At 36.7% G+C, this 60,948-nt stretch overlaps 1 protein-coding gene across 1 annotated transcript; it reads right to left on the bottom strand.

Moving 5' to 3' along the window:
• Positions 1-212: 212 nt before the first annotated feature.
• On the bottom strand, positions 213-36,115 carry LOC134804776 (protein scabrous). Its single transcript, XM_063778005.1, has 6 exons — positions 35,687-36,115; positions 24,201-24,366; positions 21,304-21,471; positions 1,611-2,072; positions 1,316-1,516; positions 213-1,128 (listed from the first exon to the last, which is right to left on the bottom strand). Exons 1-6 carry the CDS (start codon positions 35,869-35,871, stop codon positions 415-417), a joined length of 1,896 nt encoding a protein of 631 aa, XP_063634075.1. The 5' UTR covers positions 35,872-36,115; the 3' UTR covers positions 213-414.
• Between the last annotated feature and the right edge of the window lie 24,833 nt (positions 36,116-60,948).

Below are 60,948 nucleotides of genomic sequence, written 5' to 3'. Positions count from 1 at the left end.
GTTGCACTATAACAAAGGAGGCTTAAAAATATTTAAATAACTTTCTTAAATTAGACATTCATTTATTTAGATACTATTAAGGGATGATTATGTTTGGTACCTAAGTATCATGCTATTTTTATTAAGCAATATTATCAAGCTAATAACAATATCCCTCCCCTGAGAATTTCTACCTACCATACTTTGACTTTACAAATACGATACGAAAAAACACCTAAACAGATGTATAGGTACGCCTTCTGATAGTAAAAGTAAATAAGAATATGAATATGAGAAAATTAAGTAAGTGCCATTGTTTTCCTACTAGCGCTATCTTTGGTAACATTTCAATTATTATAAACAATATCAATCCTTAGCGATTTTTACTAGTCTAACAATAATATGAATATAATTTATGTTGTGGAGCGGCTGAGTTTAAGTACAGCCGGGTCGGCGGTACATCCGCATTTCGCTCGAGGCAACGGCGATCCACTCGTTTCGCGAGGAGTCGAACCACGTGAGGCCCAGCGTGTACTTGCCGTTGATGTTGACGTGCTGGCAGTGCGAGAACCACCAGCCGCCCTCGTAGTTGCCGGCGCAGTGCGTGTTTGAGATGTCGCGGTCGCGGTCTATGGCTGAGAACTCCATGTGGTTCTGGTACTCGAAGGCGTCGCTCGCGTTGCCCTTGAACCCGCTCACTTCCAACACGTAACCCGTGTCGGCGCTTCCCACCGAGAAATGCTCGTACTGGGCATACCAGACCCCTCCGTAGATATCGGTCATGTCGATCCTCATTGAGGAGCAATTATCGGCTGTCAGCAGGTGCATGGATTGAAGTCCGAGCCAATATTCAGAAGTCGGGTCCCCGAAACCGTGGGCGTACTCTGTGAATTTTCTGTTAAATTCAATCGAGCCGTTGTATCGTCGCTGCAACAGAGTGCTCCCGTTTATACACCATGTGTCCAGAGGCGTGCTGCCCGGGCGGATGAGATAGGTGCCGGCCGGGCCGGATATACTGTAACAGTCCTTTGGCAGTTGGCTTACCAAGTCTTCATATTCTCGTTGAACGGGCTGTAGCTCTTTGACCTCTCCCATCAGTTCAGGCAGTGGAATGGTATCGGTGATATTCATGTCATGGCTGGCCTCACTCTGCAACAATACGTTATTGATATTTAAAAGGTACGTAAACAAGGTATCTGACATGACTGAGATAGTGATGCTACTTTATAAATTTTATAATTATGAAAGTTTGTATGTATAGTGCAGCTACACAGGCATTTTAAATTTACCTGAGTTATTATTATCGTAAAATAAAGTGGAAAGTATAGTTACTAACCTTAAGGATGTGATCGTTTAGTCTATAGTAATGTTCCTTGGATCTGGTGGTGAGGTCAGCGACGGAGTCGTTGATACGCTTGATCAGCACGCGGTCCAGCTCGGCGCGGTCCACGGCGTTGCTCACGCTCACGGCGATCGCCTTCACCGACTGTCGCAGGTTCTCCTGGTCTTCTTTAAGATACGAAGACTGGGCGGTAAGCTGTGCAACAGATAAAACATATTAATAATTCGACCAACTCCACCAAGATAGAAGAAACAAGTGAGACGATAATATTAATGATGACAGGTCTTACCTGTGCAAAACTAATGTCCAGTTTCGAAATCTCCTTCCTAAATTCCGGAATAGTTTTATCAGCTTTATTCTCGATGCTTTCAACATCTTCACGCAATTCTAACATCGATGCGTGTACTTTGTCGAAATCGGATACGCTTTGAGTGATGTTCTTTAATTCATCCCTAAGGTTTTTAGTGTCCAGTTCTAGGAATTCGACTTTTGCAGAGAGAAGGTTCCAGTTGGGCTCCTCGAAGCGGTCGAGGCGGCGCTGCACGTCGAGCAGCTGCGTCTGCAAGCTCTGCTGGAACTCGTCGAGCTGGTCCTGGGTGCGCGCCAGGCGTGAGATCTGCGCGTGCACCATCTTGTTGTGCCGGTACTTGTGGCTGTGGGCCGGCTTCGGCTCGCCTTCCTTCACTTCGTGGATATCGTACACATCGTTGTAATTGGCAGTGCTTAGTTCCTCCATCTGCTTCGTTTTAATCTGGGAATAAACATAATCTTTTAAAACAAAATTTTTTTGATAGTTGTTATATAATAACTCAGAAATGCTTGAATAACTTGACGTGTAATATTTAAAATATTATAAATAAATGACTATGACTAAAATTTTAGTACTAAGACCCATATTTTTAACAGTTAAAATTAAATATGTAGTTCCTACATGAGCAAAATTAAAAAAAAAGATCATCGTCGCGGCACTGCACAATCCTTTCAACTCAAAAGCATAATATTAAGCCGAAACCGCCTGCTCCCTCGTAGTTCGAGTACGCTTTGCACAAAGCGCTGTAGGTACACTACAAAAGTTTGCACAGGATGCCGAGCCGCCGTCCTGCGAGCACTTCGGGGCGACGCTGTTTAAGGTTGAATAATGCACACTCAGCCAGCCGAGCCGGTGACGGTATCCCCGCCCCGAGATAGAACGGCCTCATAATAATTACACTCGAGTAACACACGATGTTTAGGAGGGATAAGAATAAACTACCCACCTAAACTGTACGAAGGGCCATTTTCGAAGCTTCAGAATATTTGCTAAGATAATTGGTGATAGTATAAAATTTAGGGATGTACCGACTAGTCGGGAAAGCCGACTATCCGGCCACATGTGTAGTCGGCGATTAGTCGGCGACTAGTCGGCAAAAATGGCCGATTAGTCAGCACTTTATTAGTAAAAGAAAAACAAGAAATCAACAGTTAATATTTACCATATGTTTTCTGTTTATTTTACTAAAATACCTATTCAGGGTGCATACGAAAACTTTTGTTCATATACATAATTGACCGTTTGATCGTTGTCATATGTTGGTGGGCTGGTGTTTTCCTCTACAGGTCGATGTGCAAGTTCGATAGTAAATTTTTTTAATTACTTATTATTCAGTTTTTGTTTTTTTTTTATGGTGGGGCCATGAGGAACTATTAATGTTATTGCAAAATTTAGAGACTTAGTCAGGGCACGTTACTCGTAAAGACGCTGACCATATGGGATAGGTTCTTATCTGGTGACTACGTACGGGAAGTAGAGCTTTGGAAATACTTCCTACGAGCTGTACTGACGGTCTGCTCAGGATCGCAAAATAAAAGAACTAAAGACAGAAATTGAACGAGGATTCTTGTGATAGGTCTTTGAACCGTTAGAGAGCACCTTTTAGCCAAGCTAAATTATAATGAATAGCGCAACCAAAGGAGCAAAACTATTGTTTTTCACCAGAACTTATACAAAACTAATGATCTGGCTGACTAGCCGACTAGTCGGCCGACTAATCGGCCATTCGAGCGCCGATTAGTCGGCTAGTCGGCCAAATCAATAGTCGGTACATCACTAATAAAATTATGTAGTGGTATAATCTGTAGGTACATAATGTACAGTCACCTGCAATAGTATGTGCCTCTTCGAAGGCCGCAAAAATATATGACACGCTCTTATGGCTCTACAAACAAGATCGTGTCAGATATTTTTGCGGCCTTCGTTGTGTAACATATTATCGCTGGTAATATTCCCTATCTAGGTAGGTATCTGAATACTATTCGTCATGTCAGTATTCACATATTTTTGTACCTATGTAAAATACGGAACGTAAGTACCTAGATTCGGACCAAAAAAAGTCTGCAGCGGATTTGATAGCCCACGCAGTGCAAGTGTTATTTTATACGTCATAATTTCATAGAAGTTTGACATTTAAAATAACATTTTACTTAGTTACGCTCTATATCGTATGGTTTACAAACTAATCCTGAATTTAAGTACATAGGTACTACTTAATCAACAAACGCAATTAAATAGAAACTGAGGTAGTTAACTCTCAAATAGAGTATGTTTGGAAAGAGAAGAGTCGTGGAATGTATTGGGTTCCACGACTCTTCTCTTTCCGCACAGTTGTCCTATTCATCTCACATGCATTAATAGGTACTGTTCAAGAATCATAAAAAAGTAATAGGTAGGTTACATATATTTATAAAAAGAAAATTAAACAGATGGAAGAAAGAATTTCCGCAAATGAAAAAAGAGGTATTTATAAAAGTTTTCCGATATGAAAATGAAAACGTTGAAGCTTTAAGGCGCCACCGCGAACACAAAGCAAGAAGGGATTATGCATGCCACAGGCAGGGCAGGGTGACGTGACGGCATGTTTTCATCAAGGAAATGACTATGCATCCCCTCCATGGCTCCACTTTTCATTTCCGCGGACTAATTTCAGCATTATGTGTGTTTCGAATGAATGATTTCCACGCAGTGAATACCTAGGTACTTAGGCAGGTTCTGCGAGTACATTCACAATATTTTTTTTTATTTAAACAAAAACATATACGTCGATTGAATGTAAGTATCGGTATATTGCCATAGTATACTACTTATAGGATAGGACACACATAGGACAGGGCAACGCGCCAAAAGTCTGTGTCCCTTGACGAATTTTACTAAAGTATACTTTTAGTAGGTATTATTAGGTACCTACTTACAGAAACTGTCCATAAACTGTTAGTACAAAAGATATGTGAATACTGACGTGACGAATAGTATTCATACCTACCTAGATAGGGAATATTATGTGACAGTTTGAAAAGGAAATTAATTCACCTACTTAGACTTGTAATCAATTATTTTTTTTGTGAAAATGGTATGTCTATTTTTATATATCAAAAAATTTGAATTGGTTATTTTTGGAAATACTGGTCGTTAATGGTGTTTTAACCGTGGTACCACAGCTTTTGAACCACAGGTGGACCACGGGTAATTTTTTTCCCCGTAGACCCACTGCTCCAGTTTTAAGTTATCTTTTTGAATACGAAACTTTCCGTGGGCCCACGGGTCATTCCTCAGATAATTTATTTCCCCATAGACCCAGATGCTCGAAGGGCAAACCGCCCAGAAATAGGACGGGGCTCCGTCTAGTTACGTTGTGAAGCAAATGTTTTTGGAGAAGACACACTAAATTTGCAATTTGCTTTCGGCAATTTACATAACGTTTCACGTTTGTAAAATGACGACGCCGTTTGTAATAATTAAATGTAAGAGAATGTAATAATTAATCCTACCTATATAACCTTCCAAATATAAAAGGTATAAAAGGTAAAAGACAGTTCTTTTCAATTACCCATAGTCCCATTTTGGTGCAGTGGGTCTAAGGGGAAAAAAAAATACCCGTGGTCCCCTGTGGTACAAAAGCCGTGGTACCACGGTTAAAACACGGTTAATCAACATCACTTTCAGAGACCGCAGCTTATTGAGACCATCTTAAAAAATAAATGATTTTAGCAATAACACTCCAGTACCTATCAAGATTAATTTGGTATTTATGTTTTATTAAGAGAACTTGTAAAATTCACGAGAATAACAGGAGCAAGATGCTCCGCCATTTATTACATTATTACTAAACTATGCAGGTACGTGGAGGCACATTCCAATCTCACAATTATGCTATTGATTTCGGTCTTAGTGCATGTGCAGGGTGGCAATTAATTACAAGCGAGATACAATATTGAATCAAAATAATACTGCTTACTGCTAGAGCATTACTCTTGATATAGGAAAGTAAGGAGGTAAATAGTTTTTTTTTCCGTTTTATCGGCGCCATTATGACATCAAACGAGTGGCTCGTCGTTACCAGCTGACCACCTGCCCTAAATCGCCGGCGCGGCAATTAGGACCGGCGAGAACGGGTTTCACGCAAGATGCATGAGGCTGGGCTGCAGCAATCCCCGTGTGTCTCCATTGCACGCCGACAGCTCGCGCGGCGTCCGGCGTTTACATCTATCGACTGGCTGTCTGTGCATGTTGCAACAACAGCATTTACTTAAGGACCGATTACCGTATTCTTCATATGAGTAAGTATTTAGTATAGGGCACAGTCGAAAACATCTTAGGACTTAGGAGTCATTTATAATTCCGATAAGTACTTTTTTGACAAAAAGTTACGACACGTTTTTTGATTTATTAGTTCCAATTATCACAGATTGTGTTGTATTGTTATATTTCTATTTATGTATATTTGTAGTAATGTGTAGGTATTCAAAACTTGCATTTCATAAATTTTAGTGACTGTACATTTTTACCTTTGCTTAAAAAAAAAAAGTTCGTCTTTGTTGTATTTAATTCACTCTGTAACTGTATTTCTCGTGTTTTTATATTTCTATGTATAATAAAGTATATAGGTATATACATACATACACAGACCAACGACATAAAATAAAATGTAGGTGGATATTGTCCTTGTTTGGTGTGCCTTTTTATAGATAAGAGATTTACCTCTCATATTTCTCAATAAATTTAATTAATTAGGTTACGTGCACTGCGCTTGTATAAGTTGATAAGTTTACGTTTGATTGAAGCTTTTCACTTATTACCAAAGCTACGTAGCCGTACGTAAAAAAAATGTATTTCTGGTGAAGTGCTGAGTCTTCCGCCAAACCATTCTTCTATTTTCCAACAATGTGGCGATGGAAACTATCCCACTGCTTACTCCATCCAGATATATGGACATGAACGCTCTCTTACAACTAAAGTGCTTTAAATTATGTAAACAGTAAGTTTGAATTTCAATCTTATATCGTCGCACATTAAAACTACATTGGTGCGCTCTATACGTAATCTAAACCTTTTTATTTTATTTTAAGACACGATGAGCGTATGACTCGCGCCAGGTGTTCGGCGACTGCACATTCCACTCGCGCGAACGAACAACGCACTTATAATATATGTAAAGTCGTGTTCCCTACCTACTTATACACTTTGTATCCATCTTTCTGATACATTTTCACGGTTAAGTAAATTACAATACTAATGTTGAGGCATGCAGAAACGGCTACTATATTTGTAAAAATACCGAAGTGGAAGTGACAATACACATCAAATCCCAGGTACACGGAGCTGCGGACAGAGCTACTAGCTTCATATAAAGGTACATAGGTAAGTGCAGAGCGATAAAAATTTGCTGTTCCATAGAAAACATTGACACGATTCACCGAAATGTTAGACAGCAGTTTTTTATTAACTGCATCAGTTTTCGCGATTACGGGGTTGGCTCCATAGTAAAAGTTGTTCAGTATGCCCTACATATTCACCCCTGAGAGCACGGTTCCAAAATCACCCTGTGTACCTAAGATGTCTGCAAGGGTGGCAGCCTTGACATGAAAGCAAACAAGCCACAACTATTTCAGCAAATGAGAAACACATCACCTACCCTACCTATTACAGATTATTTTATGAAACTGCTTTTGTTTATTATTATCGTTGCATATTACAAATGAAATGATAAACTTCGATGACGTTGACATTATGGAAAAATTTAACACCTAATGTACCAATATTATTTACCTACGCAATCAGAAATTGAATGATAAACAGTTAAATGTACTTAGTACCTACTTAGGAAGAAGAGAAAATTCGACTATCAATGATTTTTGCTCTCTTTTATTTTAAATTACGCAACTTTGTAGTTAGTAAACTTGGCTTGTCAGTAATTTATTTAGGTACTGTATTAACCCACCGAGATTAGTGAGAGAAAACAAGTGAGTTCAGTGAAATCGTTATGACAAACATTATCAATTAAAATTATTCGGCTTGAACATAACTAATTTATGTAAAATTTAAGTAATGATGCAGTTGATTATTTAAGGGATGTTTTTGTTTAATTCAGTTTTTTCTCAGATACTAGTTTGAACAACATTTTTTATATTAAGTAAGTATTATTTTAGTAAGCAACTAAGCATTCAATGTAATTTTGTGGGTACATAACCATGGAAGCATAAAGGTAGGTAAGTATACAAGCTGAACAACGTTGTAGGTATATTTATTTTATTGTGTTAATAGTTGATGGCGGCCGGTAACGGCGGCATGAGGCTTGACCCGTTCCGCAGGCATCGCTCGCAGCGTGCACCTTCTCCACTCTGGATCTATGCTGCAAGTGCAGATGCAAGCTATTTTTATACTTTGTATCGAAGTACTTTTACTTAGTTAATTTATAGTTAAACGCTGTTTATTATGAAGTGGTAAAACATATTTTATAAGAGACAATCCTTTGACAACTGATCTAAGACTATAAGTAATTGGTAAAGGAAGTACCTACTTATGGAATTTACTTAACTATTTATTGTTCTAAATAACTAAATAAATAGGTACCTAATTAATCTAAACGTTGATATCAACATTTTTCTAAACTATGATTCAGTTTGCTGTAGTTAGGTATATACATATTAATATTAGTTACAATTTCACTAAATTGTGGTAATAGGTACTTCTAACATCGTAATATTCGTGGTAAATTTTAAACGTATTTTCAAAATATAATCTATACTTTAAGTACTTAGTATTGTGTCAGTAAGAGCAAGTTTTGGTTAGGAATTTATTTGCGGTGAGTCGAGAGATGTCGCGGTAGTTTGACTGGGACTTCACTTGGTTAAGCCAAGTTAAGCTAAACACATTACGCGCGAACTTTACGCTCTCAACCGTGATATCTCGTCTTGGAGTACTCCAGAGGCCGATTAGAACGATGTTAGGAATGAAAAATAACCGGCCGACAACAATACTTATGCTTTAACAAGGTTTTTTGTCAGAAAGAAAGAAACAAAACACTTTTTCATTTCTCTTGCTCACACTTTTTCATTTCTCATGCTTTGATAGAGGGTCATTGTTGTTCTAAATATCTAAAAGGTGTGCAGAAAATGATACGTTTCTGCACTAGCTCTAGTCTTCTTTTTCTTTCTTTCTTTTTTTTTGACATGACGCACCATGATTTTTAAAAATGTGTTAAAATGTATACGTAGTTGACAATTGCGGCTTATCAAGTATTTTTTTGATAGTTGTGTCTCCGCGAGAAGAGGCACAAAAATGAAGCGAAAAAAACCTTTTTTTCATCCAAGTTCAAGGAAATGAAGGTCTGTAAAAATATGCATTATAAACCCCATTTTATGCTCCTTCATTCTGAATTTATTTGGTTACTCTTGCTTGCTTGGTTTAGCTGAAATAACCGTTTAAAAATTACCTTGATATTTTGACATTTTCATGGATAAGTCTGGAACAAAAGAAGATCGAAGGCTGATATTATGCATACAGTGTTCTTAGGACCTGCCACTACTGCACCTCAAATTACAACCAAATCCCTTGCGGGTCCAATCTTGTTAGCTTAGCCTGCTAGACCCTTTGGGTTTGAATGGATTTGTTATACAATTTCCATTCTGATATTTAACTCCCCATTCCATAAATAACGATATTTAAATCTACATATTTCAATTTGCGTAAATTGTTAATTGAAAGTACCCTCAAGAAAAACTATAAACATTTATACCTAGTCATGTTTAAAAAAACACATGCATTTTACTTTCTTCGTATTTGAAACGAAAAGTAGAGTGTTTAACGCGGGTGAAAGGCATCATTTCATCCCTTGGTTAACAACCTACTATTGTGCTTATTTGGGTCTTACATAGATTTATAAAAGTTGTCACTCGTATTAACAACAGTGCGTATCGATCGCCTGGGTGCAAATAAGTACCTACCTAATTATTTTTTCATACGGGTTAACAAAAAAGTAGGATCAGAAAATTATTTTATAGCCCTTAACTTTTTTTTCACAATTAGCGTAAAACCCAATTATAACAAGGTGCTGAAGGTACCTATGCTGTTATTATTATGTTTTTTTTGGGTCAATAAATAAATAATTCATGAAGAAAAAAAAAATTATAAAATTGGTACAATTTACTTAGGGTGGTATTCCACCTATCCAATATCTTTGTCCAATGTGTATTGCGTCTCACATTTTGCTTTAATGAGAGAGTGAGACGCACTGACATTGGACCAAGAAATTGGACAGGTGGAATACCACCCTAACCTACGTCACATAAAATACGTTACGATCAGAGACTATAGTTCGTTTTTTTTAGCATTAGAAGAATAAGGATTTTTAGATAAGGTAAACAATCTTGATGTGTCTTTTAATTGAAAAACACATTTAAAAAATAAGTTACGGCAAATATGTAACAATTATGAATCTAATACGATCATTTATATTCTAATTCTGCTTTCATAAGTAATAGTTATTGATTTTTAAAAAGCGTTTTTCAATGAAAAGACATGTCAAGATCGCTTACCTTCTTTCAAGTTCTTTCTAATGCTAAAAAAAACGAACTATAATTCTTAGCTATTCGAATCGATATTTTATGATTATATTATGATGTAGTACGATTAAGTGGCATTCGAACGCCTCAAAAACAGGTTTTTTATTTCGTAAGTACATACATAAATATTAAAGGATGATGTTCCGCTCCCATCCCGCTCCCATACAAGTTACGCCCAACACTCGCTAAACATGGGTGGTATATTATCAGGCTCTAAACATGAAATGAAAGTCCCGATAGTTATTAGAAATTCACGGACACTTCACATATCATTATAAAATGAATTCCTTTACGATTTTGAGGTTAGGAATTCTGCCGTAATGGGTATAATCGTACGGATAAGTTAAATATTATTATGCCTTATTACAAGGAAATAAGGTGCCGTAAATAGTGTAAACATATCCATGATATTGGGTGTTTAAAGGCTGTCAAGGAACAAAAATCGAATGAGTTGGTAGCTAATGGGGCTGCCACGTCACTGTAGTGCGTCCGGAATGTTCGCGGAGGCGCACACAGATGACTTTTATGCAATTATACGCCTGTTGCGTCACTTATGCAGAGACTGTGTGGCAGTACCAATAGCATCCTGAAAACGTTGGCAGGTAAGATGGATGCACCACTGCTCATGCACTGGAATGATCTGCATGTGGCAGCCACAGATGCTGAGAAGTGGTGCATTTAGGTTGCCTAGTTATATTTATTTTTTAGTATGTAGATAGGTTTATTATTAATATTTTGTAATTAATGTCACTAACCTTAATTAATTTTAAGATGTGTTGTACCTACTAACAATATTATGGATCTCTGGATTTGAAATAAATAATTGAATTGAATTGAATTGAATTAGATTAATAGATTTTTTTTAAATAACTATGATAATACATTTAATACGACTTCCATAAATTAATAATATATAACATGCGAACCGGAATAGAGTATGCTAGAGCTGTTTTATAGTGAAAATTGTTATAGCATTAAATGCAAAACCTATCACTTAAGTAAACATATTTACTTCAGTTCCAGAGAGAGAAGGGAATATAGTAACAATCACAGGATTGTTATAATAAATTAAGGTTTTATAAAATAAGCTTATAATCAATTTGAAAGAAGAAAATCCGGCTTCAATGGGGAAAGCTGGTGAAAGCTAATTGTAAATTGGTGCTCTTCTAGATTTCATACAATACCATCAAATAAATATGTAATAATTAATATATGAAAACACGATCCATAGAGACTCTATTCGTTCCATATTCGTTTGCTATTCATTTTTGACGTAAGTCATTTGGGCATGTTCGGCATGTTACAGTTAAAGTCATTGGAAAATAAAGTTTATAATGTATCGCAGTTCTTTTTGCAATTTTGATACTTAGTGCTTAAAACAGTATGTCGTTAGTGGTATGAATGTTTTTCTTTGAAGAACATGATAAGTGAGCGTTATTAGTATCAAGAACGTCGTTATTAACATCGTAGAAATGTGGCTGCCATACTTTTTTGATTAGCTCTAGACGTCCATTTATAAAATGTCATTTATTCTATCTAATGGCGCAGGATGTGTTGATTTAGTTTAATCTCTCTTTTACTTATTTTCGTTACTAAGAAGTGTCCGTTGGAATCTAATATATGTATGAGATTGTAAGAAATATGATTTAATTTATCGTATATTCAGCATGCTTATCGAATCGTAGGCCAAATTCGGCATGATCCTTTTGGCTTTGCTTTTTCGATCGATGTTATGTGGAATTGTTACAATTGAAAGAGGAAAAGTATTTTTTACGGAGCACAGCATCACCCGCCGACATAGCACTAGGTACTTTTTATCATACCGGGACGCCTACTGGTAATGTTTAATAAGTAACGTCGGAGCTCTATAAACTCCACAATTTCAATTAATTGCGCAAATCCTTTGCAGGCACTCTCACAACGATGGAGGGCAGGCACAGACACCCCGATCGAATACCTATAAACATAGTAATAACACTAATTAGAGAGATTTCCTTGCTCTATGAACTGCAAACTTCAGGCTACCCCTGAGATTAGATTAGGCCATTAGTCAACCAAAGCATAGAGAAATATAGTAAGACGAGAGTGCTCACTCCATACATCAGTTTTGGTACCAAAAGAATAATATTTTCATAGTCGACATCTAGCATCGAGTAGCGGAATTATTAGCATTGATAAGTAGCAGTAGTAGTACTGTCAAGTGACAATAGATGTAGCACCGACCGGAAAGTCTAATGCTAATGCTCAACAACATAAGACTTTCCGGTCGGTGCTACATCTATTGTCACTTGACAGTACTACTACTGCTACTTAGCAGTGCTGATAATTCCGCTACTCGATGCTAGATGTCGACTGTGAAAATATTAGTCCTTTAGGTCCCAAAACTGGTGTATGGAGTGAGCAATCTATGTATTTTTTTCTCTATGACCAAAGTTACCTACTTAATTCAGTCAGTCAACAGTAGGGGAGACCGAGGTAGGTTAACACAAAGGTAAGTTGACACAACGTCCATATCTCGGCAACTACCTATAGACGCTAGAAATAATCTACCAGATAATTGTTTCATTTTCCTTTCTAACCAACTTCATAATACACGGCCTAGGCTAACATGAGCAGTTGCGGTTTTACAGCGGTTAAAGCCAAAATGTTACTTGCTTTTCAAGTTATACCTATGCGATGGCTAAAATTATGGAATTGCTTTTAACAAATATCAATTCCCAAGACGTCAACATTTACAGATAGGTAATCAGTTTTTTTGTTACGACTCCAGGTGCAGACTCCTCCAGCAAGACACAACCGGCTGGCAGTGTGTTCCCAGTGTTCCTATTGCCCACGCAATGCCAGCATTCGCAGTCGAGTCGAGCGCTCAGATGGTGAAGCAGTCGATAATTAAATATTTGGCTATGTACCGAAGGGTAGCACAAAGTGAAAATAACAACATCGAACAGCGTGAAAAAAAGACTTTTCATCACACTTGCGCAGTAAGCGTGCTATTTCTTGCATGTGCAGCGGGAGCTAAAGTCCATTTTACTCCCACGGGAGTTATAACTTTTTATTTATTATGTCACTAACTCATACGAACCATGTAGGTTCTAAGTAAAATAATTGTTAAAAGTCAAGGTATAAAATGAGTAACTTAAGTACATACTTTCAAAATACTAACGTTTATAATTTAATTGTTTTATTCTAAGGTTTTGTTTACGATTAAAATATTTTTATGATTATTAATTTAATAAGTAACCGTATAAAATATTTTTACACAATTTTCACACTCCAGCCTGCGGCTGTCGTGAATCTATAGGTAGACCTCGTTAGCAAAATTTTACTTACATTGTGCAACGTGGGGGACGTTGCACAATGTACCTATACCTACTCTTGGCCGATAGACCTAAGTAGGTGTGCTTTCATACTGCATGTTTGATACGTAACAGCCAGATTACTGATTTTACTGAAACCCTACTTGCGTGACGCGTTTGCGTTAAGTCTCTTTTTGTATGGGATTTAGAAACAGCGCGCCATGAGCGGGACGTTTTGGAAACTCAAAAAGTACACAAATTGGTCTAAGCATTCGTAACCAAACAGTGCTCATATCGCCATATCTGTATATTTGAGCGTTATACTCGCTCGCGTTTTTTCATTAGAGGTAGAATAACAGCCGGCCGCGGCCTGTGTGAGGGTCGTTTTTAGGGTTCCGTACCCAAAGGGTAAAACGGGACCCTATTACTAAGACTCCGCTGTCCGTCCGTCCGTCTGTCACCAGGCTGTATCTCACGAACCGTGATAGCTAGACAGTTGAAATTTTCACAGATGATGTATTTCTGTTGCCGCTATAACAACAAATACTAAAAAGTACGGAACCCTCGGTGGGCGAGTCCGACTCGCACTTGTCCGGTTTTTACCGACAATGCAAGCTTCGCTTAATCCTCGCCGTGCCGTTCGGTGGTACGTTCACACGCTCCAATTTCGCGTCTTTGAGTTTACCTACACAGGCTGCACATGCTCTACTCATACTCATTTATTGATAATATTCTTATAATATCGCATGTCAACATCAAAAAATAAAATATTATCATCACATAATTGAGAATAATAAAAAATGTATGACTAAAATTATAATTACAATAATCATTATGTTCATTAAATTAAAAATACTACATACATACTATATATATATATATATATATATATATATATATATATATATATATATATATATATAGTATGTATGTAGTATTTTTAATTTAATGAACATAATGATTATTGTAATTATAATTTTATATATATATATATATATATATATATATATATATATATATATATATATATATATATTCTATATAAATATAAGAGAGGATATATCATCGGGTCTCTTTTACCACGCGCCTGACGCGTCGATAATTTAATCACCGTTTATGTTGTTAACTTGTTAGTGATCTGGGTTGTTTATAATGAATGCTTTTTGACTTTTTTTATAGTGACTAATGCTACTAGGACACATTTTTATTGACCGAGTTGTGGCTCCGTTACCATAATTCCATTTGTATGTAAATCGTTACCGCCATGCGCTATAAATTATTTTTTTTTGACAAAAAAATGTACCTATGAATGACCATTTGAATGTGATGCTTTTCGGAAAATATAATAAATGGGCTAAAGTGTCCAATTTATTATACTTAAATGAAAATTGCCACACTGTGTTTGTAAATTGTCACAATAAATTATCTACTTACATGTTATTTTGTGCGAAAACCATTTTTTTTAATGAATTTCCTAAATTATACGAAAATGATATATAACTTGCCCTAGTTGCTAAGAGCAGACAGAAATTTAGCACAGATTGGACCTGGGGAGCCGGTACGATCTCGTGAACGTAGTGATTATATTCTCTTTGATCTCGTGGCTACCGGGCCAAATCAGCTTTTTTTACCCAAGGAACAATCGTACCTGGGGTCCGGTTTTTGAATTTCGACCGCTCGATCTCGTGTATTTCGTTCAATAATATCTCCAGTAGTAGGCATTTTAATTCTACTAATAGAATTGAAAACGAGTGGTCAATACTCGTACCACTAGATTCGTATTTCAAAAATTAGCATTTCGCCGTTATCCACAGATTATCGAGTGACGAAATCGAGCGATCGAAATTCAAAATCGGCCCCCTGCATCGCCTGAGAATGAAATGCATACTTTTTGCACTTACTTCCGTCAGTATTTGGCAGAAACCTAAGTAGGTACTTAATGGAACTAATGGATGTTAGTAGTATACCTACTTGATACCTACTTAGTAAGTGCTTGGGCCCATGTAGTGTTCATATTTAGGGCCGAGCATCCGCATTCAAAAGTAATTGCATTGCGCCGAGTACCTATTGATATAGGTAGATGGAGCGCTGCCCGGTTCGCTGACCCTATTTTTTTCGTTTTGTATCGCTCTCGCGACGCTCCAATAGCGATCTGTCAAAGGAGCTGTCCACCTGTGCGAAATCAAGGTTATTTAATTTATGGCTGATAATTTATTTATATGTTTTTGCTGAGTAAGCAAATGGTTTAGGAAAGCATTTTTTTTAAACAATACCTTTTCACCGCAAAGGTTTTCGAAAGTTCCATTTAGTACATGTGTATATGTATGTATGTACCTATATACATTTATATATATATATAGGTGCTTTTAATTACGAATAAAGCATATTATTTTGTGAAACATTATTATTTTGATAAACGTGGTTGTCGGGCCCGAAGCCTATTTATTATTTAGAACCAAATAAACGCCTGTTGTTCTGAACTGAAATATATCGAATAGGTACCTACAATAACGATTTACTACATTAATTTCTACCTAGTTAATATTTATTTTTCTATAACTTATTACACGACTGCCCAAAAAAAGAATGTACCTATTGTACAAACTTTTTGTAATAAGGTTTACCGATGAACAGCTAACCTAACAGTGCGGGCGATGGTACCTATTTAGGATTCATGCTTGTAAAGTATGCCTGTAAGTATGTGAGTTTCTTTATTTTTGAATTATGTTTTCAGCGCGTTATTTTTGTTAACTGACCTTTGCAATACAATATACACCGCATTACGGAAAATATTCGCCACGTATATATGTACCAACCTAAATACTTAGGTATCCAATTTTTTTAATATTAAATACCCGAATCACCGTGTAGTGGTTGATTAAGATAAGATCTTAATCCGATAATGAAACCGGTCACTGAGAGATCTGGCCGCAGTAATTGCATTGCGTAGGTATTATGTAGCACATCGCGATGTATTTCTCTGAGACGGTACAGTACGCTCGCAGCGTTTCATCAAACAATCGGCCGGCCATGCCAGTCCCAGAGTCCGCTTCGCAGTGCGTGCGACCTTACGAACTTACGAACTTGGCGATATTCAAACTCTGAACAAGTTATTATAGCTAGGTACTCAATTACGAACGCAACGGTCGCCAACGGTTACGATCACGGACCGTGAAGAGGGATAACACCTGTTATTAAAACTCCTCGACAAACAATAATAGACTTTATAAACATGATACAGAAAAATAAAATTTGTAGCATAATGATTGCTATAATCAAACAAACTCGAACTCATAATGTATGCCATATTTTAATAAGGCAGTAAATAGGAACTAGGCGGGGTGACTTTGTGCTCGTTCAGTCAGAAAGCGAATAACAATTCACTTTCGCTTAAAGTAATAAGGGCAGGTTTTACAAGTTCACCACTGTACATATAGCTAAGAGTTATTGCCAAGATAAGTGTGAAGAAATAATTAATTAATTTAGTAATAATTATTTAATTTAGTACTTATCCTAAATATGTATCTTCCAATGTACTTCGTTAAAATAAGTTCAACATTTAATTAAAAAATAAAATACCTAATAGTTATTTATTGTCCTTAATTATTTATAATTTTTACCCCTAATTCAACTCAACTGGTGACCGAAGAGCTGGCAGCTTTCTCGCACAACGTTGACAGCATTGCGATACAACTATTATTGGATACAACAAGGAAATGCCGCCAGCATCCTTGGTACAATACCTCAAAAGCCTATTTTAGATTTAAGTTAGTTATTAATTTAGTTTAGAAATTGTACTGTACTACCTCTGTATATATCTAATATGTAAATAAATGATATAATAGTATTAGCAATTAGTAGGAATGGTTAACAAGTTCACCACGGAACCTGAAAGCTACATATAATGTTTAATTAAACTGGTAGAAATCAAAACGGCATACATATACCTACTAATTGTTTTAAAATTGTTATGCCTGTCTAAACCCACGCATAAATTCCCCACTTATAAATTGCGCGCCTTGTGACAGGAATCAAATTTTCTATAGCGCATAGTCAATTTCATAAAAGCAAACTGAATACTGTACGAGTATATGTGGAGGGAAGAAATAAACTCCCATCGACCCCGCGAGATGTTATCGCTCGATTATACATTTTCGTTATTCTATAACGTTTCATACTTTCGCCAAACTACACCAGAGCCTATCCAATTTACCTATCCCATTGAAAGCAGTAGACCTGCCGATACACATATGTACATAAGCATAATATATTTGAGTGATCATCCTTGTTCTATCTATCCTACGCTGGCGGCTGATGCAATTATTGGTTTGGGAACAGCACGCATCGTAGGTATATCTTGTGACTACAAGTAGGAAGGTTTCCGTCCAACAATAAATTAAAATAGGCAATTACGGATTTTAATCTATCTAAATAAAAAACGAAAATAAGAAAATGCGTACTATACTAGACTATACAAAACCACTTAGTATTGAGCTGGTATCTACTTAGTAAAAATCAAAATCATGTCAGCAATTTATGCTTCATATGATGCGATTCCCTATTGTGAGATGATGAGGGTTCAACGGGTCCTCTACGGACGAACTGAAGCTCATCTTTAGAGAACACATTTAAAAAAGGGTCAGAGCATTAGGCTTTTGCAGTTATGATAAATGGTTTTATAAATGATGTTGGCAAAGTAACATAAATAGAATTTCGATAGGCACCTAAATTATATCCTGGGTACATTGATAACTCTCAACAAGACGTCGTAGCAATTTTTAACTGTCAGTCGAAAGCTATGCAAAAAAAATATTAGGGTTACAATAAACTAAATTGCTGGTTGAAGTTTATCGTTACATAACTAGGGCCCGGAATTTTGGGTGCGGCTTTTGACAATTTTAGGGAAAGAACACCGCTGTTTATCGATAAAATCGAGATTTTTTTTATTTGTATCGTTATTAATAATACCTCACACTTTCTGATGATACGTACCACATTTCAAAGGTCGATGATGCAAAAAGGTCGAAATATCGGAAAACTTAATCCGTTTCATTTGCTTTATTGAAATAAGTATTTTAACTATAATTACGAAAACCTTTATAGTTTGTAACGAGTTGATAAGCTATATAGGTAGGTATTAGCTCGCAACTGCTATTTAATTTAATACAAGTTAACCGTATTGATAGAGTAATAAAAATAAAAATAATTCAATAACCGGGTCAGTAAGATATCTATTATGCCTAAAAAGTGACTGGAGATGAGAAAATAATGAATCCCGGAAAGAAATAAATGGTGCATTCGTACAATTCTCACTTTTTGGGAACGTTATAAATTAGCCAAAATGCTTTGTTTCAAATCAGTAATACGCTGTTATTATATAGACAGATAATTGGCCGATGGAGTAGCATTAGTTTCATTTGTACCTATGTAGTTTATATTTTACAAGGCTCAAAGCAAAAAAGCGTATAGGAAGCCTCCCAGCTTCCCCTATAGTTGCACCAGCGAAAGGAATGCACAATGCCTATTTAGGTATATATTCTTATTTAATACTCGTATTATCCTTTATCATCAATTAAATTTTTGCCGATTGTCGTGCAGTGCGGTTTCGACTACAACAGACGGACATAGGCTTTGTATAAGTATAATAGTATTATTTTTCTGATAAGTGGGTCAAAACTCTTTTGGTTGTCTTGTTTTTGTCCCAAAAAAATGTGACGGTGTGGAGCTTTTTGTATGGGGTGAGGTTTATTTTTCTCATATGAATTATATAATCTACCTACAGCTAGAAAGATATGCAATTAGCACTCGGCTACAAAAAAAAAAAACTAGTTATGCACAGTATGTAGGCAGTATGTATGATATACAGTGTGTAAATTACAATGAAAATATTAACCATACAAAATAATTCGACCCGCAATGTCAAGCAACCAGCAAGCAACACACCGAGATGCGAGCTTTTTAAAGTAACTGCAAAAAAGCTCGTATCTCGTAATGTCATGTCATGTTATGTCTAGCAATGTTTGCTGTAAGTCCATTGATCCTCGGTAATTTTCAAAAAATAATTAGGTATGTTGTCATTATTAGGTCTTCTTAATTAATGATTACACGGATTACATTCTATATCTGGTTTAATTTATCGCCCGTATTGGATTTACACACTGTACCGTAAAATGGGGTGAGTAGGTGCAAAACTGACATTCAAATCTGGATAATATTTTATTTTTACATATGCAAACTGAATGGTGTATATGTCGCAGTCGGATCGTATAATCCGCCGTATTACATTACGGCTAGCCGTTTTCAAAAACAGGGGCGTTTTGAAATGCGGCGGTTTAACGATTAGCCGGATTGAATGCGGCTGAATGAGAATCCGCCGGAATGTATTCGGCGCCATACGTTCTTCAACACGGCTAGCCGTAATGTAATACAGCGAGTCATTAGCCGCCGCTTTGACAGTTTTTAGTTCCCATTTTTAACACCCGTGGCGCTGCCTGACAAACGCTGGGGTGTCCATCAAATCTGGAGTTCGTCGGACTGTTTCTTTTCAAAAAACATTTCTTTCGCAACTTAACTAGACGGAGCCCCGCGTTCGCGGGGCTCCTATTTCTGAGCGGTTTGCCCTTCGGGCATCTGAAGCTACCTAACGAACCTAACCTACCTACCTATTGATTTAGTGAGACGTCCGTGAAAACATTACACTTTGGGGAAAAAAGCGTAGGTAGGTAAGTAGGTTAGGTTCGTTAGGTAGCTTCAGATGCCCGAAGGGCAATGCGGGGCTCCGTCTATTTAAGTTGTGAAGGAAATGTTTTGGAAAAGAAACACATGTAGTGCGGTGGGACCATGGTAAAAATAAATTAAATTGCAAACATTGTCAAACTCCGGTTACGTAGGCGACCGAAAGAACTGGTCACTCTACAATCTAAAATAGTAGTACGATGCGGCTAAACGTTGGCCGCCTTATTGAAGAACGTATCGCAATGACAATCCGGCTAATCGTCGAACCGCCGCATTTCAAAACGCCCCTGTTTTTGATAACGGCTAGCCGTAATGTAATACGGCGGATTATACGATCTGACTACGACATATATAATAAGTGTTCCGGGCGTTTGTATTTTAGTTTTTATTTCATTTTGGGTAGTTCCATTTCATAACTTTGACGATAAACAGGAAATCCCACCTCACCCCGTAGTCCCTCGTATTTGGGGTGAGTTGGGTTTTCATACAAAGGTGATTTTGGAAGATTGTTGGATTGATTTTTTTTTATTATGAGTATTACTACATATAGCTCCATTTTAAATTGGAATACATTATTTTTGTAGCAGTAGCCTTAAAATCCCATCTCACCCCCCTTTCATCCCTTCTCTCCCCATTCATAACCCAACTCTCCCCGCGGACCCTACTCACCCCATTTTACGGTATAAGTACAATATGTTCGTCAGATTTAAGATAAGCAAAGCAACTGATGTATTTTTAATATGTTGTTACTCTTCTGGCTTAGTTTTAGTACTTACGTACACGTACCTACCTATCAAATATTATTGGTAGCCATTTCTTGCTAAAATGTATTTCATTTCCGTCCATGTCAGAAAATAAACAGAATAATTTATGATACACTGTGCCGGGCTCTAACGAGCCTAAAAAGTTTGTTTATGATTAGTAAGTACTATGTATCTGCTACGTACAAGAAAACGCATATTAGGTTTCACGGCCAAAGCGCTCGGTCGCAGCTTCGAGTGTCGGCCTTCTGTTGAATGCACAGGGCACGGTACGAGACTGATTACTTGAATAATTATAAATGGAATGGTCACTCACCTCCTTGGAGAGGGAGGCGATGAGCGCTCGGTGCTCGGCGCGGGCGTCGCGCGCCTGCCGTGCCTCGTACTGCAGCCGGCCCACCGCGCCGTCCAGCTTGTCCACGCGCGCCTCCTGCGTGCGCGCCAGCTGCCCCAGGTCTGATGACTCCACTAAAGCTTGCTTCAGCTATAACAAACAATTTTTCGATGTTTACCCCGCTGATCTTTGTTGCGAGTAGACCTATTCACATAAGTCGGCATTTTTGAATTTAAATTTATGAATATAGACAAGCAACAAATAGGAAAAACAAGTTGAAAAAATGCCTCAGTTCAGTTGCATTTCGCATTTTTAAATTACGATGCAAATTCGTTGATGAGAACCTCGTGTACCACACCATAATGTACTTACATACGTTAAGTAAAATTTCCGAAAAACAACATCCTTCTTCTTAAATAGGTGACTTAAATAAAATTTAAACTAAGTCTTACTTACGGAGTACCTAATTAATTACTTACAAAACAGTGAATTGATTAATTACTTACAAAACAGTGAATGAGCTATTTGTTTGGCAAACTATCGTGCTGGCGCGGTAAACTTTCTCCTTTGAATATTGTATTTAATGCAATTTCAACTAGACCTTCGAGAAAGTAGGTATACCTAGTACCTACAGCACCCATTTATTGGTAATTTAACAGATATGTAGGCACAATGCACTATTGCATATATACATACTACTAGGTATCTAATACTACTACACCGTTAAATCGGCATCCACGCAGCCAGGCAGCGTACAGGCACATGAGTGAGCAAGCGTTATTCAATAGTTATTTGTACTACAAGATATCAAAGTTTGATATTTCTTCGAGTGCTTATTTTGAGTCCCGTGCAAGCGAAAGATTCTATTTCTATAATAGATTCACGAGCGTAGCGAGTGAATCTAATTTAGAATCTTGAGCGTAGTAAGGGACTCAGAAGCGCACGAGATGTAAATAACTTTGATCTCGTGTAGTACACAAAATTTTTCACCTGAGCAGTGAGAACATTCCTATTAGACAACTTGAAAAATGTAGTCCTTCTTCATCACTTAATACCTGCACTCATGTTTTCTTAAGATATACAAACAATTAAGTTTAATTACCGCAATCGAACACAAAAACAAAACGTAATAATAAATTTCATTAAAATAATATGGAAATAACGAACATCAACTGACACCTCAACTTTTTTTTTGTAAAAAAGAAACTTTGTAAGATGCGGTCCTAATTGCGGATACGTACTATTTGTCAACTATGGTAGAAATAGAAATTCATAAAAGTAAAATAGTTAATTTTGCGTGATAATCTGTGTATTTTTTGAGTTCATCATTTGAATTGTACAATAAAATACCTAAAATCTAGTATTTTATCAGTTTTTATCAAATCTTAATTGGAAGGATTTATGGTGCGGTGTGGTTGAAAGGTTGAGGATGATTTGTCCCAGACAATCATAAATTTATGAAAGCATCTGTTTAGGTTTCTGCATTAAGTTTGGTGTCATTATCGAATAAATTAAAAGAAAAAAAAAGAGAAATGGACTAATAATTACATTATTTCGTATTTTAAAGACTTTGCTGCCTATATATTTATAAACACTCTTTAACATTGCTTATGCTCGGTGCACAACGTAATCTGATTTAAGGGACGTAGCTATACGGAGGAACATAATTTAAATATTAGTCAATATTTACATTATTAATTTGTATTTTGAATATTTAATTACCTAAATGATTTCTGTCTTTTGATTTACTCGAAAATGCCACCAAACTTATTGCAGAAACCTAAAGAGGTGCTTGTATAAATTTATGATTATATGGGACAAATCACCCCAACTTTCATCCCGACCATATCAAAAATCAAGGTGGATCTCCTTCCTAAAATGATCTAAGGGTTCTAAGAACTCACTATGTATACTAAAAACTCTGCAAAGGGATCTCATCATCATCAAACGCCGTAAATTGCTTAGCTGTAGCTCACATCGTTGTATCTTGTTCAATGAGCAGTCGAAAGTAGGTCTACATTTAATTTTTTTTGTTCACATTAATGTATAATAAATATACCATATGTATACTTTTTATAACGAGGAATAATAGGGCTTTTTCATGAATTTTTTATTTTTTGTGTGCATATTAAAATAGGAAAAATATAGGCTTTTATTCGGAAAAAAATTAAACAGAAAATTTTTATTTTTCATTTATTTCAAATTATTTATATGAAAGCGTATAAATTAAATATCAGAAACGAATTTAGCGTCCTTGAGTTACACGAACATGATACCAAACTTGACCACATAGCAAAACTTCATTTTTTACAAATTTCGGGGGGCACGCCCCCCTTAAGTCAAAATTTTGCATCAAAAATTCGATTGGCTCCCCTTCCTACATCAATCTGTGAGTCAAAAGGAGCAACTCTGCAAAAGGAAATCCCATCATCATCATTTGCCGTATAATTAAGTGAACACCAGGGACTATACCTGATTTTACGGTACCTATTCAAAATTTGGGTTTAAAAAAGTTCTTAAATTACATATCTTACTAGAAAGAGGTAGCCGAGGCCAGAGAGCCGTAGTGTAGTCGTATTGTAACTAGGTGCCTACATAGTGCTTAGAAATAACAGTGTGTCTAGAGGACCTACCGCGAACCACGAAAGGAAACAAAAATGTCGTTCGTGGTTCGCGGTAGGCCCTCAGGCTCCAGTATTCATGCACAGTCACTACGAGTAAGTTTGGTAGAACTGAACACGTGGTTATGGTATGAAGTGCAGCTGTCGCAGAAGCGCGGAATTGTTGAGCTGTGCGCACAGCTCCTGCAGCGACGCGCGCGCCCACTGGAGAGTAGTTTGCTCGTTCTGTAACTTTGGTAGAGCTGAACACGTGCTAACCTCATTGCGTATGACGTGCAGCTGTCGCAACAGCGCGGAGTTGTCGAGCTGAGCGCGCAGCTCGAGCAGCTGCCCGCGCAGCTCCTGCAGAGACGCGCGCGCCCACTGGAGAGTCGTTTGCTCGTTCTGTAACTGGCTACCCGTTGCGGGAGCCGATGACGTTTCCCTGTGCGAAACAATTTGTTAACATCATAGTTACCAAATAATACTAAACATTACCTAATATAGGTACGGGGGTTACTCGAAAGTACTTAATTTACAGGTTATTGATTTTGTGGTTAAAATATAGGTAGGTAGTAGGTACTTAATTTTATAACTTTAAATTGGTTAAAAAAATAGCGTTCAATTATTCAGGCATTTTACAAAATTGTTCATATGATCGCTTGCTATCAATTGAGTAAAGTTTGATCACAACGGCACAGGCTATGCTGTGTAGGTAATGCATATGTTAGTATAGTACCTACCTATAGTGAACAGTACCATACCATAGATATTAGGCTAATCAAATTACATTTTTCCAGGAATTAATTCCCCGCAAGCTGGAAATCGTCTTAATACCTTCATTTGGTTCTAAATTAGCGTAATCAGAGTTTGCTCCATTCCAGGAGTTGTGGGAAAAAATTGTGCACTTTTTCAGTTTTTTGCTTGTAGTTCAAAAACGGTATACGTCCGACGGAAAATTTGCTCTAGTCATGATAAAAATTGATATCTGAGGATCCGAAAAATTCTTTAATATGAAGTTGTAGTCAAACATTGTAAATAATGGCCGCCACTTTGAATTTCTTTTTTTTTTGTAAAATCGTGTTAAAATCCGATTTTTTTTACCAGTGTCTGATTTACAGCCATCTTGCTGGTAGTGACATTGATTTTGACGGTGGGCTCCTTCTACATCGAGTGGTTTTGTCATTTAAAGGTAAAATGTATCTTCCAAGGCTCCCAAAATTTATCCACAACTGGGATGGAGCATTTTATCTAATTTGATTGGCCTTTATAGGATTCGTCTAGGAGTCACTTTAGCCGTAACTGAATTGAGAAAAATATTCCAAGCACATAAGGGCGGCCTAACGTATGGCCACGGCCGCGGGCCGCGGGCCGGTGCCGCAGGACACAGTTCCGCAACATCGCACGCGCACCGGCGTGTCTCCTGCTTCTGACTTCCGCTTCCGTTACACACACTATTATTGTTATAATTTACCATCATATAACATGAGGGGCTTAATTAATAATTAAATCCCCATTACAGTAGTAGGTACCTAATATTTTATAGGAGTCGTCAGGAACCTTTGGTCAAATAGGTACCTATCAACACTGATAAGATATCTACAGGAATCCGAAACTCACTTGTAATATACAGTGAAGCATAAAACGGGTACAATATTATGCTTTAAGTGAATAATAAAATTCCGACCTAAAAATGTTATCATTGTCCAAACACATCTGTTCATCGGTAACTAGACAAGTTTATCAATATTCGAAATACTTCCGCTAAACATTAAAATAAATACATCAAGTGTAAAAATAAGACATCCATGATGTATTTGCACTTTTTTAGTGTGTATGTTTTGGCAACTTTTTGATCTTGTATGTGTTCACTTTGGTGACGCCTAGGTACATACAGATTTGGTAGCGTATTATACTCGTAGGTACTCGTCAGTCAATCTTATTACCATTTTCACCCTTCTCCACAATACCATATGTGAATAACCTATAAATAGTATTAAAAAACATCGTTCAACTCAAATCAGAGTAATATTTTATCCCACATGCTCGGAAATAGTTTTTGTTCAATCATCATTTAAAAGTCAATTCTACCAGCAAACATAAGAAAACAACTCAAAATTTGCATTTGATTACTTTGCCTCACATGTGAATAAAATGCAACTTTGCTATCAGTTTTTGAAGTGCAAAGTAACCTTTCCGAGCTGGTGTGGTGAAAATAACTATTTTTTGATTGCCAAACATAGTGTAACTATTTAAAACCAGTTATAATAGCATAAATTTGTTTTAGGAACCACAGGCCGATTTTAAAGTTAAAAAAATAATATGTAGGTACCTACTTATAATATCTATATTAGTAAAGTTACAGAAAAAGCCTTAATGAATTATAATAATAAACAGTTTTTTGTTGAACAATATAATTGTTTACGGTATCTACCTACATAGAAATCGGGAAATGTGACTCCATGCCAAGAGCCCATCCATCGTCATTTAATATTAATTGTTCCATTAAAAATTTTTATTCGATTCGAGTAAAAACAACATTCTAATTGTCTGAAATTGGATGAAGTAAAATAAATACAAAAAACCGTTTGCTCTCCAACGTAATAATAATAAGGCTGGGGCATAAGCAGGTAGGTTCCCATTTTTCCAACCTATTTTATTGTAGCAATAATCTCCATCCAGGAGAGGGCGACTCCTATTTCAGTAGCATTATTGAAATTAAAAATTTGGGAAGAAGTTTAGAATTAATTTTTAAGAATCTCTTTAATTATAAACGATTTTTCAGTACAATATAACCATTAAGGGTTATCGAATATAATATAATAATGTTTAATAACGAAACTTTCGTGTTCTCGTTTTCAAAAAGCTATCAAAGTACATCAAAGAGACTAAATAGAACAGATGAGTTCTGTAATAATGAAAACTTCGATGTAGGTAGCGTTTAGATAATAATATATCTAACATGAGTTACCAAACCTACCTACTTATTAAAATGACACCTGGGTAGTTCACGTACACCAGGTAGGTACGTTGCGCAAGTAGGTACAATAAAGTTGTATGGGCAAACTAATACCTGCATTAGAATGTTTTGTTTAGAACACGTAATTAATGAACAGATGTGGATCGCAGCCGGCCGGAGGCGGCAAGTTACCTTCTATTAATCTCTAAGCACACCCACACCCCCAAAGAGCCGCGTGCCAGCCCAAATATAAATTTTATCAGTAAATTGAGCCTTTTGAACATGTTTCGGGCCTTTTAAAACTTTTTTCGACGCCAGGTGCAAACCCGCCATGTGCTAAGCGGCCGTTAGAAAAATACACTATGTTAAACTTATTCTCATTAAGTCTCGTGGGCCACAATGATATTCCATTTTGTTCTTAGAAACGTGTTTTAACAAATTCAATACCTACTTAGAATGCCTTGTTTTTTACGATCCCTCTTACAATGTTGCACATGGTCATATTTTATCGGTAGCTATTACATACTTCTTTTTTTATAATTTATATTGTGTTATTATAATTCTTATGCAGGTGCCCCTTAAATCCTCGTACATATAACACTATAGTATGCAACGATGTATTTAGCCTGCCAGGACACCTACAAACTTTGGGCCCAATGTGACTCGAGAAAGTGACCTATGGTGTCAACTGCCCGCATGAGTGAGCCCCTATTTTTCATTATATCTGAGCTGGCCATCTAAATCTCTTTTTTTAAACTATTTTAAAGCATAGTTTTTATGGTGTATATGTATTAGTTCGTTTTTAGGGTTCCGTACCCAAAGGGTAAAAACGGGACCCTATTACTAAGACTCCGCTGGCCGTCCGTCCGTCCGTCCGTCTGTCACCAGGCTGTATCTCATGAACCGTGATAGCTAGGCAGTTGAAATTTTCACAGGTCACTATAACAACAAATACTAAAAAGTACGGAACCCTCGGTGGGCGAGTCCGACACGCACTTGTCCGGTTTTTTTATTCAATTTTTAGGCGTGTAGGTTTTGTTGATATTTTACCTAGTGTTTGATTACCATAAAAAGTTAATCCATCTATGTATATACTGTAAGTATCCTTACCCACAATATAAATAAAAGCAGGAGCCGATAAATAAACATATAAATATGTTGGATGGTCTTGTTTTTCGTGATTCCAAATTCGTTGTGCGTGCGGTACACGCGCGCTATATTTCGCTGGCTACCGGATGTGGGCTCGAGACCATCACTTCCGGTCGGGGTATAAATAAACATCACGTTATGGCCAGATGTTTGCCCCTATTGGAGTCATCAACGACAAGTTCCAGTTGGTTCAGCGCCGCTTTTGCGCTCCCCACTCGGAGTCGGAACCGTGGTGTAGTCGGAACCGCGACCATACGTGGACACCGGAGTAGCGTAGGTATGTATATTAATGTAGTTATTTTTCATGTCTACGAGTATTATGTTAACAAACATGTACTTATGTATAAATACTTAAGTTTAAAAAAAATACTTACAGTATAAATACCGACGGTAGTTAAATAAAATTAAGAATCTTGGCCACAATATCGCTCGGTGCATTTATTCCCCAAAATTATTGCAAATATACGCCCACTTTGTCAAATATCATCAAGTGTCTAATTGTAAAATAAGAATGAAGTAAATAAACTGGATTTACATCAAGAAACGGTATTCTCGCAAACAGTAGCCGGGTTCAGGACTAATTATTTAAGCATCGACCAGTGGGTGGTAAAAATAACGGTAATCGACGGTAAAAATAATAATTGATGCTATAAAGCCGGACCGCAATTATCTTGACCATCTGTTCCATATAATAATTGCAATGAGTCAAAAACTTCTGTATAAATAAACTAAAACATACCTACACTCAAACCTAGCTGGATAACTTACACTACCTATCTCTATCTACTTAACAGATAGATTTTCTGCATTAATACTTTTTGGCATGATATATGTATTTAGGCAATAAAGTTTTTAAATATCTATCTAGATTATGAGAAAAAAAAGAATTATCCATGACACGATGTATTGCAATCAAATTGCAATTCACTAGGCACCTAGCTAAAGTTTGTATACAACCTCAGTATATGCCTGATGTCAACGGTGAAGTTTCTAGTGAAATTAAAATATAGTCCCCGATGGTGTTCACTTAATTATACGGCAAATGATGATGATGGAATTTCCTTTTACAGAGTTGCTCCTTTTGACTCACAGGTTGATTTACGAAGGGGAGCCAATCGAATTTTGGGGTGCCCCCCGAAATTTGTAAAAAATAAAGTTTTGCTATGTGGTCAAGTTTGGTATCATTTTCGTGTAACTCAAGGATGCTAAATTCGTTTCTGATATTTAATTTATACGGTTTCATATAAATAATTAAAAAAAAGGAAAAATAAAAATTTTCTATTTTATTTTTTTCCGAATAAAAGCCTATATTTTTCTTATTTTAATATGCATACAAAAAATAAAAATTTCATGAAAAAGCCCTACTGTTTCCCGTTATAAAAAGTATACATATGGCATATTTATTTAACATTAATGTGAATAAAAAAAATTAATGTAGACCTACTTTCGACTACTCATAGAACAAGATACAACGATGTGAGCTACAGTTAAGCAATTTACGGCGCTTGATGATGATGAGATCCCTTTTTATTATACATAGTGAGTCCTTAGAGCCCTTACATCATTTTAGGAAGGAGATCCACGTTTATTTTCGATACGGTGGGGATAAAAGGTGGGGTGATTTGTCCCATACAATCATAAATTTATGCAAGCACCTGTTCAGGTTTCTGCAATAAGTTTGGTGACATTTTCGAGTAAATCAAAAGACAGAAATAATTTAGGTAATTAAATATTCAAAATACAAATTAATAATGTAAATATTGACTGTTACTTAAATTATTTTCCTCCGTATAGCTACGTCCCTTAAATCGGATTACGTTGTGCACCGAGCATAAGCAATGTTAAAGAGTATTTACAAATATATAGGCAGTAAAATCTTTAAAATACGAAATAATGTAAATATTAGTCCATTTCTCTTTTTTTTTTCTTTTAATTTACTCGATAATGACACCATACTTAATGCAGAAACCTAAACAGATGCTTTCATAAATTTCTGATTGTATGGGACAAAATTGAAGGGTGGGGACCCTTCCAACCACACCGCACCAAAAATCAAGGTGGCTCCCGTTCCTAAAATAATATAAGGGTTCTAAGGACTCACTATGCGAAAGGGTATCTCATCATCATCAAACGCCGTAATTTTCATAGCTGTAACTCATATCTTTGTATATTTTTAGACACAAATATGCAATGTGTATACTTTTTATAACGAGGACTAGTAGGGCTTTTTCATGAAATTTATATTTTTTGTGTATATATAAAAATAAGAACAATTTTGGTATTTATTCGGAATTCTTTTTTTTTTTTTTTTTTTCAAATTATTTATATGAAACCGAATAAATTAAATATCAGAAATGAATGTAGCATCCTTGATTTACCCGAATATGATACCAGTCTTGCGCACATAGCCAAACAAATTTTTTTACAAATTTCGGGGGGCACCCCCCTTAGGTCAAAATTTTGCATTATAAATCCGGTTGGCTCCCCTTCCTAAATCAATCTGTGAGTCAAAAGGAGCAACTCTGTAAAAGGAAATTCCATCATCATCATTTGCCGTACATCACACTTTTTTGTCGTGAGCGCCACGGACTAATAGTCTGGCAATTCCATTTGTCAGTAGTGAAAGGCGACAAATCTTAAAACTGTAGGCGTGAACGTTATTCTCCCATACTTATTTCAGTTAGGTACAAACGTAGGTACCCATGTAACACAGTACCTATTGGTCACCGAAGTGGCATGTACGTAGGTACCCATGTAACACAGTATAGGTCACCGAAGTGGCATGTACGTAGGTACCCATGTAACACAGCATAGGTCACCGAAGTGGCATGAACGTAGGTACCCATGTAACACAGTATAGGTCACCGAAGTGGCATGAACGCGCGCGCGGATCTGATGCCCCGGTTCGTGCCCCTTCAGCGCTCGCTCTCGAACTCCACTCTACGACTTTATATCACGACTCGCGTGCCCTCACGCCTCACTCGAAGCGAAACGTTCAACTCGAGCCCCATTTATCTATTCGCTGAAACTGTGTATGTGGGCAAGCTTTTTGAAGCTTTACAATTAAATATCTGGGAGACCGAGCTTTGCTCGGAAAACTTAAAAATGCGCGTTTTCTCAGAGATAAGACATAGATATTTAGATAGATTTTTCGCCCCCGAAAACCCTAATATAGCAAATTTCATCGAATTCGTTTCCGTGATCCCCGAAATATATAAATATGTTGTACCTACAACAAATGCTCGTTTAAAGGTTTAGATAAGATATTTAGGGATGTTAACAAATCTTGAATTTTATAATATATTTGATATAGGTACTAGAATAAGAAAGAATAAGAATAAGAAACCATTTATTGCAACACAAAAAGCACACTGGTTACATAATATAAAAGATTTACCAAAGAATTTGTGCGGCAAAAGGAACGGGCTCAGCATACGCCGCGTCAGTCATTTCATTAGAAATTGCCTGCGCAGCGCTGATTTTCAGTCCGTCCCCTTCACTGAACCACATTATCATTTATACGGGTTAGTGGAAATTTACTTGTATGTACATCCAAAGCATAAAACAAAAAAAAAGGAACTACGAAGATAACACATCTAGTCAAAGTAGGTACTACACTTAGTTAAACCGAGATCAGAAGCCTATCATCACCGATTTTTAAAGAAACCTTATATTATACACTAGACTAATACCTACCGCCGGACCGGCCAAGACTTAAGGTGCGATTAAACTTTGATAACAAAAATTGGACTTCCATTTCTTAACGCCTACAAAATAAGAAAATTTTGAAGGTTTACGTATAAATGAAAGAATAATGCACGAAAGTCGATGTTAGCGGAATTTTTTACGAGCGTACAGCACCACTCGGCCACAGAAAACTCAATTTACAGAGCGACAACTACATACAAACAACTGCGATTCGACACTGTTCACTCGCTCGTGTGCAAGCCATACAGACGGCGAACACAAATACTGACAACAGTTTACGATTACGTAGTCAGGTTTTGTAAAAAAAGCCCCGAGAATTTAAGACCTACATTATATAATCATTTATAATATAAACAAGAACAGGAATACAAAACTTGAACTAACTACAATTAAAATAACTAAAACTATTAATTAAAAATACCTATCAAAATTTGGTGCTCTCGGGATTGCGATTGCAATTCTCTGCGCGCGAAACCTGCCCGCGCGGGGGTCGCCCTTTGCCTCCCTCATCCTTTTGCCTAGTTAGTAGTAATATGTACGTTCCATAACAGCAACAAACGCCTAAATTGATAAATAAAGTAGAGGGGCGAAGTAAGTAGATGTTAATTTTGAGTTGTGTTGTGTCCTCATGTTTCACTTTTAAGCTGTGATTTTGAAAGATATATATTGATTAACGTTTAATTGGATTTGATTTGTAATGTTTTACAGTCAGTATTAAATTTGCCTCGCGTTATAAATATTTTTGGTTTGTCTATTTTAGTTCTTTTTTAAATCACATTTTGGAATCGGAATAGGTACTGCCGCTGGACACTGTGTATAATTCTGGATACGAGGAAAGTGTACTTTATTAGCAAAAACATATGAAGCCGTTGCTCGGTAAGTGTATTCCTCTGTGTTCCGGCATCATCGTAGCGCGCCGTAGCCGCTACGCAATATTGAGTAATCGAGTTACAACAAGGACGACGGCTATAAAGAATACGCTTTACATATTCTAAGTTCGTCTCTTTATATGCACACTCCAGCCTAATTGCAAGGGTTTTTGTTTAGAATATGGTGTCGAATCTACCACGAGAGTCAAAAGGTGATGAAAATAAAAATATACCTACGCAACTAATAGGTAATAATATTACCTATTACTTGAAAACTGAAATATGTACGTACTATTATTTATTTCCTTCGTATTGTCTCGGAAACGTTCGTATTTGTCATGCTCAGTACTTTTTGTACCGAGACTGACTGAAATAACAAGATACGTTCGTACGTTTCCGTGAAAATACGAAGGAATTAAATAATAGCTTGAGGCGAAATATTCAATCTGAAGGGAATTCGCAAAAAGAAATAAGACAAAACCAACCGAACTCCTAAGGCAAATAATAAAAGATATTATAGGCGCGACTAATCTAAGAAATTTAGCCCATACGTAACATAATATATCTCCATCAATGTATGTTGTATGTAGTTGAACTTGTTGATACGGCACTTGAGTACGGTAAATGGTGTCTGGGATTTACAATACTTATGTCAGGTACCTTTTTGCAATATAAGTTACGAAACCTACTTACCGTCGTTTATTGGAACCCCACGGGCCACGGTCGTAGATACCGAACTATATCTGGCAATATGTGATATAGGCAGATATACAAATACATACATAGTCAACACTGAAAGTTCATACGGCTCGATTCGGAAAATGAATTAGATTTCTACTAGACTTCAACAAGTTACGATACGGATAATTTAAAGATATTTGTAAGATAGATACTTCGAGCAACGCCGGCTTCCGACACGTCGGAAGGGACCCCCCCAAGCGATATCTTACCGTACTAATCTTTCTGCCATTTTTTGCGGGGGGAAAGGTGCACACAGTCGCACTTCTCACACACTTACATACAAAATCCAATCTGTAATGACGACACAAATACATAGAAAATGACACACGTCACAGACAAATCTTGCAAACCTCGATCTCTTTTTGTGTACGGATGAGTCACAAGTGTCACAACACGCACACTAACACATTTTCGTATATGTATTCTGATAGATGAGAAGTCGGATTTGTTGCTCGACCGATCCGCATTTGTATTGGGCAAGCAAAATCCAACAATTACATGAAACTAAAATATAATAATTGTGTTTAAATGTAATTAAACGTATGATATGTAAAAAAAATATTACATGTGAAATGTAACACCTTTTTTTTGTAAATTTGATGTCCCCGACCTCTTTTTACAACAAAAAAACCGAGCAACTAGGCCTTTTTTCTGCTGCTGTGTTCACGCGCGCGTCTGGACTCGTTCTAGTGAAAAATCCGAGCGCAACTAGTTTTATTACCCGCGCTAGATCAGTTGATCTTGTACCTAGGCAGAGGGGAAATAATGCGAATGCCGCCTCCTTCCGTGTTGCTCGAAGGATAGATATGTCAAATTTGACGTTTCCGCTATTCTGGAGGTCCTCTTGAACGATTTCGACAAGTTATGACTTAGATATCCAAGTCACATCTAGTCGATATCTAATGTAGATCTAGTTGATCTCTAAATCGTCTCAAGATCTTGTGATTATCTCGAAATCCGAATAGGCCTGTAGAGGCAGCAAAGAATATCATTTGGGGTTCTTCAAAACAGGAATGTACAGAATTCTAAAGGGTTGTCAAAGACACTTCTGATGTTGCAGGCGTAGGCTAAGTGCTACGGTAACCACTTACCATCGGGCGAGCCGAATCCTTGTTTGCTACCGACGACCTTATAAAATAAAATTTCCTTTGGGTATAATTGTCATGGATCTAAAGTACAAATGATGCTGGGTAGTTTAGAACACTAATCGGTACGACGATCTTCGGGCAACTAACTATAGTCGGATGTATACGTTTATTTATGGCTTGACGTTTCGAACGTGACGTTACGTTCGTGGTTACAGACAGATAAATGAACGTAAGTTTTACGCGATTAAGTCCCGTATTAGTTATAATTATAAAAGTATAGTCGGATGGTTTTAAGTAAAATGTCGGTATCCACTTGAGAGACTACTTGACGATGAATGCCATTGTTATCGTTTGTTAAAACCAAACCGTTAATTACCTGTGCAAAATGAAATGCAATAACAACAAAAGATTCTAAACAGATCATCTTTACCGCTTCAAGGATAGAGTTAAATTACAATAGCAAGTACTACGACGTACGTACGACTATACATATGTGCAAATTCGAGCCCATGAAACTTCAACAATTTTTTTTTTAAGTTCTCTCTACTAGACCTAGCCAGATTTACGATTTGTTTTCTTTTTGCGGTGGACCTTGGTATTTAGGGAGCCAAAATGGCAAAAACGGAATCTCTATAGTTTCGACATCAAAGTAGGGAACCCTCTATTATGCGTGTGTGTCAGACGACACACATCGGCCGGTTTTTAATTATCGACTAACCTAACTTATGCCTGAAATGAACAACAAAAGTATAAAATTCGCAGAGCTTTTATTCACACCAGTAATCATTAATTCGCAGTGCTGAAGCTCGGTGGAATAATAATATTCTTTCCGAAAGTAAGTAAAAAAATACTAAAAACATAAGAGTAGTACGAGTAGGTATAGAGTAGCTAAGCGTTAAAGTTTTATGAATCAAGGCTGGCTTTATAAAACTATTTTTCGTTTTGAATATTCGAGTGGAAATTTTATCGGCATCGGCCCCGGGCACTCTTGTCTGTCTCCAGCTAAGCCCAAAACGTGGATATAGATAGATACTTTAAAAAGTATACAGTCAACCTCAAAGGTTACTCTACATTTTAGTACTTGGTCGCAGTAAACCATAAAATCGTAGACAGATTTAAGAGGTATGTCGTATGTCAATAAAAAAAGATACAGTGCTGTTGTTCAGTTGTTTAATTAAAGGTTGACCATATATTATGTAAGTATGTACTTATTTTTACTATAAATTAAGTAAAAGTTTAAATAAAACTTACTTCAGCTCTTCGATTTCACGCTTGAGTCGCGTAACGTCTGTTAGGTGCAAAGTTTTCAAAATCTCGATCTGTTCCGCCATCGCCTTCATTTCATTCTTAATGTCAAATTCAGCTGCATCCACGGCAACCATACAACATGTTAAAGTCAAAGCCGCACATATCGTTAAGCACTTCATTTTCACCATCGTAAGTTGGTTGTTCTCGTAGCACGACGGGGCTGAGCGAGCGAGCGGCGCGACCGGCGGTTGGCGCGAGAGTGGCCCGCTGGACGCCGCATCCCCTTAAATAAACCTTGCACCCTGCGTAGAGCAGATGCGTTCAACAGTTGTTTTGTATCCCATAAGTCTACCTAATGTTTTTTCACGTTATTAAACAACATGCACTCTGTGCTAATGACACTTGGGAAAATAAAAACGTTTTCTCATCTTCTTGTCTCTAGATTATTTAGATTCGACTTTGAAAAATCCTTATAAAAGCAAGTTCTTTATGTAAACTTATTGCCAATACATAATAAATAAGTTGGTAGGTACGACATTTTAAGTTCGACACGAACCAGTGAAACCCTTTTCGGTGAAGTTCAATATTCAATATAAGCAGCTAATATTTTTAGGGTTCCGAACCTCAAAAGGAAAAAACGGAATCCTTATAGGATCACTCGTGCGTCTGTCTGTCCGTCTGTCCGTCTCTCATAGCCTATTTACCTACTCAGAAACTACTGGACCAATTAAGTTGAAATTTGTAGGTACACATATGTAAGTTTGTGACCCAAAGACGGACGGGCGGGAATGTAAATTAATTTTAAATATGGGGGGCACTTTCGTGGGGGGTAAATGAGATAATTAAAAAATAAAGTTTTTCAAACTACATCGTTTTATATATCAAATGAAAGAGCTCACTATGAGAATTGCAAATATATTTATTTTACATATAATTATAAGTAAATAATTTAGAAGATATTTAAGAAAAATACCCAAAAATGACCATTCCCCGCCCCCCCTTTATTATCCGAATGTTATCTCCGAAACTACTGGGTCTACAATTTTGAAAAAAATACACAATAGTTATTTACCTATACCTAGATAACAGGAAAACCTATTAGAAATTTGCAGTCAAGCGTGAGTCGGACTTAACTAATTACTTGGTTTTTGACCCAACCCCATGGGGGCTTTTAAATACATTTCACTCACGTTTCACATAAAAAAATACATTGATAAAAATTGTGTAATGTACGGAACCCTTGGAACGCGAGCACGACTCGCACTTGGCTGGTTTTTTCATCTGAACGTAACGTATGTATAATAATTGACAAGAAAGTTGCTACTAGTAGCAAATAAGTTTTTGGCAAAAAATTCATTTTTGGTACAAGTTTTTATCGCTGACTGTAGGTACTTTTTTTTCCACAGGCAACTAACACTCATCAAGACAATTCTAAAAACCCCAAACATAATTTAGGTTGCGTTTTTTTTTTATCACAGAGTTCCTATGGCCACCTCCTGCCTCCATCATCAGATCAGCTCGATAGTAGAGTTAGACCATGAAAAGTCTGCAGCGATTTTGATAGTCCACGCAGTGCAAAGTGTCATTTTAAACGTCAAACTTCTATGAAACTATGACGTATAAATAACACTTGCACTGCGTGGGCTATCAAAATCGCTGTAGACTTTTCTTGGTCTAACTTTACCACTTATTGCATTGTCACTCAACTTGGTGTAAAAATATTTTCCATTATGGCAATATCCAGAGGAAAATGGGGACTACATTTGCATGGAAAAGTGTGTATAAATACCTTCACTTATATTTTTGTTAAAAAAATCGATAGGTAGGTAGGTACTTAAAGTTTAACGCTTTCGAGTGAGCTTAATCGTTCTCCTGGGAAACCCCGAGTACCATTAATACAATACGGCACCATTAATGGAGGAATTTTACATAATGGAGAACCCAAACCCAATTCATAAAAGTTCTCCATTATTAATAATACATACATTTTAATCCAGAATTCTAGAATGCATATAATAGGTATATTATTTAAAGATTGGTTAGCCACCAAAACAATGTGGCAGCGAAATAGTCCCTGGTGTTCACTTAATTATACGGCAAATGATGATGATGGAATTTCCTTTTGCAGAGTTGCTCCTTTTGACTCACAGATTGATTTACGACGGGGAGCTAATCGAATTTTTGATGTAATATTTTGACTTCAGGGGAAATTTGTAAAAAATAAAGTTTTTCTATGTGGTCAAGTTTGGTATCATTTTCGTGTAACTCAAGGATGCTAAATTCGTTTCTGATATTTAATTTATACGGTTTCATATAAATAATTTGAAAAAAATGAAAAATAAAAATTTTCTATTTTATTTTTTCCGAAAGCCTACATTTTTCTTATTTTAATATGCACACAAAAAATAAAAATTTCAATTTCAAAAAATGAAAAAGCCCTACTATTTGTCGTTATAAAAAGTATACATATGGTATATTTATTTTACATTAATGTGAACAAAAAAAATAAATGTAGACCTACTTTCGACTACTCATAGAACAAGATATAACGATGTGAGCTACAGCTAAGCAATTTACGGCGCTTGATGATGATGAGATCCCTTTTTATTATACATAGTGAGTCCTTAGAGCCCTTAGATCATTTTAGGAAGGAGATCCACCTTGATTTTTGATACGGTCGGGATGAAAGGTGGGGTGATTTGTCCCATACAATCATAAATTTATGCAAGCACCTGCTTAGGTTTCTGCAATAAGTTTGGTGACATTTTCGAGTATATCAAAAGACAGAAATAATTTAGGTTATTAAATATTTCAAATACAAATTAATAATGTAAATATTGACTAATATTTAAATTATTTTCCTCCGTATATGTAGTTGTGCACCGAGCATAAGCAATGTTAAAGAGTGTTTACAAATATATAGTCAGTAAAATCTTTAAAATACGAAATAATGTAAATATTAGTCAATTTATCTTTTTTTCTTTTAATTTACTAGATAATGACACCAAACTTAATGCAGAAACCTAAACAGATGCTTTCATAAATTTCCGATTGTATGGGACAAATCATCCCCACCCTTTCAAACGTGTGGTTGAAAGGGTGGGCGCACCAAAAATCAAGGTGGCTCCCGTTCCTAAAATGATCTAAGGGCTCTAAGGACTCACTATGCTAAAGGGTATCTCATCATCATCAAACGCCGTAATTTTCATAGCTGTAACTCATATCTTTGTATGCTGGTGGTCGAAAGTAGGTCTACATTTCATTTTTTCATTCTCTATATTTTTAGTATACAATGTGTATACTTTTTATAACGAGGAGTAGTAGGGCTTTTTCATTAAATTTTTATTTTTTGTGTTTATATAAAAATAAGAAAAAATTTGGCATTTATTCGGAAAAAAATAAAATAGAAAATTTTAATGTTTATTTTTTTTTCAAATTAATTAAAACCGTATAAATTAAATATCAGAAATGAATTTAGCATCCTTGATTTACCCGAAAATGATACCAATCTTGCGCACAAAGCCAAACAATTTTTTTTACAAATTTCGGGGGGCACCCCGGGGCCCTTAGGTCAAAATTTTGCATGAAAAATCCGGTTGGCTCCCCTTCCTAAATCAATCTGTGAGTCAAAAGGAGCAACTCTCCAAAAGGAAATTCCATCATCATCATTTGCCGTATATCACACTTTTTTAACGTGAGCGCCACGGACTAAAAGTTTTTCCCATGAGAAAATAACAGCAAGGGCCCAACTGTGTCTAAATACTTTACCAATTTCACGTGTGATCTCTCCTCATAAGCGAAGCTAGTCACGTGAGTGCTTCTGATCACTTCACTTGGTTGCACGCATGACACATGAGCATCGGACTACGACATCGTTACTTCAAAAAAAAATGCAAAACGGGTATATACGTCACCATAGGTTACAATTACATCCATATCATCCTCATCATCTTCCTCGCGTTATCCCGGCATTTTATCCAGGCTCTCGCGTTATCCAGGCTCATGGGAGTCTGGGGTCCGCTTGGCAACTAATCCCGAGAATTGGCGTACACACTAGTTTTTATGAAACCGACTGCCATCTGACCTTCCACAGTTAGATTAAGAATAAAATAAGCTATCATTTACACGATTAAATGGATTATACGAGGTTTATGCCATTATTGTTTTTTCCTATTCGCGATTCGAAAATAAATTCCACACAGCTGAGTTTGATCACATGCGTTATACTTCACAGTCATTATTTCTACGCAATCTTGTTTCTTTCTATTCGCGATTTTGCACAAAATAAATTCCACACAACTTAGTTTGATCACATGCGTAATGCTTCACAGTCATTATTTCTACGCAATCTTGTTTTTGCCTTTTCGCGATTCTGCTCAATATGAATTCCACACAACTGAATTAAATCGCACGCGTTATACGTCACACTTTATTTTTAATTCTCCGCTTCTAGAGGGTACATTCATAATTATTATACATATAATGATCTACACAGCGTACGGCATACTTATTTATTACATTAAAATAAGTATCATAGAAATATATGCCTTTTTAGGGGTTCTTTTTCGATTGCCGCGTAATATGTACATCTTCAAATACCTAATCACCCAACTCTTATCAATTGTAATTTTACAATACTCCATTTAGGGGATGGCTATGTCAAACAGTGGACGTCGCACTGTGGGCTGAAATTCGGCTCTCATTGACATAGAAACCGTTCATAGTCAACATTTTAAGATTTTTTTGATTGAAATGGGTTTTTCTTACTTAGTGTGTTTATGCTAAGTTATAAGTTTCAGGATCATAAGTACTATTTTCAACTAAAATCGTCTGAAACTTATAACTTAGCATAAACACACTAAGAAAAACCCATTTCAATCAAAAAACATCTTAAAATGTCGACTTTGGTTTTCGTGCTTTTTCCATAGAAAAAATTAATGATTAAAAAAAACCGCACCCGTGCCGTGCCGGATATATGTAGAATGCCAAAAAATCACAAACAATTCGTATTTGCAATGTGTCAATGTGAATACTAATACATAACAGATGAGGGTATACTTTTCTTATATCGTATCTTAGACTATTAGACGGACTCTACCTACACATTTTATTGTGTATAGGTGTCAAATACGCACTGATCTGACTACCTATCTGTCCTAGTAGTGTAGTAAATGAAGCAAGTTGTTGTATGGAGACCCATGCATTAATTTCTCAGTCGATGAAATTTAGCTTGGTTATTGTATAGTATGAGCCGAGACTAACATTATAAATATCCAAAAAAAAATACTCCTAAGTTAGGTAAAAACACAAATCTGATTATATATTGAACCGAGTAATTCCTCAGTCCAAAATTATTTTACAAAATAAGTTATTTGTATCAGTATGTGATACTAGAAAAAAATCTAAAAGTTTTGTCAAACATGAGAATATTTTTTTATGATACTTCATTTTTTTGACGCTCATTTTCATCGGAAAATTGCTCTGTCATTTTTTTCTTCTTATATGATCTTAGAATATAATTTGGCGAAGTGGGTAAAAAAATCCAAAAAAAATGCGTATCGAAATGTATGCATTATAGAACTATTAAAAACTGAGAGTGGAAAATTTTTAGATTTTCATTTTGTAGGTATAAAACGGCAATAAAATGGCATTCCAGTGAAAAAATTAGACTGAGCAATTTTCCGGTCCAAGACACGCCAAAAAATTTTATTTTATTAATACTGGTATTTCTGCTGGGATATTTTTTTTGATATTTCATATATTGTTGCAATACGTTACATGAATATGTCTGGTGAAGAAAGTTTGAACGGAGCATTTTTCTGTAAAAAGATATTAACGATTTAAAACTTTAGGTATTTACTTTAATTCTATTATTATTATTCTTTGGAAATTTATACAATACTTTTTATTTATTGATACTTTATCATACTGTAAAGTTTTTTCTGGCTGAGGAATTACTGCGGGGTCCACTACCTTTATTTACTACATTATAGTGGGTAGTGAACTAGTGACTTCCTATGAAGCCTATGATCCTGAGTTCGAATCCCGGTAAGGGCTTTTATTTGTGTGATGAACACGGGTATTTGTTCACTGAGTCTTGGGTGTTTTCTATTTATCTAAGTAGGTATGTATTTATCTATATAAGTATGTATATCTTCGCCTAGTACCCATTGTACTACAAGCTTAGCTTTATAGTTCGTGGCAAGGTGTATCTGTATAAGATTGTCCCCACGATATTTATTATATTTTCTTATTCATTTCAGAACTTAAATTAACTAGGTCATGAATATACTCGTAAAAGACGCAGTGCAAGTGTTGTTTTAAACGTCAACTTCTATGAAATTAATAATGATAAGTTAATAACCCTACCATATCTCCTCCTTATTCTTTGGGGATGAATACCGGAAAGCGGAGGGTATATCTTGGTAGAATCTTCTTCCAATCAAGCCGGAGTGATACAAAGTCAGCAACGCTAACGTATGTCCAATATTCACGACCTACTTACTAAGACCTGACTGCTTACTTTATGCAACCTCATCCATTTGGATATGAACTTTCTGCAGCAAAGAACAAGGTTTGTAAAAGTAAAATTTTGTGTTGGGGCCTGAGTTAAAGAATGTGAGCAGCCGATTTTGCAGCACTCACCAGATGAGTTTCGCGTATAGTTAGGTATACAGACACTCGCCTAACCCTAGCAATGCACATTTACATGCACATGTCATGTCATGAGCCTTTTGTTTTTGTCCGTGATGAATCTCGAGCACGCTCCGGGAAACTATTCATTTGAAAACAGATAATTCCGAATGGGTATGTCAATAATGTGGTCCATAAGCAAAGAAAAACTTGAACTAGACTACGACTACTAGGTATCTCCGAACGCTGTTAACGTGTCTTAGATAGTCGTATAATGTTATAAGTACCTACTTTATAACTAATATCTAATTAATATGTGGGAGACCGAGCTTTGCTCGGAAAACATATAAAAACTCAAAAATGCGCGTTTTCCCAGAGATAAGACCTAGCTAGATCGATTTTTCGCCTCCGAAAATAATGGGATATAGCAAATTTCATCCAAATCGTTAGAGCCGTTTCCGAGATCCCCGAAATATATAATATATATGTACATATAAATAAATAAATATACAAGAATTGCTCGTTTAAAGGTATAAGATAGCATATAGAACCTGAGAAGTATATAGAGTTAAATTTTGTTTAGAAATACAATGAAAATATTAACCATACAATAATAATTCAGCCCGCAATGTAATGCAATACTCAAGTGACGAGATACGAGCTTTTAAGGTAACTGTACATAAACGCTTGTTGGCAGTTACTATAAAAAGCCCGTAAGTATCTCGTAATGTCATGTCATGTTATGTCTCGTAATGTTCGTAGTACATTGCTGCTCCGTAAATTTTCAAAAATTAATTAAGTACAGGAACATAAATAAGTACCTACTTATAACTTAAAAAATCTTCTTAATTAATGATTACACGGGTAAATCCTAATATATCAGGGGCCTATTGCATAACAACTTGTAACTAATAATATTAGCGAAAGTCTCTGTCTAATCAAAGGAATTGGAAAGATACCTCCTCTAATATTATTCGTTACAAGTTGTTATGCAATAAGCCCCCGGTTTAATTTATTGTCCGTATTGGATTTACACACTGTATGAGATTAGTTCAATTTCGCCAAATATAATATCAGCATGTTTGTAGTTTGTATATATGCGGGTGAACGTGTGAGCGAGTACCTACTACTACAGCACGAACTCGATAAGTAATCCGGTACTTTGACGCACCAGCACGACTGATAATCCGACACAAAACAGACCATTGGCCGACCAAAGCCTAAGGCTGGTCATTTAATTTCGTATGTTCATATTCTGTACTAGGCGACGATGTACACAGGTAACCTACGTATACAGATAAATATATACATACTTATATACATAGAAAACACCCATAACTCAGGAACAAATATCTGTGTTCATCAGACTGGTCGTAAACAGTCCGTCAATAGTGTAACAATGTTTGTGCGTATTTTGTTATTAAATATTACCTATTACACACATTTAAAAATATTTAGGTATAGGGAGGGGCCGGGGCTAGAAAGAATAGGGGTAGATAAGTATGAGCAAGCTATTTTATCAAAAACTTTAAAAGCTACATAACTTTCACTGACAATTCCTCAAATTAGTATCCGCGACAGTGCCTTTACTTTACAGCTTGTATATTTTGAGCCCTTTGAAATTGTAGCTGAAAATTACAAATTTAAAGTACCAAAACTTATTTGAAGATTATTTTTAAACACGAAGCATGCAAATTCCGACCATTACACCGTATCGTGTTATTCGAGTGAATGCAATGAAAATTAGGAAGGCGGGGCAAGGGGCAAGCAGCGGCTCCGCAGGCAGCCGCAATAGTATGTCTTTCCAGAAGCTTGCTGAGATGGGGTGAACCGAGAACTCAATGGAAATCCGTACGAATTAAGTTTTTAATCAGAGTTGTTACGAATCTTAAGGTCAAATTACACTGGTCCTGATAACAATTTGACACCCCCGCGCTCGTACAAAGCCAATGGAATGCAAGCACAGCGCGGGCGCGTGCCCCCGGTGCATCCGTATCCATTTGGGCTGCGAAACATCGCATTGTATTCCTGGCAGCTGCAATGTGCCTCTAACTCGACCAAACTCAACATAAAAAAACCTCTACCTGCCTTTTTTCTAATTTCTTGGTTAGTAATTTGACAATTCCAAGGTAAAATTAGTACATTATTGTCGAGGCTCGGAAGTAGCTACTTGCAGGCTGAGGATTCGTTTTAAACGGACGACCTTGGGAGTCCGTTTAATTGAATCCGAAGCCAGCAAGTAGCCTTCCAGCCGAGTCATATATAGTGCTTTTCTCAAAAATGGTGCAAGAAATATAAATATCATAGAAATATTTTACAAAAGCAACGTTCTTACGTATATATTTTCACAGAAAAAAGTAGAAACAATTGAAAAAATTAGCATTGCCGCCTTTTTATTTTTTTAATAAAAAAATAGAAGTGTATTTTTCTGCCGAAAATACGTCAACCTATTTGAGACAGCTAAATAGTCGCGGTACTAATCATCTGTTTGGCTGTTTAATGGGCCTGTGCCTTCATTTGATATGGCCATTTCAAGTTTTAAAAAGTTTGGAACTCGACAAATAATGGAATTTGTATGCAACATTGCAGTCCCAAAATCGAGACTGCAATGTTTTTAACTTTTTAATTTTTGACTGACCATAAACTACGCGCTTCGCGACCTATTTTTTAAACGGCAAAGTCGACTTTGCCGTCCATTTTTGAGAAAACGACTTTTTCTACTAGTCGACTGTAATTCTTGAATTAAGATTTCTTATACCAAACTGCTATTTGGTATTTTTAATGTATGGGCTCCCAACTCAACTGTAATATTCATATCGATACAGTTTAGTCAACTATAATGAAATTGACCAATCACAGCTCGCCGCGATCAAGAGGACGAAACAAAACCATAGCTCAAATTAATTATTTTAAGTTGTATTGTAGAAACAATTGGTTCATAAGTCAGAAACGCGCATGTGACACCCTTAATATAGCAACATCCATAGACTACGAAAACCACTTAGTGTTGCTTGTTAGTCTCCATAGGCTACGGTGGCCAAAATCGAGAAAACAACTGTCTAAAAATTGAATTTAGCGCGGAGCATGTACCAGGGCCTCATCAGTTACGAGAAGGAGTTCGTTGACCAACCCGCCGTAAGGCGCGGGGCGCGGCGGCCGGGACCCGTACCAGTATGAAGGTATCGCGGCTGTTCGCGAATCTTAGATGTATACTTTTGGTTTGGTTTGTTTGTATGATTCTACTAGTTTAAAGTATTATTTTTGTTGACTAGTAGAAAAAGTATTGTATACAATAGTGATATAATCAAGCTTTTCAATCTCGTACCTTACTTAGGCAACTCAGCAAGCTTCGTTGCCTAAACATGGTACTCGACTGAAAAACTCTCTATTATATCACAATTGTATAAAATACTATTAACTGCTTTAGGTACTTATATCACGCACTTATTAGCTATTTTATCATCCACTGTGTTGATCTTATCGTACGATAAATATTTATGTGGCGGCCTGTTTAGTGAATTTAGTTGTAAGTCTCTATCTTATTTGTGTAGGTAAGAGCGAATGACTAGGTACAACTGGCTGTTTATCCAGTTAATATATGTACTTGTGTAGGTACCTACATGCGTGCGGCGTGTAGGCACACGTACCTAAATGTCAAATATTAATGTCTCTATATATGCGTACCAAACTTATTGGTGAAAATGTTTTGTTTTATCGGCAAAACCGTTTCCTAATTCTAATATCAGAAATCTTTTATTGCGAACCATGGGTACGTAGTTGTTGCAATTCAATTATACACGGTGGCAAAAAAATATCTGCATTCCTGTTGCCAGGGAGGTTTTGGGAGTATACTGAGCAACTTTTACTATGGGACCAACCCCGAAATAACAAAAAAAAAATTTACCCTCCCATAGAAAATGGACCCGCCAAAATGTACGAAACTGCCAATTTTTTTTCGCGATTTCGGGGTTGGTCCCATAGTAAAAGTTGCTCAGTATAATCCCAAAACCTCCCTGGCAACGGGAATGCAGTTATTTTTTTGCTAACCTGTATAAACACGTGACATCTTATTGCAAAGTCTTATCGCTAGCTAGGACAAAAGTTATCTTATAAATTGTATTTGAATCAGGATCCGAATCAATACTATCGGTGTCGTTTAATGAACCTCGAATATGGTAAAAACCAAGTGCAATATGTAAGCAACGAATGCAAAGCAAAGGCACACGATGTATGTGGCGGGGTAGTAGGTAAAAGGCAGGGAGAGCGAAGCAGCAGCGACAGTGGCGGCGGCCGAGGCCGCATATGCCGCGCGCATCTGTCCGATCTCGCGCGCGCTACATCATTGTAGTGCTCGCGTACTCCACCTACAGGCTGATCTCAAGCGCATATCATCCCTTTATTTCACTGCATAATTCATATGTTTGTACTTTATCGTTAGCTTTAGGAAACTATAGAAGAACACTTACAACCTACATATTTAATTTGTTACGAATTTATTGATTTTATATCGCGAAATAATCTGACCGATTGACGGCTGTAAATACCTATGATGCTGGAAATTATGTTTTGTAGACATTTTTCTTGATGTTGGTAATATGTATAGTATTTTATTCATGCATATGTCTTCAATAGGTCTGTAGATGATTTATACAATAATAATTATGACATGATTTATAAACTTTTGTCTCGCGTTGATTATGGCACATTTTAACCGCTCTTGAACATAAACATAAGTTAATTACAAAAATTATATTGATATTTGAAATTTTCAATTACAATGAGAAATGAGGTGATAGAGTGAGTGTAGAGGAGTGTCATTTAGTTAGTTTTACTGGGCATTTTCCGGAAATCGACATCCACTGTCTCATTATAAATAAAATTTTAACCGCTCTTGAACATAAACATAAGTTAATTACAAAAATTATATTGATATTTGAAATTTTCAATTACAATGAGAAATGAGGTGATAGAGTGAGTGTAGAGGAGTGTCATTTAGTTAGTTTTACTGGGCATTTTCCGGAAATCGACATCCACTGTCTCATTATAAATAAACGTCATATTTTCATAGAAATTTGACATTAATGATGACATTGCTACGCTTTACATAGCAAGCGTTGATTGCAAGTGCCATGCAGTGTTAACTCGGTCCGACTCTATAAGGCAATCGCAAGCAGGCTGTATAATCGATATCGGCCGAGATCACGGAGGACACCTGCGCACACACCTGCCGCCCCTGATTCGCCAAAAACGAACAGTCGAGCGCCCACCTGCCGCATCGATACTCCTGTTTATCGATACGATAACCTAAACTACCCAACTAATCTAGCCCGTTTATGTAAACATCACTGCAATCTCTATCAGCAATACTTTAAAAACGGGGCAAGTGCATGTCGGGACGCTCAAGTGTTCGTGTGATACGAAAATTAAATACCCGCGGGTAGATAAAACAAGCAAAAGGTATTAGTTACGATTAGGTATATTCCCGACATATTTACGATCTTTAAATTAAAGTTTTCGAGAAACTCCTCCACTGCGGCTGCGCCCGTCATGCAGCCTCTTCTTCTTTTTTTTTGTACTATATACTTCCAAAAGGAGGTCGCAGCCGGTTAATGATGAAGGTGTAACCTATACATATATCACACGAACCATCAAAAATAATTTAGCCCAAAAGGTCCAAAGTTAAGGTGGAAAACACGTTACAAATACACAAACATGCCACGTAGTCATCGGGTAAAAATTAAATTTAGTTATGTATGGATCATAGTTATCTGAAATAAATGTATTTTGATTTTGTTTTTTTAATCGAATGTGGTGTGTGTGTGTGGTTAAATTGGGGTTTACAAACAAACATTTGGTTCCTACCTACCTAACCAAATTTTCGGTAAGTAGGTATTTGCTGTCGGTTTGCGTGGGTTGTACAATCACTTGTATCCCGTGAACTGATTTTTTTTCATATTGAAGACTGAAGGTAGGTATGGAAGTATGAAATGCACCATGTTGCGGATTGCATCACGGTCGTGGCCAGATTTTGATGTAGGTAAGTAAAATTTGATAGTTACCTACTTCAAATTTGTATTCGATAGCATGCATGCCTTTACCTACTGAGTTTAATGTAAGTAATTTAAAACTGTAGAGCAATTTATTAATAGGTACGGATATTATTCATTCAATCAAGCTACATATTCATTTGTAGTACTAGGTTCCTACTTCAAATAAATATTTGAGCGTGGATATTACCTTCCTCTATTTCCCATATTTATGAGAAGTAATCGATATAATGAAAGCTTAGAAACGCTCCATTAAGCCATCATAAGTATTCATATGCAGGTACTTACAATATAAACGTATTTATTACAGGTAGTACTTAGTCTTACGATACGATTGGGTTAGGTCAGTGGTTCCTAACCTGGGGGTAAAACTGGTATTTCACGGGGGTAATAAGCTAACCTTAATGAGCCTTAATTACGAACAACGGTGGATGTATCGACGAAGTGAAGAGGCGTATGGCTATTTCTAGGTCTGCAATGGACAAGTTGAGGAAAATATGGAGGAATCGCAACCTATCGCAACACATATAGAGCCACAAAAATCCGACTAGTTCGGGCACCTGTATTCCCCATATTCTTGTATACCTCAGAAACGTGGACCCTGCGGGAAGTAGAGAAGAAAGAAGATAGACGCCCTAGAGATGTGATGCTGGAGAAGAATTCTCGGAGTATCGTGGACTGAATTCCGTACCAACGAGTCTATACTTCGAGAACTCGGCATCAAGCAGCGTTTATCATCTTTGGTGCAGTCTCGTATCCTCACCTTTTTGGTCACGTATGCCGCCGAGGGGAGGTGGCTATTGAGAGACTTGTGGTCCAGGGAAAGGTCGAGGGTACCAGGCCACGAGGAAGATCGCCTATGAGGTGGACTGACCACCCAAGTAGCATTGCAAGCTGTATATAAGCTGTATTAAAGTTTATTTGTATACTATAAGCTGTACAGTTAGGCTGTACAAAGGCTGTATAAGCGCTTATACAGCCCTTATAAGTAAAAAAAGGGCCCAAATTATACAGCCTTTGGCGTTATTAGAGCTGTAGAGTAGCTGTATAAGCAATACATAAGCTGCATAATAGCTGCATTACAGCTATATTTCGGTGTAACAGGAAACCTTAACACTACAGATAATCTCTTATAAGTACGATATAACAATATAAGTTTTAAATGAGTTATAAGAAAGAATTACAAGAGAATAATAATCATTTAAGAAACTAAAATGTCTTAATCTTGTTCATTCATAATATAGTAATGGCGACAATAAAGTGTTAAGTATTGTGGATGGTAAAAGTAAAAGTAAATATTATACAGGACTTGAATGGAATATTACATTATTGGTAAGTGCGGATTATTATTTATTGTGAACCTGTGTATCTTTTCTGGCAAAATATTTACGCGCCTGCAAAATAACAAAGAGAAACCATAAGGAAAATATCAAAAATCGGTAAAGTTACTGTTTGTTTTTAAGGTTAGAGTATCAAAAATATTTATAAATATTAATTCTAAGGCTAAACAATTTATTTTAGCTGGTAATCATAACACGGCGTTAGTCTGCTAAATATTAGCAAGTATTTCTTTAATTATATTTACAAATACGTTTTTTTTATTATTGTAAAATGGCGACAATTTTTAAACAGCCTATAAGATAGTTGGAGAGCATTATAATCTTAGTAGCTGTGCTGTGTAATAAATGGAGTGTCTTTTACAGCTTTTGTAATTAAAACAGCTTTATAATAGAATATTTGTATTCGTTTGGCTGTATTTCGGTTCTCCGTACATAAGTTATAATTCTCTTTAGAAATCCGTATAACAAATAAAAAACCTGTACTGTAACTGTCATATATTCCTTTAGTTTTATAATACACTTATTTTCAGAAATCATTACACTACTATACTTATACGAGTGTAAAATTACGTCAAAAGATTGTTATAAGCGACTCTATCAGTAATACAGAAAAAAGCTGTACTATAGCTGCCATTTATTCATTTGGTTTTATAATACCCTTACAGACAGAAGTTATACAACTACTATTCTTATAGGAGAGTAAGATTACGCCATAAGAAATAGCTTTAAAACGGGGTTGACAGATACATTTGTACAGCTACAAGTGCCAAGTGATACTACAATACAGCCTGTATACAGCTTTTACGATAAAATTAGCTTGTAGTGTTTCACAACACTTAATGTTTTAAAACGGAGTTGACAGACAGATACTTTTGTACAGCTAAAAGTGCCAAGTGTTACTACAATACAGCCTGTATACAGCTTTTACGATAGAATTAGCTTGTAGTCTCTCAAAACACTTTTAGTTTTATAGTAGATTTTTTATATTCTGATAAAGCACCCCATGCTTCCGCAGAAACCTTTATAATGATTTTATACAGCTTGAGCTGTATAATGTCTGTAAAGTACCTTTTATACAGCTTAAATCTTTTCTGACACTCTTATACGTCCCTTAAATCACTCTAAGTTCTCAATTGGCTGCTATATTGATGTTGCCGACACTTCCATGCTACTTGGGCAGATAAAGGCGGCAGTAAATGGCTCATCATCACTACATGAATGCACGAGGAAGGCGGCTATCAGAGAAGAGTGGCGACGTGTTGTGAAGCTTACCACCAACACCTGAAGTGATGACCACGACCACTCTGTCAAGAGTGATACCGAAGAAGAAGAAGAAGAAGAATAAGCTAACCTAATATAACAATACAACAAACGTACACGTTTTATTTTTGAAGTGAAAACTTCTTTAGCGGCGCTTTTTGAGGTGGGGAAAAAATGATAAACTCGAGACAGCGTAACGGGTAACGCGTAACGCGTAACGCTGACGTCATGTGACGGACAATGTTATTCACCAAAGAACTTTAGTCATAACGTATCATAATCAGGTCAATTATTGAAAACTGGCAATTTATATTAAGCAATAAAGCTCAATGTTCTAATCTAGTACGGGCTGAAATACGAGGATCTCACAGTTACATAACTTTATATTAGAGATGCCCCGAATAGTGAATTTGGCCGAATACCGAATACCGAATATTCGGTCCCCCTCTCGGCCGAATACCGAACATTCGGCGACCGAATATTTGGCATGACATGCGAACATTTTGAGTCACAATTATTATGAAAACTGTTCGCCAACGAAGCACAACGCTTGCTAAGATATATTTTTTGTTGTACAGAATTAATGAATGTAGTTAGAGTCAATCAAATCAAACCCATGATAAAAATAAAATATTTTGGAATAAACAAATGCTCAAAAACGTGCCTTCGTATTTAACTACTTTCCAAGAATACATTTTAAATATTAAATATACCTAGCTTTTGGTAATCTTTTGTGTAATTTTTCGTTTTAGGTAGGTGCAACAGATATTCGGTATTCGGCCGAATGTTGCCTACTATTCGCCAAAGTGGCCGAATAGGCCGAATACCGAATAGTTGGCGAATATTCGTGTGTATCTCTACTTTATATCACTCCAATATAATTCAATAAAGCTACATCTTGATGAAATCGCTAATAAAAGTGAACTCTAGTACTGGTGAATAAAACTCAAAATATCATGACCAAATATATTTATATGCGAGGTCTGCAAGGTAACTTTACAATTTCTATTCGAATTTTAAATAATTAACGCTACAAATTTAAGCTCACTGGCCAGCAATTTGGGAACTAAAGTTTTTCAATAGAAAGGAGGATGGGTCAATTACACATAGTGCTGCAGACATTTTGGACTAGTCATTGAGTTTTCACTTCTGTCGGCACTCCCGGAGTGCAACCCGTTGTTTTTTTTTATTACCATTGGGAGCAGGGGTAAAATCAGGTTCCCTAGTTAGTCATAGGGGTGACCGGACTGAAAAGGTTAGGAACCACTGGGTTAATAGGTGCTATAAGAAGACGCTAGTCACAGGTGGATACACTTAAGAAATAGGTATTTACGCTTAACAGCCTATAACTATGTTATCAAGGATGGAATAAGCCATGCGTTAGGGGCTATTATTGTGATCGCTTACGTTTCGAACGATACGACGCGAAGTGTGTTGTGTGTCACCGATTATATAGAAATTATGAAGGAAGTGGAGGTATCTATAGGGCTCGTACAGTATTACTTGCTTTTCTCAGAATCCAAAACGTTTAATTCGCTTTCATATCGCTCAGAGATATAGCTTAGATGTAGCTTGTAGGTTGCACGAATTTACGAGCAAGTCAGATACTTTGAGTTGTCTTTATAAAAGCACGCTCAGGAAGCTTTTACCTCAACAAAAGTATTAATTAAAAAGTAAAAATAACCTCCAATGCTCCTCTTCAAAGGGCATGAGGCTGGTACACCCTATGCTCAACGTTATCAACGTTGATGGTACCTACTCTTACACAATATAGGTAGTAGGGTTTAGTAAGGAGCACAAATGTATGGAGCAGCATACACTTTTGTCTCAAGCGATGCCGCTTGGCACGATTGTTCCTTAGGTCAAACAAAGCTGATCGTACCGTGTATACCCCCCCAAAAAGGGGGGGGGGGGTGAAAGGGCTCCCCAGGTCCAATCATGCTATATTTCTTCCTGTTCTTAGCAACTAGGGCAAGTTATACAGGGTGTTTGGTACATCGTTTGCCAAATTAAAACGGCAGATAGGTTGAGTCATCTGCTATCTACTGATGCATAGAAAAAAAAAATTGGCCATGGTTTTTTTTTCTACTGCTCAAGTAAAAATTTGAAATTTACGAAAAATTGGCATAGAGCTGAAAAAAAAAGTGCGCAAAATTGAAAATGTCTAGGCCTGGGAAGATAGCAAATGACTCAACCTATCTGCCGTTTTAATTTGGCGAACGATGTACCAAACCCCCTGTATATCATTTTCGTATAATTTAGGGACGAGGAATTCAGTTTTATTATTATACCTTTTCATACAAAAAATTGGGACAATTTTGGCTGTTACAATCACAGTGTGGCGATTTGAAGTAAATAAAAAATTGGACAATGTAGCCCATGTATTCTTCATTCTGGAAAATATTACTTTTTTTAATGAGGAGGGCGACGATTTAAGTATCATTGGGAAGCTTTGCCATATTTAATGCAAATTAAAAATTAAAATATTAAGTGGGCTCAGAAACGCGTTTGTGGTTCCACGTTGTATCAAAAAACTTTCAGCTGTCCCCGGATTCATATAACGAAGAGTCGAATTGATCACCTGCCCCTCCCGACGCCGACGCTCGGCTGTTTATCGGTGACGTACATCTTTAATCTGGTGCTTACACAGATATGCACAGATGGTGCTTAATACTTGCGCATCCCCTGTAATATTTAGCGATCAACTTGCAAGTCCTGCATAACCTGCATTCATTATTAGGATGTGCCTTCACAGGGGCTTAACTGATATGATTGGGATGTCATTGTGAAAGCGATATACATACATACTTGGTAATATATGTAGGTACCTATACCTACTGCTGAACTCAAGAGGATTACGATTTCTGGCGCGAACCGCTGGACACAGAACGTTTTATGAATAGCCCACAATCCATAAGAAGATATATTATTACGTTTAACACGTTCAGGCGGCTTAGCACGGTCGCGTTTTTATCCCTTGTCACCATGCCTGTCACGTTCTAACAAGTATGTAAGTGCGAAAGGGACGCGCATAGTGATAGTCGATAAAAATGGAACCGTGCTGAGCCCGCAGGGTTGTTTTCAGAAAAATAGTTCCGTTTAATTTTTTTTGTCATTGAATACACTTTGAATGAACGTAACGAAACTGAGAATTATCAGTTTCGTTACGTTTGTATTGAAAACTTAACGAAACTGAGGTATAAAAATTAGGACATTTAGGACACTTTCTTTCTCCTATCGCAATCGATAACGCTCATGTTTCTGATTATAAAGGACTTAAAATTCTTCAATTACAAAAAAAAAATTAAAAGGTACTACTACTTACATTTTTTCTGAAAACAACCCTTCACTGCCAGAGCGAACTACGCGATACGAGCGTAGCCGATAACACGTGATTTCCGCTGTGTAGCGTAAAACGCCTACGAACAGAGAACCCGACGAGCGGGTCGCTGGCAGTGAATGTACTTATGAATACTTGGTTAACGCTTTCATTAATTACAATTTACAACTGTTTACTTATTACTCACGTTCCATGTTGCCCAAAAAGCTACGATATACCTATCGGTTCAGCGGTTATCGATTCCTCATACAAATATATGTCCACCCCTTTAGAGGTGAGTTCTGGGATAAAAAGTATAGGTACTATGTCCTACCAAATTTCAACTAAATCGGTTCAGCGGTTTAAGCTTGAAGACGTAACAAACAGACCCACTTTCGCATTATAATATTGTAGTATGGATGGATTAGTGTTAGTATGGATAGTTGATTACGCGAATATAGATTTAATAAAAAAGTATCAAATTTCCAAGAATAAAAAAGACAATCAAGTCGTTCAAGATGTTTCCAGAAAGAAAAATATACCGACAGCTGCGCTACCTACCGGGTCGAATTGTTTTCAAACAATCCATGTACACTAAAACCTTCTCCAGAATGTAACTTTTATGAAAATCGCATTAAAATTGGTTTAGCCAAACGCGAGATAATCGCGGACAAATTGAAATATACATAAGTACCTACATACATTACATACGAGTCAAACGGAGAACCTCCTTTTTTTTAACCGGTTAAAAACTAGAAAAATAAATATTTTTAGGGTCCCTTCCCTACAAAAGATGATTTTTTTTTTCGGTTCAACCCTATGGTGTGGGGTGTCGTTGGGTAGGTATTTCAAATTATTTTACGAAATACGAATTACGAAATAGTATACTCATGTCTCCTTTCTGATATAATTTCATTCCCAGATTTAATATAACTTTATTATATAATAAAATACATTTATATAACTATACATTTAATAGAAAGGTCAGTCCAAACAATCATTCGCGTAACGGTCGTCCACCGAAAGCCTTGTGGATTCTGCTTTCGTTTCGGCAGAAATATAAATGTTCTCTGGAAAAGCCTATATTTATTGTAACAATGATTTTTAAACTAAAGTACCTAGCTATATTTTTCTCAAAAATATAGAGTCTGTGCGGAAAGAGAAGAGTCGTGGCAGAAACGGGAACTAACATTTTAAATTTTATACGGCAATCAAACCTTTGATGTCTTGCAAAAAGTAAACAAACTTCTGTCATTTCATTTAGCCTAAGCAAATTAGAAAAATCTGCGGAAATAATTCGTGTAGTTTTGAAAATTGGTACAGGTATACCTTGTGGTGTACAGATAAACATACTAAAAGTCCTCGGGGGTAGGGGGTGTGCTGGGGGTGTAGAGGGGGGTTGAAGGTACCATTTTTCATATTTTTGCTCATATCTCGAATATCTGTACGAATAGCACTATAATTTCTTCGGATAAAAGTTTTAACATAAAATTTACTACAAATTTGGTTATGTTTATTTTTAGTCTGCGATCAATACTTTAGGAGCTACAGGCTGCTAAAGTTAAGTAAGTGATAAAAAATAGACGGTTTAAGAAAATGTCATGTTTTTGTAATTGTTCATCATAAATAAAAAAATTAGCTTAGAGTAAGCAAGCTCAGCGACCTGCTGATAAAATATAAAAAATAGGCCATGAGCATGTCGGATTATGCTCAGTGTAGGGTTCCGTAGTTACCCGTCGGTCAAAATAGACTATTTGCCAAAACTCAAAAACAGCTGTACCGATTAGGTTCGCTATATTTTTCCTTGAAAGTCTTTACTAAGCTTTATTTTCACGATTTTTTTCATATTTTTTGGACCCATGGTTCAAATGTTAGGGGAACTAAAGGGTAAAACACAACTTTTTTTCTTTCAGATCGATTATTTCCGAAAATATTAAGTTGATCAAAAAATGGTTCTTGAAGACCCTTATTCGTTTTAAAAGACCTACCCAACGACACCCAATTTTCAATTTTCAAAACTACACGAATTATTTCCGCAGCTTGCCCAAATTCGGCTTAATTTGACGTGGCTAATTGTATATTTTTATTAACAAAAACCGCAAGTTTTATGTACAAAACATTTTCAAAACACGATGAAACCGTACATAAAACCACATGAAAAATTATATTTAACATTGTTCGGTTTTGTCAGCGGGAAGAAAACGGCTAAAACCCGACTATCGACTTACAAAAAGTCGCGGAACGTGTTTCCGCTATTCACGGGTATTGATGTTGTATTTAATATTAAATAATTACCTATTTAATAAGCCCCCTAAGTAACTTGTCTCCGGTACATAATCGGTAAGTATATTCATTCAAAATATATTAATTTTCATAAATTAAAATAACGGACAAATAGTCTTGATACTTGCCATTTTATGCATATTTATATGTAATTTTTTTTTTTAGGATTGTGTAAAGGTACCTACGGTATCTCGAATCAAATACCGCTAAGTAGGTGATATATTATGCAAGAATTCGTAATCTACGTGCCGGATTCAAGCACATCCATGCAGTTCCTCACATCAGTCCCTGGTTGTTCTGAAGCTGGCTCCCTCAAACATAAGTGACATTGAATATTTTAATTCAGACTTCGATTACAAAGAATAAAACTTTTTCTAATAAAATAATTCTTTATTTGTAAGTTCGTTTACTACGTTCTGTTAGTTACGAAATTATATTTCATACTAGCTGACCCGGTGAACTTCGTATCACCTATCTATATTATGTCTCCTTTTGGCACGTCACGGATTAGCCTGGCCGCACACGCTCAGAATTTTATGTAGGTACTGATTGACATGATGTGTAAGCGAGACAGGACCATGCATTTGTAGAGCGACGCCCGATCCCACCTGTCATTCCGTACGGAAACATAATGAACATTCCGAACGCCTGCAGCCAGGCCTGAAAAAAATTGTTATCGATTAGTCCCTCTACTATATAGGCTGACTTTAAATTGGTAATATAAAATGAATGTTTTACATATATCTTCCCTTCATTAAGCCCCTCGATTTTTAAGTCTCATGCTTTTAAAATAATTAAAAGTATTTTTTCACACCACCTATTCGGAAAAGAGCTTTTTCTTCCCTGCTAGGAGGGATCAAAGTGGCACTTTTCTTCCCTGCTAGGAGCGATCAAAGTAACACGTTTCTGTTCTAGCACACTATTTTTACATTTTTTTGCACATTATTTTTTTAGCTTAAATAATCTGTTTAAGCATCAGATTGTGTCAATACTAAGATTTTTTTATTTTCCTCATTGTTGATGTGAAAAGCACTATGTGTCACACGGTATCAAAATTATTTCGTCTTAGGCGTTAACACTTGAATCCCTCATTACTCTCAGGATTCTACTTTAGAATCCATCGCTTCATTCAGGATTCAATGTACGCCCTTGACGGAAATATATCATTTTGATCCCTTGTAACACAAACTACTATTTTTTTATTCATCCAATTTTTTTAGGCTTCACATTATCCTAACATAATAATTAACAAAGAAGGTTAAATAATTTCAAATGAACACTTTCCTTTTTGGTTATCAATCACCTGTCAGAGTATTTATGAAGTAAATGTGTTTTGATTAGTAATTGTCACTTGTCAATTGAAAATTAGATTTTCCGCAAATTTTGATTTTACAATAAATTTTTAAATAAAATAATACCTGAGAAACGTGTTTGCTACAAAAGGTGCAGGAGAAAAATTTGGAGAACCTCCATTTCCAGCAAGATTGTGCGCCAGCACAGTTAACTCTAATTAGTGCGCGATATCATTTAGACCAAGAGTTCCCTGGTAGATGGATTGGACGCAACGGCCCAGTCGCATAGCCGCCTCGAAGTCCCGATCTTCGCACGGGAATTAAATACCCTCGATGAACTTCGCCAAAAGATAATTGAGGTGTTCAATTCTGTGAAACCAATGAATTTATTCTTGGCAGACTAAATAATCTCAAGAGTATTCATAAGAATCAGATTTATGTGTCCAGAAAAGCGGTGGTCATTTTCAATACATCTTAAAATACGTTTAGTTAAAGTAGGTGCACACTTATCTACTTATTGAAAGTGTTGAAACGTAGGTCTTGTTGTGTGTTACATTCGGTAGCTAGATTATGTATATTAATAAATGATTAAATTTAAATAAATTCGCTTATTATTTACCATAGATTGGATCAGGGTACTTAAAACTAAACCGCTTAACTTAATGCCAGTCCAGACGGGAACAGTCTTGCTCCAATCTGATTAAATTATTTGATCAAATCAGGTGGTGTGGTGTGGTTGCAAACTCCATTTTGCTTGCCGATTCCCTTTTATTCGATTGTAAAGGCCCCAGTACACCATGGGCCATCGCCGGCCACTCCAAGGGACACAGCCATGCGGTAGAATGAGATAGCAATATCACTTGCTCCCTCTAACGCATGGAGTGGCCGGCGATGGCCCATTGTGTACTGGGGCCTTAAGATTATGACCGATAAAATAGAGGTGCTAACTTCAAAATCTGTTCTTATTACAAATGTAACCTGTAATGGTGTGCAGATGTCAACTTTCTAACATTAATTGTAGTTTCGGTTCTGCGTAATGATGATGAGTCAGTCAGTCAGTCATCCAGGACACGTAAATTTAACGCTGTTTTTTAGGATTCCGTACCCGTTCCGTAAGGTCCTATACAACAAACGTGATTTTTTGATGATTTTTGCGTAATGGAACGGAACCTTTCGTGCGCGAGTCCGACTCGCACTTGGCCGGTTTTTTTAATCCTGTTGGCACCTCAGACAGTGGCGAGACACTCCTGACTTCGGGCAGGGGTGCGAAACTCCTGACTTCGGCCAAACTCGGCTCCGCTCGGCTCAGCATTGCTCCGAGCAATTATTAGGGTTGGCACCACTTGACTTCCTTTGGCGTGCACGAACACAGATAAGATAATCACTTGAATTTTGACAACCCTAAATAGCCGAAAGGGATAGTGCCATATATTAGAAAGGGATAGCATGATTCGACCCTGAACCGCTGTCAAACTTCGGTTTTGTAGGAAGTTTCCTTTCTGTACGGTAGTACTATTATTTATTCTGTGCTTCGGGCAAACTCGGCTCCGTTCGGCTCAGCATTGCTGCGAGCAGTTATTACGCCAAGCGCGCACCACGATTTTAGTTTTTGCGACACGATTTTAGAATCGCGCTGTAATATATCGCAGAAAATTCACTGCGCGCACTGCGATGAAAAAGTCGACGATTTGTTCATTCTCAACATGGATTTCGTACCAGTCGTTTGTCATGAAACGTTGTCTTTAATATGCGATCGCTGTATGACTTTGAGTATTTATACCACAAAGGTGATCTTCTAATTCCATAATTAAATGGTCAACATCTAGCGTCTTCAGCAGCAGGTTCCGACATGTTGACGCTTGGAGAGCGAAATGCCGACTGAGGTCCGGGTGCGATTTTATTATCGCAGTGCGCGCGGGGCCATACAACTCCGTATGCTGCAATTCACTTTGCGACAATCGCGTCGCGAGCAGTCGCGGAAAAATGTGACAAATCACAATTTTAAAATCGCTGCGATTTTTTTGTCGCATATGAGCGCACTGCCATATAAACTCATACGTTACATTTCTGCGACTAAATTATCGCGCGACAAAAAGTCGTGGTGCGCGCTTAGCCTTAGGGTTGCTACCATTTGACGTCCTTTTGCATGCACGACCACAGATAAGATAATGACTTGAATTTTGACAACCCTAAATAGCCGAAAGGGATAGTACCATACATTAAAAAGGGATAGCAAGATTCATCCCTGAATCGCTGTCAAACTTCGGTTTTGTAGGAAGTGTCCATTATGTACTTACGGTAGTACCAAAGAGTAAAGGCCCCAGTACACAATGGGCCATCGCCGGCCACTCCAAGGGACGCATTTATGCGTTAGAGGGAGCAAGTGATATTGCTATCTCATTCTACCGCATGGCTGCGTCCCTTGGAGTGGCCGGCGATGGCCCATTGTGTACTGGGGCCTTAAGGTAGTACTATTATTTAGTATGTATGTATTTGTTGGTTGTCATTTTGTTTATGGGTGCGTTCGAAACTGTTTAACAGGGAGTTTCTAATCGCTCGATTTGACAAACGATAAGCCTCATCACTATAATGCATGCATAAATAAAAATATGTCAATCCTTTGTCATTACTGTCACTATTTTACAATTTCAAAATCTCAAATACGGGGTAATCCTAATATTGTGGATATATCTTGTCGATTCGAAACCCTTTTTAAAATACGTTCTTTAATTTGAGGTGAGAGTTTACCTTATCGACGGGATGAAGATCAAATGTTTGACAGGTAAGATACCTAGGAACATTTTGTATGGGAATTAAAATTCTTTCATTATTTTGTTTTCGTAAATTTTTTCAATGTTTTTAATGGTTATTCTGCTATTCTAGGCCGAGACTAATCTATATATATATAGATATAGATATAGATTTAAGCAGACTTTTCGACGAAGTAAAATATCGTGAGATGAGAGAACCGGACATATCCCAATAAGGCCTACCTACTTATGCACTATTTTTATTTATATCCATATTCATATTTATTATTAATAATGTACACATACATTTCAGCCATTGTAAACTTGACTTGTAATATTAA

Source organism: Cydia splendana, chromosome Z (assembly GCF_910591565.1).
Source record: "Cydia splendana chromosome Z, ilCydSple1.2, whole genome shotgun sequence".
Taxonomy (NCBI): domain Eukaryota; kingdom Metazoa; phylum Arthropoda; class Insecta; order Lepidoptera; family Tortricidae; genus Cydia; species Cydia splendana.
The sequence above is the reverse complement of the archived record's forward strand: the minus strand, read 5'-3'. Positions and strand labels throughout refer to the sequence as shown.

Bases quoted from the DNA above. Each gene is read 5' to 3' on its own strand.
- LOC134804776 (XM_063778005.1), bottom strand. From the start codon at position 35,871: ATGGTGAAAATGAAGTGCTTAACGATATGTGCGGCTTTGACTTTAACA. The intron at 24,367-35,686 runs GTAAGTTTTATT...TGTTTCGCACAG, and splicing joins CGTGAAATCGAAGAGCTGAA to GGAAACGTCATCGGCTCCCG. The intron at 1,129-1,315 runs GTTAGTAACTAT...GTATTGTTGCAG, and splicing joins TAAACGATCACATCCTTAAG to AGTGAGGCCAGCCATGACAT.